Below are 72,089 nucleotides of genomic sequence, written 5' to 3' on the forward strand. Positions count from 1 at the left end.
ATGAATCTAGTCACGCCCCTAGTTAGATCATTAATTTTAGATTACAGATTTTTACTTAGCAATAAATATTTACATAATTGGGCTGAATGAATATTTGCATATATTTTTATATTATTGGGCCTAAATAAAACTAGTTGTAGTCTATTTTTTATTGGGCTTCACTTACTTGTATTGCTTTTGGATATACATGTCTTCTTTTTTTTTTTATCAACTCAAATTTTCAGCCACATTTTCTGATTTTGGACGTGTTCCATTCCTCAGCCACAATTATATTTTTCACTTCATCTATCAGATTACTTTTGAAATCTTGTACCGCAAGTTCCATTACGATTCATCCTACTTAAAACACCGCCTCACTTTTTTATCAAAGTAGCTTCTTTCATTTTCTGGAAATATTTCGAAAACACAGCTGCTCATTTCCAGTTCTGTTCCTCTAGCCTCCAGTGGTAAATTTTAAATTTATGTGCAGAGATTATGCAATTCTATTCCAGCACATCAATGATTTCTTCATTGTTTTCATATCTGCCCAAAAACCAAAACTTTACAACAGAATTCTGTTTTCAAATCAAAACATGTATACATCCATTTTCTGTAATTTCCATAAGGAAATCAAATAGAACACAGATATTATTAATTACACAGAAAAGGGAAAAATAGGAGAAGAAAGTGGAGATGGAGTTTGTGGCATAGAACAGGGGGAGGGACGGTGGAATAGCGCCGCCGTACGCTGTTGCTGGCGGAAGGCGGCGGCTGGCGGAAGGTAGAAGGGGCAGCGGTGCGGTGGTCTTGGACGCTGCTATGCTGGTCGGTCGGACAGACGGAGAAGGCGCCTGGGCAGCACCACGAGGGTTGAGATGGTGGTGCTGCTGTCAACGCAGAGGGCGGCGATGGCAGCCCCGCTGCTGCTGTCGGCCAGGAGGTAAAGGAGATGAGGACGGGGCGGTGGCACTGGCAGGCGGCGAAGAGAAGGACAGAGGGGGATGAGAGGCCGAGGGAGAGAAGGAGACACCGGGCGGCGCCACCGTCGTCCGGGGCGGCGGCAGAAGTTGAGGAGAGGAGAGGGGAGGCAGGAGGCCGAAAGAGGGAGAGGGGCGAGGAAGTGGGTGGCTGAGTGATGAGGGTGCGTGAGTTTTGTGAGCAATTAGAGTGTGTGAGTTTAAATTAGGGGAGTTAGAAGAGTGGGCTTGGGCCAAAGGGGGTTTTTAATTTAATGGGCTGCATATTTCATAAATTGGACTTACTTACTTTTAATATAAGTATCAACCCACATTTTTGTACAAGAAAATATACTTTACTATTTAAATTCATTAGATCAATTATTTTTACATGATCCTATAATTTAAATTATTCTCTAAAGTTCAATTAGGCCCTTATATTTTATTATTTGAATTTATCTGACTAGGTGCGGCGCGACTAGGACATGGATTTTACTTTGAATTATCAGAATTAGCTTTCAAGTTGAAGTTCAAAATACAGGTGTGGGATTTATTTCAGTACATGCTGTGGTTAATCTTTGTCCATTTTAATATTATGTGTTTACCATATGTGAGTTGCATTAAATTATATCGCTAGGGGCCCGCTCAATGGGTCCAGGACATTAAAGTCCTTGGTATGCCACAATGCGATTTCATGTTAAAGTTATGGTTGCAACCAGTCGCCAGGGGCCGGCTCAATCGGTCCAGGACGGAAAGGTCCTTGGTATGCCACCGTGCGACTTTCAGTTACGAATGTATTGATCATATGTGATTCTCATTTTATTAACGTGGACAATGATTGCATGTTCCCACACTAAGTGTACCCTGTATGCTCATCCCATATTTAACATTTTCAGGTTTTAAAGGCCGGAGGCGCGTGGAAGGTCGAATGGCGAGTCAAATATGTTGAATTTAGTTTCACTTAAAAATGTTATGTTGAGTAAAATATTTTAAATAAAATGTTTCTTTTCTTATTTTCACATTAAATATTTATTTATAGTCATGATTTTCCGCGTGCGTTTTCATTTAAAAATTAAAATGGATTTGGGTGTCACAAGTTCACTTAATAACAATTCAAAGTATTCAAATAAATTGAAAGTTCTAATAATAAATAGAAAATTATAATATCATCATTTCATGTTACAAATAATATTCTTCCAACTTACGACATTATTAACTAAAGAATTGTGAAAACAAAATACAAAATAAAATGTTAAATTGCACAGATATTCAATTCAAAGCAAATTGAAGCAAGTCAGAGGTTTGAAATTGAAGTAAATTTGAAGCAAAATGAAATGCCAAATACGAGTTCCCAGTATACTCCCTCTGTCCCGCGAAATTTGACCAATTTCTTTTCGGCATGGATTTTAAGGAGTTGGTATTTTGTGTGTTAAATATGGTAGGTGAAAAAGTGAAAAGGTAAATCACTACAAAAAAACGCGTTTTTACCGGCGAAAACTACCGGCGGCTATTTTGCCGTCGGTAGCTAACGGCGGCACGGCGGCGGCAGTCCAGGCGACCCGAACTTTCGAATTTACCGGCCAGCTACCGACGGCAAATTCGCCGCCGTTAGCTAGCGGCGGCGACGCCGCCGTTAATGTTAAAATACGCATTAATTAATTTATTTTATAGAATTAACGGCGGCAAAATTGCCGCCGCTATCTAGCGGCGGCATTTGCCGTCGGTAACCGTTAAAATATAGGGCAGCGGGGATCCTTCTTTTTTCAGTTTCTGCGCCGCACACACACACGAAAATCCACCCCCCCCTCCCCTGCTGCTGCTTCGCCGCCGCCGCCGACCGCCGCCGCCCTAGCAGGTAACTCTCTCTCTCTCTCTCTAGATCTATATATATATATATATATATATATATATCTCATTAATTTTAATTATATATATATAATTATATAATTTTCACTTATATTATTTATTGTAGTTCGACGACCTCGTTTCACCGTCTTCTTCACGACACCCACCGGAAACCAGCACCGTACGCTCTCTTATTTATTTATTTAATTATGAATTTATTTATGTATTTAATTATATATTAATTAAATAGATTTATTTGTTATATATAGTTAATTAATTTATAATTGATTTTGTTTATAACTAAATTATATGAAGCATGATTAATTTTAAATTATATTAATCCATTTAATATATGTTGTTAGTTTAATTTTAAATTATGAAGCATGATTAATTTTAAATTATATTAATTTTAATCAATTAGTTTAAGTTGTTTGTTAGAATAATTTATATATGTTGGATAATTTTGTTAAATTAAATGTTATGTGCTATGTGTTTATGAAATGTTATATTATATATATATATATATATATATATATATATATATATATATATATATATTGTGGGATAGATTTAATCAATTTCTTAAGGATCTTCTCCCTTTGGGATAGAAATTGATTATTTCTTAAGGATCTTCTCTCAACAAATGATTGTTTTTAATTTAATTACCATGATTTTTATTGCTTTTATTTGTATTGTATTATTGCTTCGACATTGGGGGGCCGGGTAGACCTAGTATAAGCTTAGTAAATTAGGACCACTATGGTCACTATAGTTGCTGGTAGAGTCGAGCACTTGGTAGTTAGGATAGTGGGGTTATGCTGTCGAAATTTTGTTAGATTTCAAGTAATTTATTATATTTTATTTGTTTTTTTCAATTAGAATTTGCAAGAATGAGTGATAATCGTATGTGGATGTACGCGAGATACAATGATCGTACTGCATTTGAAACGGGGCTTGAGTTTTTCCTTGAGTGGGCGTTCAATCAAACGGCGTACACAGATGGACAAGGTAACATTAGGTGCCCGTGTAAGAAGTGCAAGAATCAAGCGTATTTAGATGTACCTACGGTCAGAAAACATGTTAGTAGGCGTGGATTTGTCCTGAATTACAAAGTTTGGGTTTGTCACGGGGAAGCACCGCTGTATATGCCGAGAGAACATGCTATAATGAATGAGGATGATGGATTATACAATAACTACGAAAGGATGGTGCATGACCATGCTGGACCTAGTAATTATCAAGATCCTCCAAATCTGGAGCAGCCGCCCAATAATGACGCTCAACAGATTTATAACATGTTGGATGCAGCGGATACTCCATTGTACGCAGGATGTGACACGTACACACAATTAAGCTGGATGACTCAATTCATGAGCATAAAGACTGAAAGCCACATGTCAGAGAGGACTTACAATCAGATGTCTTCGATGATGAAAGCTGCTTTACCAGAGGGTAACAACTGTCCAGAAGACTTCTATAGTACGAAAAGAAATCTACGTGGTTTGGGTTTGCCAGTAGAGAAGATCGATTGCTGTGTTAATAACTGCATGTTGTATTGGGGGGAAACTAGTGAGCTACATAGTTGTATGTTCTGTGACCAATCACGATATAAGGACAGCTTGCGTGCATTTGGGAGTCGCAGAAAGAAACAAGTGCCCGCCAAACAGATGCACTATTTTCCCTTGACGCCCCGATTGCAGAGATTGTTTGCATCTCCTGCAACTGCTGAACATATGCGGTGGCATGCGACCTCCACAGACGATGGGATAATGCGCCACCCGGCCGACTCTCCGGCATGGAAACATTTGAATTCAGTCTTTCCTGGATTCGTCGAGGAGATCAGAAATGTGAGATTGGGCCTCTCTACAGATGGTTTTGCCCCATTTGCACAATCAGGGCGTCAATATTCTTCTTGGCCAGTTATTGTCACGCCGTATAACCTGCCTCCGTGGTTGTGCATGAAAGAACAATTCATGTTCCTCACAGTCCTCGTGCCTGGCCCATCAAACCCAAAGATGAAGTTGGACGTATTCTTACAGCCATTGATACACGAGTTAAAATCTCTGTGGGAGGTTGGTGTGAATACTTACGACATATCGTTGAAGCAAAATTTCCAGATGCGAGCAGCTCTGATATGGACTATCAGTGATTTTCCAGCGTACGCTATGTTGTCTGGGTGGGGTACAACTGGGAAATTGGCATGTCCACATTGCATGGAGAATACAGAAGCATTCACTTTGCCGATGAGTGGAAAACAATCGTGGTTTGATAATCATCGGAAGTTCTTACCTCCTAACCATGTGTTTAGGAGAAACAAAACTTCATTCTTGATAAATAAGACATGCAATGTTGGTCCACCAGAACAAAGATCAGGAATACAAATCTTGAATCAAATCGAGGGGTTAGGCTTCGTGAAGGTTACCGAAGACTTCGATGGCAGGAACGCTCAACTCGCCAAATATCAAGATGTAGGGTGGAAAAAGAAAAGCATATTTTGGGATCTACCCTATTGGAGACATCTTTTGATTCGACATAATCTGGATGTCATGCACATTGAGAAAAATGTGTTTGATAACGTGTTTAATACTGTCCTGAATGTGAAGGGGAAGACAAAAGATACAGAAAAATCTAGAGAAGAATTGAACACCTTCTGCAAGCGGAAAGAGTTGAAGAAAGTGGATGGAACCCGAGGGTATCCGAAAGCATGTTATACGCTTGACAGGGAAGAGAAGAAGATCTTACTTCAATGGATCAAGAGTCTTAAGTTTCCCGATGGGTACGTGTCAAATATTAGTAGATGCATTGACATGAACGCCCTGAAGATGCACAACATGAAAAGTCACGACTGTCACGTGTTCATGCAAATCCTTCTGCCTGTTGCATTTAAAGAACTTCTTCCTAAGAATGTTTGGGAGGCAATTACAGAGTTAAGTTTCTTCTTCAGAGAATTAACATCCCGCAACGTGGCCATATATGACATGAGAATACTGAGTGAGAAGATAGCTGTTACTCTTTGCAAACTTGAGCGTATCTTCCCTCCTAGTTTATTTGATTCAATGGAGCACCTACCAGTTCATTTGGCAGATGAGGCACGATTGGCTGGTCCAGTGCAATATCGGTGGATGTATCCTTTTGAAAGATATTTGAGGACATTAAAAAATCATATAAAAAACAAAGCCAAGGTTGAGGGGTCCATCGCCAATGCATACTTACTTTCAGAAATGTCAACCTTCTCTTCGTTTTACTTTGAAGATCAAATATCTACAAAGTGGACAACTTTGCCTCGCAATATTGAGATGCCCGTTGCTGAAAATGATGATCCTCTTTGTCTCGCCATATTCAAACCTATTGGGCGTTCACTTGGCCGAGGGACGAAGAGATACATGGATGAGCGCGAATGGCTTGCTGCACACATGTATATTTTGAGCAATTGTGCAGAGGTTGCAGAGACATATAGCAAGTGAGTATTCTCGTTCAATTTACGTATAAGAAGTGTTCATCATATATAGGTGTTAACATATAACTTTTTCTTTGTATCCAAGGATCTTCGAGGAGGAAAAACGATATGCAAATCCTTACATGACTGATGCAGAGTTTGAAGTCGCGTTTCACAACGAGTTTATTGTGTGGTTTAGCCATTACGTAAGAGACGATAAATTTATGTTAAATATACATTTACTTGCTCTAAAATTGGCTAGCAAACTTAAATGATATTTGTGTGAAACAGGTTTGTCGTCCTTGTAACGACGAGTTGAACCCTTATATTAGGTCGCTTGCAGCTGGACCATTAAGGGAGATTGAAACATACTCCGGCTATTTCGTGAATGGCTACAGGTTTCACACAACTGATCATGATAGAGAGAGTGCGACTGTGAACAGTGGCGTTTGCATAAAAGGCTCGGTCTATGGTAGTGATAGAGATGTGCTAGACTTTTATGGGCGTCTGCAAGAGGTTTGCGTGCTGGAGTATTCGGGGTATCCAATTAAGCAGACAGTCTTGTTCAACTGTGAATGGTTTGACTTGTCGGCTCAGGGAACTTCTATTGATACAGACTTCAAGTTAGTTTCACTGAACCACACACGAAGATATAAGAAGTATGATCCCTTTGTTTTGGCGAGTCAAGTAGTTCAAGTGTTTTACTGTCCCTATCCCAGTACGAACCAATCAAAGAAAAATTAGTGGTCAGCATGCAAAGTCAACGCAAGATCAAAGGTTGAAGTGTCTACTGCAGCATCTACATCAACATTAGATCAACCATTTCAAGAAGAAGTGGTTACTATTATGCCTACTCACACAAGTGTAAGCATTGAACAACCACTTCTCCTTCATCCCCTCGGTGGAGTCGTTGAGATTGAAGATGACGATGAAGTAGAAGACGATGATCCCCCGTTGACATCTAACGATAGTGATGATGATAGTAGTGATGCTTATGAATAAATGTAAATGCACATTTTTGTTGAATTTGATTGCAAATTTGTTATGTTTGTTAGTTACTGTTAATGTTATGTTTCGCTATATATTTGTTAATTTCATTGTATGCAACAGGCATCATGTCTACCTCTCAAGGCTTCTTGGGATTTGGGAGGCGATCTGGCGTTAATGCGCCAGAAGCTACAGCAGATACATCTGATGGGTCTGGGACGCATATTTCTGGGACTCCCGAGACTCCCCAGGCTTCTAGTAGTTCACGGGCTAGAAGGCCTAGGGGCCCTACAGCTGCCTCTATCAGAGAGAGAGAGGTTAAGGCACCTGATGGGAGGACGGTATTTAAGAGGCATCCTACGACTGGGTAAGTATTTTAGTTTAAATTACTGTTTCTCGTACACCATGATTAAGTGATAAAATTACTTGTACACAGTGTTTTGTTGGAGCCCACTGGCTTGTCCAAAGCTTGCACGCGCACATTTAAGATGTTTGATAACCCAGGCGGGTACACATGGAAGTTGACGCCCCCGGCGATGAAGGATAAATTTTTTGATGAATTACAGGTACAATTAAATTTATAATACATATAAATATATCATATTAAATTGTTAAAATGTTTGATATTAAATTAATTCTCTTTCTTTCAACAGAAAGAGTTTCTGTGGCAGCCCGCTGATGAGCGTGACGTGAGGAAAATGTGGGTGAAAAACGCCCGCAAAAGGTACTCCGACATGATGAGCGACTACAAGGCAGACCTCAAGCAGTGTACCCGCCAAGGGAGAGAGATGTCTAGACCTATCTGGATGACTCCCGATTTTGGACTGGACTTCGGGATTACTGGCATACTCCCGAGGTTGAGGCTGTTTCAGATCGAGCACGTGCCAACCGGATGTCCGAGCCCGATGGGGAGGGTACAGAGATCAGTAGGCACGTGGGCGGGTCCCAGTCGACTCGTATCCTGCAGCAGTATATGGTATGTAATTAACAAATAATTAAGTATATAAATTAAATTAATATATTGACTAATATAACTTATTTATATTATATAAATGCATCTACAGAGCTTGGATCCTGATACTCCCCAGGATGCACCGAACTATGCCACCTTCCTCCGCCTCCACATGTACGCCGACGGAAGTTATACGTCGGAGAGAGATGCAAGAATTGACGTAAGTGTTTAAGTTTATTCAAATATTTAGTGAATGTATTTATTTTCTAACAATTATGCATTGTTATGTATGAATTAGGCCGAGTTCATCGACTGGCCGCTGCCACAGGACTAGAGTCACGGCTAGATGAGGTGTATTTGGAGGTGGTGCATCCGGATAGGTCACGGATCTACGGCGTCGGGAGTGCCGGGCAGAGTCAGGCTAGTAGGGGGTCTATCCGCAGCACGGGCAGTTCTGCGGTGTCTCAGCAGCTTTATGAGACACGGATCACCATGCTGGAGGAGCGATTGGCGGCAGAGCAAGCACAACGCCAACAGATGGAGGAGCGCATGGCGGCAGAGCAAGCACAACGCCAACAGATGCAGGACCGCATGGCTCAATTGGAGGCGTTTATGAGGATGTATAATGCTCAGCCACCTCCACACCCTGATGCCGATGATGATGATGATGATGATGCTTAGAACTTTCTGTCTTTTATTACCATGCTAGACTTATATTTATGTTTTCAAACAAAATTACATTTGCACTTTCTTTTCAAATTTATGTTTTATTGAACTATATATTTCAAGTGCTTTAATTATTAAAACTATATATGTTTTATATATTTATGGCAATGATGATGATAATTGCATTTAACATAAACAAATAAATTCAAATCACATTATAATAACCAAATTAAAACACTTTTGGTGTATTAATGTTAAAAAAAAAATTATTAATTAATTAATTAATTAATTAATAATTAAATATTTTACCGACGATAAAAATAAGGACCGAAACGAACTCGATCACTAATTAACAACATATTTCAGGTATTATCTCCACATATTCAAAGATTATAATTATATGAGTGAGTATATAGCATTTATATGAATTAATAGATGTAGATATATCAGTCTGTACTGTTGACCACTCGAAAAGAATTTCAAAGTTAAGCGTGCTTGACACAGAGCACAAGCAAGATGGGTGACCCACTGGGAAGTCGGGTCGCCGACTGGGAAGTTCGTCTAGAGTATGCAATACCGTATAAATACGGAAATAAATTGTGGATATACAATATACAATTAATTAAATAAATAAATAAATAAATAAATAAAATAAAATAAATAAAATAAAATAAAAAAATAAAATTAAAAACATTACCGTGGGCATTTCGCCGTCGGTAACATAAAAAAATAAAATTAAAAACATTACCGTGGGCATTTCGCCATCGGTAGTTACCGACGGCGTTTCGCCCTCGGTAAATACCCGGCCATCCTCCGGCAAAGACCCACCGGACTGCGGTAGCCTGTTACCGACGGCGTTTTGCCGCCGCTAACTAGCGGCGGTAATCGCCGTCGCTAGGTTTCCGGCAGGGTCTGCCGGACTCCGGTGGCTCTCTACCGACGGCAAAATCGCCTTCGGTAACTAGCGGCGACGACTGCCGCCGCTAATTCTCCGGCTAGGCTCCGCCGTTTAACGGCGACATTAACGGCGGCATCGCCGCCGTTAACTGCCGACGGCGTATGATCGCCGCCGTTATTGTTGTTGCCGACGAACCGTTTAGCGGCGGTACTTTGCCGCCGTTATCGCCGCCGGTAACACTATTTACCGGCGGCCGTCTTTTTGTACCGACGGCATTTCGCCGTCGGTAATCAGCGATTTTTTTGTAGTGAATAAAGAAAAAACTTTTGCAATATAAGGAAAGTGCTCAAGTTTCGCGGGACAAACCGAAAATGAATATTGCTTAAGCTAACCCAAGTATGAATTTGCCCTGCTTCATCAACTTGGTGACATTCGTGCACCCATTTCTTTTCTTTGGTGGTCACATGCTTTGGAATTGGAATGACTAAATAATTTTAGGGGGAAATTAAGAGGTAAAGTAGATGAAATAACATATCCAAAACTTAAAAAATAAAATTAGAAAAGAATAAATAAGCGGGCTTTTTAGCCTCAAAGCCTGATCAGCTTGGTGGGCTGATTGGGCTGGTTTTTTACGCCCGAAATTTTTCGGGCCTCTATTTTATAAAGCCCAGCCCAACCCAAAATACGGGTGGACCAGGCTGACCCGTCGGATCGAGTTGGCACGCCCGCTCTAGCTACAATCCATGCACCTCTTTAGTGAGATACATTTAGCCCCTTTAAAAAAATCAAAATGATATGAAAATACATTCAAAGGGTTATTTACTCTTTTCAAATCAAGAAAAAAAGCAAAGTAAATATTTGATGCATTTGGATAAAAATCTATTAATTCGCCCTAACAAAAAAAAAAAAAAAAAAACAATAAACAAAAACAAAAACAAAAACAAACAAACACAAAACTTTTAGGTCAATTAAAAGTTATTTCTGTTATATCAAAAACAAAGTAAATTAAATACATGGCACCGGAGAACTTGAATTGGGAACATCAAGCAAGGCATTGTCTACGAAACATAAAATAAGAGATTACATTAAATTTTGCCGTAAGTAATATAGTCTTCTCTTTGCCTATATTATTTAGAGTTTTGATGGTCCAGTTTTGTTCTGCACGGAATAATCTCATGCATATTCCATTTCGCATAGTTTTAAAGTTCAGAAAGTCGTTAAGAAACTAGCTGTATTTAAAGTATAAAATAGGAATTATATGTGAAGTCTATCTATAGCTATCATTAATCATATTATGATAGTAATATTACTAATATAGATTGTGGGTTTCAACTTGATTTTTATTTAGATTAAGTTTGCATTATTTAATTGTATTGAAGTATACTAGCTACTTCTTACTGTACAGAAAATAATTCTAGCTTCTAGATCCGGACTTTATTATCCTCTACAATTGTCTAAATTACTCTCAAATTATGAAACATGGTACTATATATTTGCCATATAAAGATATATCATTCTAATTATATGGGACGGAATTATTTCACACTTACATCAAAATTACTTAAAATATTTGTAATATAGGATTTTATGTTGATCATTTTAAGGAATTAAATGTATCCATTGCGCACTAAGCTTATAATTAGACCATAAAATTGAAGATGATATTATTAGATTAGTGTTAAAAGTCCGAACTCCAATGAATGAACATGCCGGTTAATTGCCGACGACCACGTTAATTCGCTCCCTATTTAAGAAGTATAATTAATTGTTTAATTTATTTAGTTTTAGAGAGAATTGGAGGTCGGCACGAAATGTCCAAGTTATAGTTGTCGTTTATTAAAAATTGAATTCGAAGGTTTAGAGGGTTGATTGATAGCGAGTTAAGACTTAAGAGTAATTTGGAGTGTTACAACGTCATCGATCTGACATCTGTCATGCGCTCCGATTATGGTACATTCCACGAATATGCGGCGCTGATTCCTCTTCTCAAAATTTCACTAACCAATTTAAAATATGCTTCTCCTCCACTAAAGTTGGATCGTGATATACTTTTATCAATTCTATGGCTGATATTGTATTTGAAGAAATTTTTTTTTTCACAGGGTTCGAATCCTGGATGGAGCAAAATATTTTAAATTTTGTTATTCATCAGTATATACTGCATTGTTCATCAATATATACTGCATTGTTCATCAGTATATATGTCTTATTCATTACCAATTTTTTAAATTTTATTTTTCACCAGTATATACATCTTATTCGTTAGATATACGTCTTGTTCATTAGTATTATTGTCTTATGCATTGTACTCATGTTACACGAACAATAAGGGGTCTCACTGGAGCGCGCCCCTATATATATATATATATATATATATTATTTATTATTATTATTACTTCCCCCGTCCCACGAATCTTCACACATATTCCTTTTTGGATCGTCCCACGAATCTTGACACATTTCCAAATATAATAATTAGTCCAAAAATATTACATTCTTTATCATACTTTTTCACTTTTATATTTTATTATCTACACACTTAAAACACTAATCTACAATTTCTTAATTTTCGTGCCGAAACCAAACGTGTCAAGATTCGTGTGACGAACGGGGTACTATGTTGTACTATGTTTTAAATTCAACTTCATAGCAGAAAAGCATGCTGGCCTGGTATGAAACGTATTATTTTGGATAAAGATGTCGACGCAACTTAGTATGAATCACGGCCAAGTTATTAATGAGGATGAGGTCACTCAATATCAAATACTATACAGCGAATTTGTTGATTTATCGTTGAAAAATCATAACTTTTTAAGTTGGCTATAATTTGAGAAATTGGGTACATCAGTGCAGAGGGGTTTGGTTAATTTGTATATTCGAACGAACCTGAGTTTTTGTTTTTTGGGAGTTATTGAGTTAAATTAAACTCTAAACCTCTTTATCTTAAAGTAACATTTTATAAAATATTTATATTTATTTTTTTGTAAAGTTTGATTAACAATGAAAAATAATATAAGAGTATTTAATTATATCTCATACTTCCATCTCTTGGCAGGGACCGCGAGCATGACGCCCTCATGATGTTGCCATGTCAAGGTATTAGCACTAACTCGACGTGTTATATTTGTGCAGTAAATTAATTTATATATATATATATATTAAACTCGGCGAAGGGATTAATATACTTGATACATTTAATTTGTGTAGCATCCATTGTTTATGAACATATGATGTTGTAGACAGTAGAGAATACTTCTATCCATGTATGTATAGAGGTAGCTCGTGGCTGATGGGCTCTCTCCAAAACTAATAATATCGGCATCTGTGGAGACAGTAAACTATATATATACACCATAATGATTTAAGTAATGAATTAAGTGGAACTGGGGTAAATAATCCAAAACCAAACATTCATTTTCGTAATTTTCTGTGATAAGTAAGGGGATTTTTTTTCATCAATTCTAGATATTTATTACATGTTGGAAAGAAACACTAAAATTTGTATGTCAATATTCGACGAATCAATATCTTTTGTTTTGTTATATGTGTTTCATGTCCTCTTCTGTCTGTGTAGTTTTATGTATAAATACAATTTTGCCATCTCAAAAGAAAATGAAGTGGCCCTAAGTAATAGGAAACGAATACGAGACTTTTGATAGCTTAATAATACTTCATCTCTGTTGTTTTCCTTTTTTTTAGTTATTGTTTCATTTGACTTAACCTTTTTTTTTTGGATAATCAATTTTCACTACAATAAATATAGCTTTACACACTTTGCCCTACATTATTTCTCTCCTAAATAACTGTGCCGAAAAGAATTATTAACTTATTTGTTTATGTATTTATTCATTTTAATTATTATTAATTTATGATGATTTCAGGAACATAACGACACTTATAATCTAAGGGGGGTGTATTCGTTGTGGATTTTAATAGATTTCTATGGATTTTAAAAGTCTGGGTGTATTCGTTCCAGACTTTTAAAAGTCTGCAGAAATCTGGGTGTATTCGTTTAAGACTTTTAAAAGTCCATATAAATCTGGGTGTATTCGTTTCAGACTTTTTAAAATCCATACAAATCTAGGTGTATTCGTTATTCCATTGACTTAAAATCTGGAATGACTTTCATGGATTTCATCCAAAAAATACACACGACGAAATCCGGCCAAGAACCACGAGAATTGAAATCCATGAAATTTTAAGCGAGCGCTGAGTTCCAGCGCCCGCGGCCAAGAAGCCAGTGAGCGCTGGAACTCAGCCACCGTTGAGAGAGTCCAGCATATGCTGAAGTCCAGCATATGCTGGATTCCAGCATATGCTGGATTCGAGCGAGTCTGAATTCTATGCCTCTCTCTCTCTCTACGCGCTCCGTGTCTCTCGCCACGCCGTTGCCGCTGCCGCCGCCGCAGGCCCACAGTCCCCCAGCGCAGTGTGAGCGCCGCACCATCTCTCCTCTCCCCGACTCCTCCGGGACCGCCCCGGCGCACCCCTCACCTCTCAGCTGTTGTGCCGTTTTGGTGCCCAATGCATTGCTCAACACTGGGTTTCCATGATGCCTTTTTGGTTTCCAGCGCTCGCTGGATTCCCAGCGGTCGCTGGGTTTCCAGCGGTGCTGGGACTCAGCGGGCGTTGGCATCATGGATTTCAATTCCAGAATTATCTCCTAAACTAGTGTATTACCCGTCGAAATTCGACGGGTACATATTTTCTTGTAATTTATATATTTTATGTTATTCTTATGATAATTATATAAAATAATTTTTTATGTAAATTATTTATATAATTAATTAAATTAAATTAAATTAGTAATACATTTTAAATTATATTAATCTCAACAACTTTTAGCAATTATATTATTAATTTTGTTGAGATCATAAAAATACCCATTAGTTTTCATATGAAATTTTATAAAAAGTTAACGAGTAAGAAAAAAAAAAAGAGTAGAAATACATATAAATTTGACATAGGTATGATGGCGGATTGATTTGTTGCATTTGTTGTTACAAGATTTATTAATTTTGTTCAATTTTTTTTATTTTGCCTTTTGACCATAATTTTATATGGAGTTTGAAAAATCATAATTGAATTGTGAGTATCATATAATTCCGAACTTCTAAAAGCATAACTAATTATGAAAATAATCTCGCCTGATATTTAAAAGACCATAACTGATTTATCGAACATCGTATCATTTGGAGTTTTAAGACCAACCAAGTTGTGGGCATCATCTCGTCGCAGACTTGATAGATCATCTCTAACGTCTGAGCATCATCTTGTCTGAAACTTGAAAGAGAATCATCTCGTCTAAAACTTGAAAGAGCATCATCTCGTCTGGAGTTTTGAGCATCATCTCATCTAGAGTTTGAGAGAGCATCATCAAATATGAAATTATATTCAACCATGACTCCAATTGTCAACTATCTAACAAACATAACTCTAACAATTTAGATATTTTATTTATATATGTAATTTTATTAGTTCAAACTCTAGAGAGAAAGGAAAAAGAAGAGTTCTTAAAGCAGTAAAAGAGAGAGGGTGTGCTTTATTTCATCATCGTAGGTATTTATAGGCATTACAGTCGGGGTAAAGTTGTAAATTCGTTTGGTCATCTATTCCGCATGCTCGCCATTAAGCTAATTAAGGCTATTATTAGATTATAACTTGTCAGGTCGTTGTCCCCTAATTACAAAGCCGGATTCTGTCCTCATCATCCCGCTCTGTCCAGTAGCTCTGGATTTCCTTCCTTGGGGCAAACTTTTACTCTTTGGCTCCGCTCTGCTAAGTAGCTCCGCCTTCTGCGAATTGTCTCTGGCATGTGGCTCCGCGCTCTGGCTCCAATAGCTTAGCTCTGACTCTGGATCTGGCGATTTGGCTCTGGCTCTGACTCTAACGACTTAGCTCTGACTCTGGATCTGGCGACTTGGCTCTGGCAGCTCTGCTCTGGCAACTTGGCTCTGGCCCTCTGCTCTGGTTAGCTCTGGCTCTGGCAGCTTTGCTCTGGAAGCTCTGCTCTGGCAACTCTGCTCTGGTTAGCTTTGGCTCTGGCATCTCTGCTCTGGCTAGCTCTGGCATCTCTGCTCTGGTAGCTCTGCTCTGGCAGCTCAACTCAGCGGTGACTCGGCGGCGGACGAACCGCAAGCTCAGCGACGACTATTTCGCCGGAGTCTAGAATAAGGAACGACAACTGGTTATAGGAAAAAGAAATCTTAGGGCTCTTATATTAATTGCTTCGAAAGGAGAATTCTCATGGGTTTAAGAAGTGGAAACATAATCGAACTAATTAAGGAATGGAAGAGGGAGTCAGAGATGAGGCGGAGCAACGCCGCCCTTAGGACGGCGGCGACGCCTGAATTTAGAGGGAGAGAGAGGCGGGTAGTTTAAGGGGGGAATTAGGGCTCAATTTGAGTGTGCAATCGACTTCAGAGAGAGAAAATGATTGAGAGAAGAGAGAGACAGTGAAGGGGGAGACGACGCCGACCTGATTCAGGGATGGCGGCGATGGGGTGAGGAAAAGGGAGGCGTGAGGAAGATGGAGGCCTGACTTTTGTTTTAAAAGTGAGAATGAGAATATATAGATTGGATTCTCAAATGCCACATTGGAGATTGAGATTGAAAAGAAAGAATTTGAGGCCTGCCACGTAGCCTAAGGCCTAATCGTATTATAGAATAGATATTATTATTATTATTATTATTATTATTATTATTATTATTATTATTATTATTATTATTATTATTGTTGTTGTTGTTGTTGTTGTTGTTGTTGTTGTTGTTGTTGTAGTAGTAGTAATGGACGAACAGAAACAAATAAAGTTTGCAGAAATGGAAAATATATTTTTCTTCCCTATATAAATAAAATGTATGGAAACATTTTATAATTTGTGCCTTATTATGCAAACATGTAAATCAATGACCGGACCCGTTTATAATTTACATATACGTGCATGTCTCAATTCAAAATTAATTTTATTGAAAAATAAGAATATAAATATTATATATATATATATATATATATATATATATTCATACAATATAATATATTGCAATATATACATATAATATGTACGCTATTGAGAAATATAAAATTAATAACAAATATACATCTAATCACTAACATTCAATTAAAATAATTTATCGTATATAGATTATAATTTTTTTCTTATCAAACATGTAAATCTAATTTTTATCTAGAAAAAATAAATAATAAAATTTATTAATTTAGATTATATGTAATGTTAATATTATTATTATTATTATATATATATATTATTAATTATATTTATTATGATTAATGAATCTTTATATAGAATGTAATAGTTAATTAATTAATAAATGATGAAGATTATATATGGTAAATTTTGAAATGGTGAGATTTTAGATATGCCACATAGGTTAAGGCTTAATCCTATTATATAATAGATTCTTCGAAAATCAGTGAAAATCGGGGTGAAATCCAACCACGAATTCTTTGAAAGTCGTCTGGAATCTATGTGAATTCCATGGAATTTAAATTCCATGGACTTTTTAAAGTCTGTGGAAATCCACAACGAATACACCCCCTAATTTTGTTGAATTCGGAATAAAATTCATGTGAGTCTAAACTAATTGACAAGGACAATATGCAAAATACATGTTTTTTACGTGGTGATTTTTGTAAGCATGTATATCCATAGATTGTCCAACTTAGGTTTCCTTACGCTATCTTACTCGTCGTACTCTTAATTTATTATTCCTTCAGATATTTATTCTTCAATTCTCCTAACTAAGCATCTTATTGTTCACCAGTATATACATCCCTCCTTACTAACTAATAACTACATCAAGTTAACTGACAATTGTTGGGACTGAAAATTAAAGATCATATCATGTTGCTCCTCTTTTTCTTCTTGCTTTTCGCACCATCGGTTTCACCGGAATACACCCGTCCGCCTCCCCGCCCTCTCATTTTCAGGCAACACAATGGGACTGAATCCGCCCCCCAACAGGTTAATTTGTTATTTATTTATTTTCCTACACATTTACTTGTAATTTTTGTATGTAACTTCGTATAATTTTATTTCTTTTTTCTCTTTTGGTAATCTTCGAAAAAAATCAGGTACACATTTCATTGGCAGGGAAGGATTACATGAGGGTTTCGTGGATAACCGATGAAAAATCTCAATCCGTCGTAGAATACGGGAAAGCGCCCGGAGAATACAGCGCCGCCTCCTCCGGCGAGGAAACTACGTCGTACCAATACTTCTTCTACAGGTCGGGAGAGATTCACCACGTCAAGATTGGTCCGTTGGAGCCCAGCACCACCTATTACTACAGATGCGGCGGCGGAGGCCAGGAGTTCAGTTTCCGCACACCGCCGTCGGCCTTCCCCGTTGAATTTGCCGTTGCCGGTAAGCCATATAGTGCTTCTTTTTAGTTTGTTGCGTCACGATTTGGATTCATTGGAAGTTAGTCTCAGTGAAGCCATTGCGTAACGATTTGGATTAATGTTTTAGTTTTTTCTTTTTCTCCTTCAATTCTCGGGCTTTAACGTGACATTCCATTATTAATTAGTCAGTGCTCATTATACTCACTTAGGACGAATCGAATCGAAGCGAATATCATTGTATTCGATTTGTATTCATGAAATTATTCAAGATTTGAATCAATACCTTTCGAATAATAAATCTGATTCGTATTCGATTCGAATTAATATTCGAACGATTCGTATTTGATTCGAATATTCGATTCAATTCAAAATTTTATAAAAAAAATATCTTAAATAATATTCTAAACAATGTAAGATTTTATATTCAACCTAAAGACATAAAAGTGAAAGAAAGGTGGGCGCTTGCTCTTGAATTTAGGGCTTAGAGATATTAAGATTTAGTTTTAATCATTTTTGTTTTTTGTTTAATTCATTTAATTATAATTTATTAGCTTATCTATTTAATAATAAGGTTTAGGTTGGTTGTTGTTATACATTTCTTTCATTAATTAATTATCTCTATGCAATTATAATTAGATTAGATAGTTATAAATAAAATATTGCATATATATATATATATTATAAATATTTAATCGAATCTAATACTTACGAATATCGAATCAAATATCAAAATTTTCAATTTGTATTTGGTAACTAATCGAATAAAAAATATTATTTGTATTTGGATTCGATTCGTAAATTTTCGAATATGAATATCAAAATTCGAACACGAATACCAAATCGAACAAAATTATTTGATTTGTATACAACCCTAAGTTAGGGTATACAATTATTTTTAGTATTTATAAAATTTTAGTTTCCATAAACAAAAAAATTGGTAGATTCTTAAATTTTGTAAAAAGCATTCATTTTTAAATGATATAGATTTTAATAAAATAGTTGAATGTGTTGTGAATGAAGTAAATATCTCACTTTATTGTGAGTGGAAAACTTGCTAAAAATATATTTTTATTTTATTCTTAGATGGAAGAGAAGGGAGAGAATAAAGAGATTTTTATTTTATTAATTTTCTTATACTATATGTTTTGGGAGGAATGAATAGATGTGTGTGGTAATATTAATTGGACAGGTGACCTGGGGCAAACAGAATGGACAGAATCAACCTTAGCCCACTTGGGCAGTAGGGACTACGACGTATTCCTCGTACCGGGAGACTTGTCTTACGCGGACACCCAGCAGCCGCTGTGGGACTCATTCGGGAGGCTGGTGGAGCCGTACGCGAGTGGTAGGCCGTGGATGGTCACGGCAGGAAACCACGAGATCGAAACATTCCCCATCATATACCCTCACGGCTTCAAAGCCTACAACGCTAGATGGCTCATGCCTTACCAAGAGGCCAACTCCCAATCCAACTTGTACTATTCCTTTGACGTCGCAGGGGCCCACGTCCTCATGCTTGCCTCCTACACCGACTTTGATGCTGACTCGGATCAGTACGCGTGGCTTCTGGCTGACTTGGCAAGCGTCGATAGGGCCAAAACCCCTTGGATCTTTGCCTTGATCCACGCGCCCTGGTACAATACCAATTCTGCCCATAAAGGTGAGGCCGAAACTATGAGGGTAGCCATGGAAGATATTTTGTACAAGGCGCGAGTCGATGTGGTCTTTGCTGGGCACGTTCACGCATACGAAAGATTTGTGAGTATATATTACTCCCTTCTCTCACGAAATTTATGCTACAATTTTCTTTTTCGTTCGTCCACAAAAAATATGTCACGTTCATTTTTAATAGTAAGGTTCACACCAACTTCACTCACATTTTATTAAAACTCGTGCCAAAAGCAATGTGGCATAAATTTCGTGGACGAAGGAGTATTAATATTCTACTATATATATGTTATGTGGATGTTAGAGCTAAACTTAGCAATTAACTTGATTTTCAGACTAGGGTTTATGATAACAAGGCTGATCAGTGTGGTCCAGTTCATGTCACTATTGGTGATGGAGGAAACAGAGAAGGACTCGCAACGACGTAAGTGCCCTTCAATTTCATCTACAAACTTTGGTTTGAGAAATGAACATTAATTAATAATTTAATTTATTGTTTATTTTGATGTCATGAAGGTTCGAGAACCCTAGCCCTTCAATCTCAATATATCGCGAGCCAAGCTTCGGGCATGGGCGGCTGAGGGTGTTGAACAACACCCACGCCCACTGGTCGTGGCACCGCAACAACGAAACGAACACCGTCACCGCCGATGAGATATGGTTCGAGAGCTTGATCACGTCGCCTCGATGCAACGATTTGGCTACTTCGTCAGAATCTGCAAATGATGAACTATGATATGCTCACAATTCTTCGACAAATATCGAGTAGAATACTGTAAATTCGCTTGATTCATCAATTTATTTACCTTGTTTGTGTTGTACTCCTTGGCCTTCAATTCGCATGAACTAGTAGTATAAGAATAGGTTATTAATATAGAAATAATGTCACTCGGCCATCAAAGAAAAGTAAATAGTGTCAATTCTTTTGTACGTTGTATGATTAATCTCGTTCAAATTACATATTCCCTCCATTCCATAAAAACACACATAGTCTATTTATAGTGATAATTATTTCACTAAACATCACAATCAATATGCATGTGATCCTTTCTCCACTCACACTACATTTTACAGGATTTTTTAAAATCAGTGTCGTCTCATACTATGCGTGTTTTTATGGGACGGAGGGACTATTAGATTTGGAGGATATATATACATACCATGAAAATAATTTTAAGTGTTTAAAATAAGAACAATAATTGACTATAGATCTAGAGTGAATTAATGGTCCAGTTTAGATTATGCTCACTTGACGAAATTCGTAACACTTATACTCACAATTCATACGTTTTTTCATGAAGGATATAATAGGAATTGAAAGTTTGACCTTTCCGTCTCCAACCATTCAGTTCCAAGATTTGCGTCCATTAATTAGGAAATTTCACTACAAGAAACTGGGCGATTAGCGACGGAATTTTCCGTCGCTAATCCCCAATTTTCCGTCGCTATTTTCAATCACCGACGGAAGGCCGACGGAGGCCGTCTGTCGCTGTAAAACCGGTCGCTAAATCGAATACCGACGGAATTTAAGTCCGTCGCTAAGTTACCGACGGAAATAACGACGGTGCGACCGTCGGCGGAAAAACGACGACGAAGACGTCGTCAGTCAATAGCGACGGAAATTCCGTCGCTATTTTTTTTCGAAAAATAATAAAAAAAATAATTTTTTTTTTAATATCAATCTAGCTTTATTCTCCACAAGTATTTTGGTATTTCTAATGTATTTTGAACTTAATTGCATACGTTAAGACGAACTTCCCAGTGGGTCACCCATCTTAGTTGTGCTCTAATTCAAGAGAGCTTAACCTTGAAGTTCTTTTTGAGTGGTCACCAGTACAGAACACGTGTATTATTGATATAACTATCACCTATTAATTCATTTAAACTCTATTTTAATATACAATATCATTTATTCATGACCTTAGAATATGCTGAAGTCATATCTAAGACTTGTGGTGCCGACGAAAGAATGACGCTAAATATACGATCGAATTTAAAATAAAAAAATATTAATATTATAGTTAGTTAAAAAATATATATATTATTGTTGAAAATAACAATAAATTTAAAATATTCTCAATAATTTAAAAATAAGAATAAATTAGAATATTAATTAAAAAAAATTAATAATATTTTTAAAAAAATAAAAATAACAAAAAAAATTTAAAAATTAAAATAAATAAATAAATTATATTTAGCGACGGAATATTTTCCGTCGCTATTTTTTTACGAAAAATAATAAAAATATAGATTTAAAAAATAAATAAATAAATAAATAAATCATATTTAGCGATGGAATAATTCCGTCGGTAAATTTAAAAAAAATGATAAAAAATGAACGAAAAATAATAAATAATATTTAACGACAGATTATTTTGCCGTCGCTAATAATTCCGTCGCTATTTCCGTCGGTAAATTTAAAAAATGATAATAAAATAAATGAAAAATAATGAATAATATTTAACGACGGATTATTTTCCGTCGCTAATAATTCCGTCGCTATTCCGTCGGTAAAATTTGGAAAATATCTTCGTCGAAATTCCGTCGTTGTTCCGTCGGTGATTACCAACGGATTATTTTCCGTCGGTAATTCCGTCGGTGTCCGATATGTTTTTTTGTAGTGTTTAGATTTTTCATGTTTGATTCATAAAACTAAAATACTAGATTTTTTTGGTATATTCAGAAAGATGAATTCACAGACGAATAAATATTATTTTCTCATCTAAAACAACATTTTTTTTTTCTGAATCGTGCCCTTAGAATCATATATTTCGGGCATCGTTACAAATTGGAAGTACTTTTGTTATGAATTATATTTTCATGTAACATAGAAAATTTTATTCTATATTACGAATTGAAAGTACTTTTTTACGAATTATATTTAATACTTTGCGAATTTAATTTACGCTCGAACTGAAAGTAATATTGTAACCTGAAATTTTTTTAATGTAGTCACGAATTATAATTAATGATGTTACGAATTTCACAAGTGCGTAATTGATAACAGAATTGTTTTAATTAACGTTTATGTTAGATTTTTAGGATGGATTTTTAAATGGTCAAAGATTTGATTTGATTAGATATGGAAAGTAAAATTCTATTAATTAGTCAAATCTTTCTAACCGATATTGATATTGAAAAATTACAAAGTTCTCTTTTATTGTGGCAGCCGTAAAATGTAGGCATTAAAATTAGAATCATTCACTAAATTTCTTTGTTAAGTTGTGACAATCGTTTCACTAGTCACAAAAAAATACATATGACAAATTTAATTGATGGTGAGATGTATTGTCACTATATGTCACAAAAATCAATGATATTATAAATATAAACAAATGTGATGATATTATACGAATTAGTTTATATTTTAATATGAATTAGTTTGTATTATATTCTTCAACCAAACTACTGCAGGTTAAACGTGATCACATTTATAACAAAAAAAAAAGCATCTGCAATGGATTGATGCTAATATCACACTTTGGTTCACAATTTTTCGAAGATTATTGCTTAGAAGACGTAATCACACTTATTATGAAATAAGATTCAGACTTGTTTAATGTAGCAGGATTTGTTTATTAAGACCACGCTTCGAGTAATCATTCATTAAGAACTTTTCAAAGTCTACGTCGTTATAAGATTTCTGCATATCCTCGCCCTAAACTCAATTAAAAAGTGACTTTACTAGCTATACTCGTATCAAACCCAATGAGTAATACCTGATAAAATTCAAAAATTACAAATTAAATAATTCTTATAACAAGAAATATATTAAAATAGAATTAGAAATCATCACAAATCGTCTTTGCTATTTTATTCGGACTTCTTATCCTCTTTCTCCTCCTCAACGCCATCTTCTTATTGTTCTTCTTCTCCTTCTTCTTCTTAAGGATGCTCTGTTCTTGGTGTTATTATTTTTGTGGACATAGTCGATCCCGAGACATCAATTCGACACCATTCAACAAAATCAATAGGATGCTGAATCATGTCGACTGTAGAATGTGATTCATTTTGCTGATAAGACTCATTAATCACTATATACTCGTCCTCCTTATTCTCAACCACATTCCGCATATTGTGCGCTTGTGCTAGGATAACACATTTCTAATCATTGTCTAGTTTTGATGTCATTAACATAATAAACTTGTTCTGCTTTGGTTCCCAACACATATGGTTCTTTGGTCTTCCATGGTTTTAATAAGTTCATACTTGTATAATTGTATTTGTCATTTTGCACCGACTTGCCTTCATACCAATCACACTTAAACAACGTAACTCGATTATTTTCCAAACTAGTACATCCACCCGCGCGATGCGCGACGAACATCAAAATTGAATAACATTTTAATAAAAATTTTAAAAAGATTTTAAAAACAAATATAAATATTAAATATAAACAAAATATATAATAAAGATCCTAAATCTCAAAATATATAATTAATCAACTTTGTATATTCAATAGTTTAATACCACTTAATTCTTTTTAATTGGTGAAGAGTATAAAATATAAATTTATCAATATTAAAAAATAAGTATACATGGAAATGAGTATTTGTTATGTATCAAAATTCAAAAATCATGGCTTTATCTCTTTTTCCATCTGCTATATATATATTTTAAAGTTGTGCCCATAACCTCTATGCAAAGTGAGCATATTACAATGTAAACACAATCTGAACAAAAAGTAATATTCTTATGTAACTCATTTCTTAAATTACTCAACATGTAGTAAATCATGGTTTTATCTCTTTTTCCATATGCTTCAACTCTCATCTTCAAGTTTCTCCAATGTATTTTCTTCTGCATTCCTATAACCATTTATATCTATCCTTTTGCATAGATCTTACCTACATAAAATGATTGTACAATATAGGGGGAGACCATAAACAAAGTCACCAAGATCACAAACTAATTCAACTGTGAGTGAAAAATAAATTGTCTTAAAATTGTTTTCAATCATAATTCAAAATAATCTCAATAGCATCAAGAAATACATATATCAATAACCGTAAATTCATTTCTTAAAAAAAACAATCCTAAATTCATAAAGTAGAAAAAAAAATTAATAAAATATACAACTGAAAGAATGATTTAAAAATCTATTAATTCTATAACATTAGAGCACCTATTACTTTATCCATTTGGTTCTACACATCGAAAATTTGAAATAAAAAGTTCTATAATTCTATAGCAAGAACCACATGAATCTCATCATCACTTAGCACTTAATTCTATATTCAAAATCATATTGAACTATTTCAATAATGAGATCCTACATAAACTCTCAAAGCCACTACATAACATATAATATATATATATAGTCAATAAGTAAGAAAATACTTGAAATATACTTACCTTTTATAACTTTAGTAGCAATGTGGAGCGTCAAAATATGCTACATTGTTGCTATCCAACTATAAATAGAAACAAAAAGGTCAGAAAGAAAAATTCATAATTACAATAGAAAATTGAGGTGTCACGATTTATCTGAACAATCAAAGAATAATTCATAAAATAAATAAAAATAATGGAACCCAAAAATCAAAACATCAATAACTTGTTTCTCTTGCTTCATGCCAATCATAGCAGAGAGAGAAATCGAGTATTCAATATCGAGAGGAAGAACTGGGTCTTTGATCCATATGTATCAAAATACTTGTGAGAAGAAGCAACAAAATTTAACAATTATTTGGATAAAAATGTTAAAACGAAAATCCCAAAAATTGAATTGCCTCTGTCACTCCCAAGATCGCAATCAAGATAAGTACGGGCAAATATGTTATCAACTTTAAGTAGAGGTAGATGTTGCCTTCTTCCTTGGTGTAGCATCGAGACCTAAAAAATCAATAAGCATAAATCTCATGCCCTGAAAATCAAAACAAAAATAAATAAATGTACGGACGGGAAATGACTAAACCTTCTCTGTACTTGGTTATGAATCTGCTTACACATGGCAGAGATACGCCATGCCATGCATCTGGTTAATTCTTGTGGTCTTTCTACATAGGGCTTTGACACTCTAGTTATTGGAGATCCATTTAAATCAATATCAATTAATTGTCTGCATTCATCGTTTATAAGATACAAAAACAATAGGTAGCAAATATTAGTTTAGATAATTTGGGCATATCATTGCAGCGAATAATCAGTCCAACAATATAAAGTAATTCATAATCAACAAATATATACATCATAAACTTAATACTTTCAAATAAACTACAGTGAATTCATACAACTAATAAGATGAAAACCACTCAAATCATTTTTTTTGGGGGGGGGGGGGGAGAGGATCCACAATCTTCATTATATGTTAAGATAAAAAAAAAAGCCTTGAATGAAGTTTAACATACTTGGGGTTTCATTAGATGAATAGCCTTTATTTATCCCTCAATCAAGGTATGAAAACATAAAATTACTAATGAAAGTTCTATTTCTTCATTCTAAACATCAAATGTTACTGCTTACTAACCCACATATGAGCACATTTTAGTGCTTTTCATTTCAATTTCAAATATTTAAGAACCACACCACCCAAGAAAATGAATGGAAAACATACTAAACATTAACTTCATTATCTTAAATTTAAAATCAACTCTTTAAATTTTATTCTTAGAACCTAAAAAGTATTACTCTTTTCAGAGCAGTATGTTTTAGTATCAACCTTAGTTTAAATGGTAACATTAAATCATCTGAACATTAACAAATCCAGGAAATCTTGTAAAATAATTAATGGGAAATGAAGCCAAATTAGGCCAAATTATTTAAAACACCCTCAAATCGTAAAAGAACACTTATAAAATTTCACAGGTCATATTTATAGACATATTTTTTCCAGCAATGATAAAATGAAATCATGTTACAGAGGCAAAAAATGAGAAACAGACCAGAGTGCTTGTAGAAGTGCAAGTTATAGAGATTGTTAGACCATAAATAACAGCAACCATTCCAACCACCCAACCATCCAACCTCTTTAATATTTAATTAATTTCTCTCTCTTCCACATCATCAATTTTCATCCAACCCAACCACATCTATTTTGAATGATTTATCCATGACCATCCAACCACCCAACCACAATGTTATCTATAATTATTTTTATTATAATTTTTAATCATTAATAATTATTTTTGTTAAAAATAATATATAAAATTATGATTAAAACAAGAAATTATAAAAATTTTAAAACTAAAAATCGAGTAATAACTATGAAATTAAAAGGCAATACAAAAATTACACAAACTAAATTAAAAATATAAATTACAATAATAGCATTGCAATATTACAAACAAACTGTTGATACTAACAGACACAGAAAAATTATACATTCAATTTTCACGGCCAAACTTCTGCCAAATATGCTCGATCAAGTCATTTTTTAAAGCATTGTGAGCTTCTCTGTTACGAACTTGTGATCTATTTCTCATATAGCTAGAGAGACTTGCAATCCGTTCTGTAGAGAACTCAAAATTTGGATCTTCATTTTCTTCCACATCTCCACTCTGATTACTAAATCTTCTAGCTTCCATAAATTCTGCAGGATCACAATAATTAAGGTAAGTGTGCCTCTCATCTTCCACTATCATATTGTGCATAATGATGCAAGCTAACATCACTTTTCCCATCATATCACGATCCCACATAAGACATGGTCTTTTGATAAAATGGAAACGAGCCTGTAAAACACCAAATGCCCTTTCAACATCTTTTCGAGCAGCCTCTTGATGTTGGGCAAACAGTTGGTGCTTCCTAATCTGTGGACCATTAATAGATTTGACAAATACTGCCCATTGGGGATATATGCCATCAGTAAGATAATATCCCATATTCTTCTCGTGACCATTTACAACATAACTAACTTCCGGTGCTCGACCTTCCAAGATGTCCTTGAACACAGGAGATTGTTCAAGCACGTTGATATCATTTCTGGAACCCGGAGTTCCAAAAAATGCATGCCAGATCCATAAATCTTGAGATGCAACTGCTTCCAAAATGATTGTCGCCTTACCATTTCTTCCTGCATATTGCCCTGCCCATGCAGTAGGGCAATTTTTCCATTCCCAATGCATGCAATCAATACTGCCCAACATACCTGGAAAACCTCGTTGTTCACCGACATGCAGCAAATATGATAGGTCTTCTTCATTTGGCTTTCTGAGGTATTCATCTCCGAAGTTGTTAATTACACCTTCAACGAATTTTTCAACTGATCGTCTTATGGTTTGTGCACTCATTCGGAGGTATTCGTCATGCAAATCTGCTCCGGTCCCGTATGCCAAGACTCTCATAGCTGCAGTACATTTTTGAATCGAAGACATACCTAAACGACCAGCCGCATCACGATTTTGTTGAAAAAATTGGTCGGTAGCAACGAGTTTGCTCATTATCCGTTCGAATAATGGCTTTCGCATGCGAAATCTGGTTCGAAAAACTTCTGGAGTGTAGATCGGTTCGTCAGAAAAGTATTGCTCGAACACACCTTCATGGCCCTTCTCACGTTGTCGTTCAATGAATCGTCGTCGGGCTCTATTTGTGTGGTTTGTAGGTTGTAGGGATAGAGTTGGAATGCTGAAAGCAACATCCTCTATCATGGAGTCAAGTGTTCGATTTCGTAATGTAAGGCGTTCATGCCATTCATCAAATTCGGTGAAGTCGAAAGGATCAAAGGTTGAACTTGAACTATCATCAAAGTTGTTATTTGACGACATTTTGGAAGTGTTGGTTGTATTGATGTAATTGAAATGTATAAATAGATTAAAAAGTAAAGCTATGCATCCTCACACTATCATGCATGTCACATTATCTCTGCACAAATTGTCTTTTACCCTGCGAATCACATGCACACTACTTTATCTCTGCACAAATTGTCTTTTACCCTGCGAATCACATGCACACTACTTTATCTCTGCACACAATTGTCTTATCATGCAGGTGGCATGCATGAGACCTTATCTCTGCAATCCCCAATTAATAAAGTAGGTCACATGCAAGGAATTGCATAATACTGGAATTACATAATACTCAAATTACATAAACTGAACTCACACTAATTGCTGAATTAGTTAATACTGGAATTACATGAAATAAAATCACACAACAAATTACAACCATCATAACTAAGATTATCATGGGAACAGTTCTGCCATAAGACGATATTTTAGAGATTCTTCTTCAGGAGACAAGTTGCTTTTACCCATCAAAGTGTTGAGTATATTCATTTTTGACACCATCAAATTTGATTGCATCCTCATATCACCCATCCTATTAATTGCTTCCACTTCTTTCTCACGTGTGATTCTCATTGCTTGAAGTTCGGCAGTGTATTCATCAGGGATAGCTGAATGTTGTGACACAGTGGCTTTTCCTTTCCTTTTTTCTTTCGCCTTTTCTCTACCTGCAGGGCGACGAATTGTTGAAGTTTCACTAACATGAGTTTCTGAGGTGGAGTCGTTTGGATCTTCAGGTTCTTCGGTGGTTCTAGATTTTTTTGAGCTGCCACGATCATCTTCAACACCAACATCATCATCATACTCAACTGCACGAGTACGATGACGTACAACACCCAATTTCAGTTCCCACTTTGGATGATGACGCATGAATTTTTCAAAAACCTCTAGGTGTGTAAACTTACTTTTCCCATGAAGTTTTTGAGCTTCCTTCTCAACGTCTGCATCAGACATGCCACTACTTTTTCGATCATATGCTTCTTTGTAGACAGCCACCCACTTGGTTACGTTTGTATTCAGCCTCTTGTAACGATTTCTCAGCGATTCAATGCTTCTTTTTTCGCCCATTAACCGGGAGTGGTCGGCTCGAGCTTCTTCATACATTTCTGAAATTTGTTTCCAAAACGTACCACCATTTTGATTAGTGCCAACAATTGGATTCGAGCTAGCGTTACACCAAGCATACATTAGCGCCAAGTCTTCTTGATCTGTCCATTCTTTTGGACCACCTGAATTGTTTGTGTCTGTAGGTTGGACATTTTCATGAGTGAGATTATTTGGAAACTGGGGGTTGGAATTGTTTTCAAAATCTTGGATATGAATATTATCAAGATTAGGATAATAATCTTGAGAATAATTTTGAGAGTTCATCATATTTGGAGAATTTGAGAAGAAATTTCTTGGGTCCATTGAGAAATTGATAAAAATGGGAGAAGAGAGGATTTTGAAGTGTGAAAAAATATTACAAATGTCTAGCCTATTTATAGAGAAAAAAAAGTTATATAAATATTTATATATATATATATATATAAATATCATACTATATATAAATATCATACTACTATTTAAATTAAATTTATCACCAATAAAATGGTGACATGTGGACAAAAAAGTAGAGAGACCAGGCGGTCTCATCTCCATCGGCTGGAGATCGAGGTCGGTCTCTTCCAAAATTGAAGCAAAACTTTTTCTTTTTTTTTAATTGCTAATGTCTATGTGGCGGTCGACCACTTGGTGGAGGAGGGCGCCGTTATTCATGGTCTTAGGCTCCTTGCTGAATTCACACTCGTGGTTCCATTCCCGAATTGCTTCACCAGAAGCGAATTGGTCTTCTTGCGATCTCCCATATCAGTTGCCCAGGAACCATCGCCATTTATGAGAAATAAAATTGCTCCAGGCTGATAATCAATAAGAAAAAAAAAGAAAAAAAAATTCAAGTCTGCTGAATAAGAAATAGAAAAAAGAAATAGGAATAGAGAGAAGAAAAAACTTGCTAGGTTTGCTCTTGCGCTTTGGAGGTGGCGCGAGGCCGTAGGCCAGCCTAAGTTTTGGGCGACGTTAGTTCGAGGCGGTGTGGCAAAGGCGGCGATTGCATCTCCATTAGATTTTGATGACCAAATGACAGATGAGTCTCCGTCAGAGAACGGGTCACCCATGTGGTGGTAGAATTGGCAAAAGAGGAGAATTGGGTGAGGAAAAGGGTTCGAAGTTTGGGTATATTCTTTTGCAATGAGGTTGCTGATAATAGGTGGGGGAGAAATCTCTTTTCTCATATATCTATCTGTTTCTCTTTTTCTCTCAATCGCGTTGAACAAATAACCATTCTCTCATATTTTTTCCCATTCACTTCTAAATTTCTGGCTATTAGTTGCTGCTGAAAATCAATGTTGCAGCCACCAACCCACCGTCGACAACAACAAACCCGTGACCTGACAACTCCCTCTCATCTGATACTCACATCTTCGCCTGATTCTAGTCTTCCCTCTCCCTAATCTCGGCGAATGGTGGCTGAGTTTTCATTATACTTTGACAAGCAAACATCGAGCAGAGTTAGACGGGGTGAATCGAGGCAGTGGTGGAATAAGAGGATGAGATAAGGGTGAGGAAAAAGGGTTATGAAGTTTTGATGATTTCTTTTTTGTAATTCGGTTTCTAAAGAATTGGAGTAGATTTCAAAGTAGAGATAAAAAATGAATATGGAGACGGGAGAAAGTTTGATATCAATTAAACAGAGAAAATCGTGGGAGAGAGAAAATATTATAGGTTTCGTGGGATGTGGCAGAATAACTGATAACAGCCGTTAATATTTAAGAATATTCCGTTAGAAAAATGACAGTAAATTGGATGCTGTTAAACTGGTTCTTTATATAATACTCCCTCCGTCTCATAAAAACATGAACACAGAGAAATGCACGGGTTTTAAGAAATGTTAGTTGAGAGTTAAAGTAAGTGGAAAATGGGTCCCACTTTAAAAGGTGTTGTGAGAGTAATGAATTAATTAAGGAAAAGTAGTGGTGGGCCATGATGTACTAAAATGGAAATGTTCATGTTTTTGTGAGACACCCCAAAATGGAAAAACGTTCATGTTTTTGTGAGACGGAGGGAGTATATAGATAGTCCAACTGAACTATATCCAGCAGCACATCATGGTATTTTTGAAATCCTATGCATCATCAACTTTCACACTACTTTGAGATTTTTTTTCTTTCTCAAATCAGAATAAACCGCAACTCATTCACTGTACAACCCTCACAATGAGTTACTCTTTTATCCGAAGGACTAGCCAAGTGTACTAAATCCTCATGAAATTGCTTTTTTTCGTCATTTGATGCCAATGTGATCTAATAGAGAACAAAAATTAGATGATGAGACAATAAATAACAAGAGAAATATTAATTAAACTTACTCGTTGGTCGAACCATTTTGTAAAAGTTTCATCATGCTCCTTCCTTCTCCACATCAATACATCTATTTTGTATCAGCATCTGCTTATGCTCACTATAAATATTACACATAATACTTGTTTTCACGTGCTCAAAATTTCAATTAAATCTCTCTTCTAAAATTTTCTTTTATTATTTGGAGTATCTAACAATTTACATATGATAATGAATACTAAAAAATAAATGAATAAGGTACATGATGAGTTCATTTATTACGCATGCTAATTTAAAATCATTCACATGTGGTGAGCAAAGTGTCGGTAGATTTGAATGAAATAGTGTAAGCAATGAAAAGAGTATTGTATTTCTGATAGTGTGTCTTTACAACGACAAGTGAGTTTCTTATTTATAGAGGTTTACAAGGAGGACAAATAAGTCATTCTATATCCTGTACGAACTCCGAGTCGGCTAGGAATATTCTCTCGCAAAAGTTGTCAGTGGTTCGTACGCCCTCGGTCCTAATCCAGCATAGAGATTCTCCAGCTCTGGATTTTCCTCAATAGAAGTGTCAGCCTAGTCCGGTGAAGCGAGGTATCTCTTCCCTGTCCTACTCCAACTTTGCCACCCGATCTGTGTTATGCTCATCTCGTTATTCCAGCTCTGGAACTTTCCCTCAGTGAAGTTCTTCTGCTCTGTTTCAAAGGCTTGCATTATGCGGGATCTTCGAGAGGGATATTGTCCGGAGTCTTTTCTTCTCTTTCGGTGTCAGGGCTGGAATCCTCACGACTGGGTTGATCTGACTTCTACATATTTTACTCATCATCATCAGTACATACCTAATAAACTTCATCACTTCATCGCAATTCTTTAAAAAATATAGTTGTGTGTCTGCTTCAGTGATATATCATCAAAATAGTCATATACACCTTTTCCTAAGATACGAGTGGTTCAGAAAAAACAAACAAGTTGTTTTGTGCCATATCTTTGCGTTATTTATAATTACGCTCCACTTTGTTGAATTGTGTCTCAATATCATTCATATACATAGAATAAAATGTCATGCATTTTTCAGCATTATAGCCTTCTGCCATTGATCGTTCCGGATGTGCTCTGTTAGTTATATATTGCTTCAATCTATTTAAGTACCTAAAACAAATGTTATAAAAATAAGTAAAATAAATAATATTTTCATCATGTGTTTAAAATATAATGTAAATTAAAATGTAGCTTCTAACCTCTCAATAGGATACATCCATCGATATTAAACTAGTTCCCCTAAAATTGCCTTTCAGACAACATGGATTGGTAGATGCATCATGATATCAAAAAAGTTTGGAGGAAAAATCATCTCCAGCTTGCATAAGGTCATCGTCATTTGATCTTTAATACTATCTAAATCCATTCTTTTCAATGTTCTCAAGCATATTTGTCTGAAAAATTGTTGATTTCATGTAACGCTTCATACACACTGCTATTTAACAAACCACGCACATAGATCAACAATAATTGCTATATAAAATCACATGACAATCATGGGTTTTCAGTCCTGTGATATGATTTGTCGAAGCGTTAACATATTTTGACAAACTCGAAGCATACACATCTGGATAGTTTACTAAGTCTAAGAATGAACACAACTTTCTTTTCTCATTCATAGTCAATGAATAGCATGCTAGATGAACCATATCCAAATTTCCTTTTAACTTTGGATGTAATTCATGCCTTATACCCATTTGCTGCAAGTCCAAAAAGTTGATCACTAATTTATTTAGCAACTAAACCTCAACTAACACGGTGTAGTTGTAGCATATATGTAGAAATCGAGTATCGTATCCTCAGGGACTGAAACAACGAAATAACTCTAGCTATCTCCTAAACAAACTATAACAGTAGACAGGTAAACAAATATAAAGAAGGTTTGATTAACACTAAATTCAAACAGCAGCAAATAAAATTCACGTAGAAAAATCAAATAATAAAGACAACTGATCCTAAGGTAGTAATTCATTAATTAAATTCACATGACAAATCTATTAATCCTATTAACCAATTTAATCCAGTTATGATGAGAGATCACTTAATTAATCAATCACTCTCGCTAGAGCAGAAACGATCGAAGATAGCTCCATATGATCCACCTATCTCCGTTGGGTCTCAAGGTTAAGATCATATCACACATTCCTGAATCCGTTAAACAGCTATCTCCGTTGGATCTCAAGCTGAATAACTACACATGCAAACTATTGATCAGATAATTCACACGAATTCAAGCATCAGGAATTATGAATCATAAACTGGAAGGTAAATAGGTACTAACAAATAAATCACATGAATCTAATTAACTATTTACAAACCCTAGAATCAGATAAGAAAACTAACCAGACATAATAAAATAAAACATAAACATAATCATAAAGAACGCAATTGTAAAAACTGTATTGTATAAAAACTGAAAGAATGATCTTGAATCTTCAATCCTGTGGAAATCCAATCCAAGCTCTAAAAATTGGAAAACAATAAAAATCTAAAGCTATAAAACTGAAAAACTAAAGCTGACCGGGAACTGAAAGATAAAGTTGGGAACTCTAAATAAAGTTTGGAACCCTGAATATGTCAAAAGTGTTGGATTTGTATACTGAAAGCAAGAACTTTATGCTTGTATACAATGATTCCTGTTTTCACTATTCTTATCTCCTATCTGATTGTGTTCATGATTGCATATATATGTTCTTTATCTCTGTATAAGTAGATTATATGGTGTGTTGTAGATCACAGAAGACCATATAATTGGAATAACCTTAAGAGATATAATATGATCACAGCCGAAATAACTCTAGGACAAGTTATTGGTTTAGGCTGCAGTATAGATGGAAGTAGTTTGTCTTGGCTACTTGTCTATACTGGTACGTCATTACGTATTGATAGGACCACAGTTTGAGATGTATTCTTCTATCTGACTTAAGTGAAGAATCAAGATCTCGGTGACTTATAAATCTTAATACTAATAAGTATTCAGATATATATATTAATTCGTATATCACTTTGACTTACTATGGGTGAAAGTTATATACTAACTCGAGTACTCTGTATCTTGGGTGATAGCGGTTAATATATGATATTTGATTATCTGTATTAGTACCCGTATCCGGTATAGGATAATGACATCCCCTTAAGGAGCTCAATAAGGTTTATTACGCTAAACCCTGCAGGTTGATTAAGTTCAGGCGTAATAATAAAGTTTGAGTGGTACTGCTTAAGGAATTATTAAGAGATTAATTAATTTAAGCTGTCAGAGCTCTAATTAATTAATGGATGTCGGATATTTTAAATACGGAGATTTAATAAGTCTAAATACAAGCCCCGACTCATCACCGGCAATAAAGGGGTAAGTCAGTATCGGTTCTCTAGTGGAATGAACTGATATTTATAAATTAATTATGGTCTGGGCTGACCATAGATAAATTAATTTATTTGAGGCCCATCTTTATTCCTTGTATCTGGTCCCTGGGCTGGCCCAATGTCTCCTTGCCCAAGTAGGGCAGATTTTTGGCCCTCACCTACAAACTGGCGCCCCCTCTCAGTTTTCTGTATTATTAAATACAGCTGTCAGCTCTCAGAAAAATACACTGATAAAATTAGGGTTTTTGAGAGCAGAGAGAGGCGCAGGAAACGTGAGTGGTCATTCTGTCTTGGGAATTTCCATAGCTCGTTGTCTATCCAACGTTGGGAATTGAGCGGGATACAGTCGAGAAGATCAGAGCTGGAGTCAGATTCTTTCGACGTGATCATCAAGAGCTTGTGCATCCGATTCTCAAGTAAGTTTTCCTAACACCTATGTGCAGATGTTAAATTCATAGGAGCATGTTAGGATTTAATCGTTGTATGATGAATTAATAATAATCCAAGAAACGATCATCGGGCAAACGGAGCATTAATTCAGTTTAATATTCCTTCAAAAAGAAGACCTATATATAGTACCAGGGTAAAATACAGAGTTTGAGCTCGAAAACAACTTGAAAACGCATAAAAAATGCAAAAACACGGACGCACGACGGTCTGGCGGCTATCGGGCGGTGTTCACCGTGAGGTCGCCGCTGGAGCCGAAAACTCGGCGGTCTGCCCATCGGTCACTGCCCGGTCGCCGCCGTCTTCACAAAAATTCTTCTACAGGCAGCGGTCGTCGCGGGGTCGCCGCCGTTTCGCTGCTACGCTCGACTTTCTTGTTTTGGTCATAACTTTCTCATCCGAACTCCAATTTATGATCCGTTTGCGCTCACAAACTCGTATCAAGATGATCTACAACTTTTATTTCATAAAAATTTTCCAAATTCGAACTAAATAAGCTTAAAAATTCCACAAAATTTCGAGTAAGAATCATGTTTCACAAGATAAAGCAATTTAAGCACAAAACAATCATCCAACACTCAATTCCCTATAAAATTAACATCAAATGAACACTAAAAACCATGGAAACATGAGTGTTATCACAAGTCAAATCTAGCATTAATATTATCTTTTGTCTTCCCCCGCGTGTCTAAAAACGTGCATATGATATTGTCGCACACATTCTTTTCAATGTGCATAACGTCTAGGTTATGTTGTAAGTTTAGAGTTTTCCAATATGGTAACTCAAAAAAGATACTAGGTTTTTTCCAATTCAAATCCACTTCACGTTTTCTCTTCTTTTGTTGTGATCATACCTAGTAATTGAATGAATTTTAAGCAACTGTTGTGCCACACCCTCTCCATCCAAAGGAATTGGTTTATCTCTAGTTTCCTTTTTTTTTTTTTTTTTTTTTTTTTTTTTGATCGGGCAAAGTCATGTTAGATGTTAGTAATTAGTTCCCATCCACTCCAAGTACCACCTTATCTCTCCATTCACCAAATCCACCTTATATCTCCAATCTCCAATTCGCTCCCAAGAGGGATCGAACCCGGGTCACTTCACTTAAGTGAGGACCCGGTGGCCAGTGGGCTAAGCCCCCTGGTTTTTATCTCTAGTTTCCTAATTTCCATCAAAAGCAATTCTATTGCTTCGACACTTATGATTATGAGATAAGTAACGACGGTTACCCATATAGCACACTTTTTTCTCATTTGACAACCTATGATTGCATGTGTCTTTATTACACACCGGACATGCTAGATATCCTTTCGTACTCCATCATGATAGATTTCTATATGCTGGAAACTCATTTATGGTCCATAATACAACTACATGTTAGGTAAACATAGCATTGGTTGATGCATCATACGTTTCAATGCCATGATCCCATAATTCTTTCAATTCATCAATGAGTGGTTCTGAAAAAACGTCAATATCATTTCCCAGAGATTTTGGTCTCGGAATTAGCATTGACAAAATGAAGAAAGGAGCTTTCAAACACTTCCAAGGATGAAGGTTTTATTCATGGCAAAAGTATCACTGGCCATATGCTATGAGTCAAACTCATGTTTGAAAACAAATTAAAACCATCACTTGCTAAACCAGGTCTAACATTGCGAGGTTCTTGTTAGAAAGATTCATACTTTTTGTCAAAGTCCTTCTACTCTTGAGCATCAACTGGATGTCTTAAAACTCCATCATCAATTTGTTTTTCTTTGTGACATCTCATATCTTCTACAATATTTTAAAACATAAATAACTTCTGCAATCAAGGTTTTGATGGAAAATAACATAAAATTTTTTGCAGGACCTTTTTAAGCATTTTTTCATCTTTCTTATTCTTCGTAACATCAACAAACTTATATCGAGGTTGTAAACAATTTGGACACTCTTCATCTTTTTCATGCTTCTTCCTAAATAATACACAATCATTAGCACAAACATGAACCTTCTCATAATCCAATCCAAGTCCTTGAATTATTGTTTTAGCCTCATAATATGAGCTAGGGAGTGACTCGTCATTAGGTAGTGCCTTTATTAACACTTCAAGCAACATGGAGAAACATTTGTTGCTCCACCTACTAATTATCTTAATGTGCATCAGTGTTACAAAAAATGATAGCTTACTAAAACTCTTACATCCTGGGTATAACTTCTTATCAGCATCTTTCCATAATTTCATGAATGTCTTAGACTCAAACTTTAGCATAGAATTCTCATTACTTGTAGACCCCTCAGCAAAAGCATTACTCCTTGTTGAAGATTGAACGTCTTCTAACATACTCTGTATATCAACAAAATTTTGGGGACCGGTATCACCTATAGTTTCTCCAAACTCGTCATTGGCCATTCTATCATCTTCATCAGAATCACTATATTCTCCACCATGAAGAACCCATATGACATACGATTTGATAAAACTATATTTAAATATATGACCTTCAACATCATTTCGATTCTGAAACAAAACATTATTGCACTTGCAAGGGCATCTAATCGCTTCTCCTATTTTTTTAGAAGACTATGCAAAATCTAAGAATTGACGAACGCCTTCTTCATATTGAGTGAGCCTTCTATCATCAAGCATAATCCAAGTTCTATCCATTTCAAATTCTACACCTCCCATCAGTAATACAATGAACACATATATTTGTAGGTTATATATATATATATATATATATATATATATATAGGGGAGGGCTACGGTAAAAACACTTCTTAAAATATAAATATAAACGTTTTTTAATGTACGAATTTTATCCAACATGGTTACGAATTCATCAAACATGGTTACGAATTGTGAAAAATAATTTTTTGCTACCTTTGGGATTCGAACTCAGGACCACGAATTCATCCAACAGGGTTACGAATCAACCGTAGATCTTGATGATTTAAGGGCTGAAAATCATTTATATTTTATACACTTAAGAGTGTTTTTATTCTAGCCCTCCCCTATATATATATATATATATATATATATATATATGGAAGAGTTCAATGAAGAACACTAAATATTCAAATAATAGCTAGATAACATTGAACATGTCAGTAATTCTCGTTGAACGTTAAATGTTCGTACAAATAATTTCATTGAACGTTGAACGGATTTGTATCAGAGTTCGAACCCCATAAACCCCTGATACAAATCCGTTCAACGTTCAATAAAATTATTTGTACGAACGTTTAATGTTCAACGAGAATTACTCACATGTTCAATGTTCTCTGTTCTTTGATTATTGGTGTTCTCCATTGAATGCGACCCTATATATATATATATATATATATATATAGGGTTGAGTTCAATAGAGAATTATCTTTTTATTCATTATGAACAAATCTATTCATTTTACGAACAGATCAGCATAAGTAATGAACAGTCGTATTTAGTATAAATAAAGAAAAACTCGCCACCAGCAGGATTCGAACCCTTGGCAAATTGCTGTTCATGCGGTACATTGACCTGTTCATTAAAATTATAGATATGTTCGTTTTTATTTTACGAATTCTCTATTCTCCACAATATTTAGCTTCTCCGTTGAACCCTTCTCTCTCTCTCTCTCTCTCTCTCTCTCTATGGTCAAGTTAAACAAAGAATGACCCTATCTATAGAGAATAGAGATTAAATCTAGTCCCTAGAAAATGCTGGATCGTGTGGTTCCAATTAAATCTGCCAGCATTTTTTAATTAGCATTTCCCATGTTTGAAAATACATTTTAATTAGAATTAGGGCATTTTGGGTAACTTTACAAGCTAGAAAAAACGGAAGGTCCGTAATTTACTCCTATTAACCGCGTCGTCTCCCACAAGTCGTCGCCCACAATTTCTGAACAGAACCACGATCGGTAGAGTTTCTGCCTTTTCGACGACAAGTAGAGTTTCGTTTGATGTTTTGATTTTTCAACAAACAAATCGATTCAAACTCTGGCTGTTCGATAATTTTTTTTTGTTATTTCGTTTCTATTTTTGAAGAATCGCCGGCAACTTGTTCGAAAAGGGGCAGCGTTTGAAGATCTGCTGAAATCGAACGGGTATGTCGATGTTTTTCCATTGTTTTGACCTCTTCATGTAATTGAAAAACCGATTGAACAAAAGGTATTTAGATTTTTGCTTTGAATACTTTAATTTTCTGTTTCGAACAACTGATTGTTGTTGACGATGAAGAAATTAATTGTTGGGAAAATTGAAAGTCTTTCGAGATTATGAGATTTCAGTTTTTTGAATATGATTTTCTGTTTCGCTTGTTTTTGCATACTGTGTTCGCCGATTTGAATCACGCTTGGTGGATCTAAATAATCAAGGTATTGTGTTTCGAATTTTTTTTGGATTTTCTATCTCATTTTTCAAATAGGGTTTATGATTGTGGTTATATTGTTTAATATATGCATTTGTATTGACTGGATGATGAAACTTTTTTATGCTATATTTTGAACTATTCTTGACAGATTTGGTCCACCTTGGGCATAAAATACTATGATTTTATTAGATTTGATGTGCTTGAGTTTTTTTCTTAGAAGACTTATTGAATGAAAACTGAATGTAATATTCTCAATTCAAATGAGGGATCTTCAGAAAAATAAAAAATAAACGCCCAAGAGTGGACACGTCTGCTCCTGCGGATGAAGGAGGTAAAATAAGTAACTATATTTGACATATTTTCTTATCTGTTTGTATTTATTAATTAATTGTTCGAGTATTTGTATTAGTGTGATCTGTGCGAAACAATTGTATGATGTGTTCATGGGTTAATATAATCTGTTTAATTAGTTTTTTAGTTGTGTTAATACTTAGTTAATGGAAAATTTTGAGGTATCTGTTCGGATTCTTTTTTCTACATGTTCATATTATATTTTTAATATGGAGTAATATATTTCTCTTGTTAGGGGATACCATATCCTACATTACCTCTTCTTCCACGATAACCTGTTCATCAACGGTGGACGTTAGGTACTTTCATTACACGATTTCTTAGAACATTCAGTAGCTTTTGAGAATATGGTTGGAGCTGCTTTCATTTTTTTTAAAATCATAATGTCGCCACAGCCGGTGATGTACCCCTCAAGGTCTGCAGAAAGAGGTGCAAGAATAGGGCCTACGCGCTTGGATGTGGCGTCTCGCCGCGGAGCAACCAGAGATCAAGACGGAGGCTAGATTATGACGAGAGGGAGATTGCTGTAGGAGACGAAATATTGGCCAAGTCGATGTACCGAATCCTCCTCCAATGGCAACAGCAATCAGCCTCCGCAAAGGGGACACCCTAAATTACAAGCCTGCTATTGAAAGTGAAGGTGCTGGAAAAGGTGCTGGAAACAACTAGGAGTAGTTGTAAGAATAATTTGTTCATTGAAAAAATATGTGTTGTTCATTTAAAATTTGTGATCTGTTTATTTACAAAAGTATGTTCTGTTCATTTAGAAATTGTAATCTGTTCATTTACAAATTGTGATTCTTCGTTACCACACGTTCGAAATATTTATCTATTTATTCTCTATATTTGTTCAAAATATTATATCTTAGGCCAACTTTCAGCAATGGAGAGAGTTAATATAGCATATTAATTAAGACTGCAGGTTAAACTTCAAACTCTAATTGAAATTCATGTTTGGATGTGTCCTCGGTTCGAAACATCATCATTTTCGCTAGTGTTGTTCGAATTTTTATTCTAGCTCATCATGTTGTGGATTTCGTGAATTGCAATTGACTATGGTGTGGGATCTTGAATGTTACACATTTTTGTTGAAGATGTTTATTTATTAATTGCTATATGAAATGATGCTACAACCTGAGAATCCTTTGAGATATTATGGATTAAAATATGGTGACTTCATCTTAAGAAAATAAAAGAATTGGGTAATTTTGAACATAAAACATTTCGAACAGGCGTCAAAAAGTTACGAACATCTAAAATATAATTTTTGAATTTTACTTGCTGACATAAAATATTTAACATAAAGCATTTTGAACAAAAGTAAAAAAATTACGAACACCTTGATAAAATATTCGAATTTTTTCTTGCTGACATAAAATATTTCAATAAACATAAAAGAGAGGACAATTTTTCTAAATTCTACATAATTTGATATTTATATTTTACTTAAAATATAAAAAATAATCTGATAAATCAGTGAAAATGTGAAAGTAATTTTTCTCATGTTGTACTCGATCCAAAATAACATACATAATAATAAATCTTTAGCAAAAAGCCATCTCAGAAAGAAAAAAAAAAATATTTCGTTGGCACTTTAACCAAATAATTAAAAAGAAAACAAATTATTGAATTCACCAGAGAAACAAACGAAGACATAGCAGTACTATATAATTTTATTTCGTGACTATGGAACACAAGATAAAGATTTTAATGAGAATATATGTGATGATAACAAAAGAAACGGCTGCATAACAGATTTTATGTGAAGATTGGGATATTTAATATCTTACCAAATATAAATGAATCAATATGATCTTCAATGTATTAATTATCGATTTTCATGAGTATGTACATTACTAGTTTGACCTTATCGATTAAAAATATGGCAGTAAGTCCGAAAATAATATAACCGTTAGATTGGTAAATTTTAATGATCAAGATTAATTCTCCTTTCTCTATATATTTGTCATTCTCTGTTTAACCTTTCTCTCTCTCTCTCTCTCTCTATATATATATATATATATATATATATATATATATATATAGGAATGAGATCATATAGATCCCAATGCTTATAATAGATCCATAGATCCAAATCTAGACCACACATTTATGACATGTGGCGCATCAAGATGCATAAAGGCATTTCAAGGCAAAATCTGGAGAGGGGTAAAATTGGAATGTAATTTTCGAAATTAAAAAAAAAAATTAGATTTTCTCAAAATAGGTATATTTTAGATGCATAAAGCTTCATACGAGAATGCATGAACTTTCATATAAAAATGCATAAAGTTTCATATAAAAATGCATAAGATTTCACCCCACCCCCCACACCCCTGAACTCCACCCCACCCCAGAACCCCACCCCCACCCACCCCCTACCCCCCCACCCAAAAAAAAAAATTTTGTTTTTTTTAAAACTGATTTTCTGACCACTGACCCACCCCTACCCCCCACCCCACCCACCAATTTTTTTTAATCTTCTCAAAAACTGATTTTCTGACCACTGACCCCCCCACCCACCCGCCCCCCACCCCCCCCACCCCACCCCCAAATTTTTTTTTTTTTGAAAAACTTATTTTTACATGCATAAAAAAATTACATGTTTTACACGCATATACTTTCGCACATAAATGCATATACTTTCACACAAAAATGCATATACTTTCACACAAAAATGCATTACATTTTTTGAAAAAATATAATTTTTTTTGGGCTGGAGGGTGGGTGGGGGGTTAGCGGTCAGAAAATCAGTTTTTAAAAAAATAAATAATTTTTTTGGGGGGGGTGGGGGGGTCAGCGACTCAACAATCAGAAAATCAGTTTTGAAAAAAAAATTTGGGGGGTGGGGCGTGGGGGTGGGGGTCAGTGGTCAGAAAATCAGTTTTAAATTTTTTTTTTTTGGGTGGAGGGTGGGGTGGGGGGTGGGGCAGGGGTGGGGTGGCGAAAATACCAGATTTATTAAAATGAAATGCATTTTTTGTATAATTTAATACATTTTTATGTAAAATCTTTATGCACTTTTGTTTGATTTTATATGCATGTGAAACATGACTATTTTGGGGGGTGGTAATGGGGAGGGTTGGGGGGTGGTGTGGGGTGGGGTGGGTTGGGGGGTGGTGCGGGGTGGGGTGGTGAAAATACCAAAACTGTAAAAATCAAATGCATTTTTCTGTTCAAAGTCATGCATTTCATGTGATAACTTTATGCATCTTTGTGTGAAACTATATGCATCTAAAATATATCTATTTTGAGAAAATCTAAAAAAAATACTCCCTCCGTCCACGAAAGAACTTCCTATATTTCCTTTTTTGGACGTTCACAAAAGAACTTCCTACCTATTTTTGGACTATACCCACCACTTATAATCCTCTTACTTTTAACTTTTCACAACTCCCAATATTAATTATAACACCTTTTCACCATTCCCAATACACTCAACTACCTTTTATCCACTCTTAATACACTTAACAATATTTTTTCTTAAAACCCGTGTCACTCCCTCCTAGGAAGTATTTTCATGGACGGAGGGAGTATATTTTTTTTAATTATTAAATCCGAAAATTACATTCCGATTTTACCCCTCCAGATTTTGCCTTGAAATGCTTGGAAACTCCTTGCCACGTGTCACCATCTTGATGCGCCACATGTCATAAATGTGTGGTTTAGATTTTGATCTACGGATCTATTATAAGCATAGGGATCCACATGAACCCAACCCTATATATATATATATATATTATGTTAGCTTCTATGGAGACCACTCCCCTACATAGAGAATAAAGACCAAATCCTATGCGTCGATCTTGCTTAATCTAACGGTTCATATAATTTCCTGATTTGATTTTTCATCTAATTAAATATTGGTAGATTAAATCCACTGAAATCTGGGATCACGTTGAATAAATCCCAAAAATTTCGAAACTTCCTGTTCTGAGACATGATCCGTCAATGAACATAATATGTGAACATTTTTATGTTCATTTATTTTCCTACGAAAATATCGACGAACATTAGTATGTTCATTTATTTTTTTATGAAAATATCGACGAACATTAGTATGTTCATTTATTTTTTACGAACATATCAACGAAAATTAGTATGTTCATTTATTTTTTTACGAACATATCAACGAAAATTAGTATGTTCATTTATTTTTTTACGAACATATCAACGAACATTAGTATGTTCATTAGTATGTTCTACGAACACTAGGTTATGTGGATGCATTATTCACGTAACAGACTCTTCATCATATTAATATTCCATAAATAAAAGATTTGATTGCTTATATCTATGACAATTAACAAAAATATGAAATCTTCACCAGATGAATCATCACCCTTGGATATACCAAGATCGACGCACAGGATTTAGTCTTCGTTCTTCGAATTTTTGATGGTCTCCATAGAACTCTATCATCTATATATATATATATATATATATATATATGATTTAAAATATATATTTAAGGATGACAATTGGGTACGACGGGCATGGATAGTGGCTATCCATGCATACCCGCGAACTAAATGGATAGTGGATTTTAACCACGAAACTATCCATGGATATCAAATGCTATCCAAACCCGCCACCCGAAGATACTTGCTATCCGTCGGGTATCCACCAACCCGCTATGCCTCGAATATCCACCATCCTTTATCCACCGGATACCAGCAAAAAATAATTTAAATATAAATTATTAACAAATTTTACACAAAAAAAGAAATTGTTAGGTCCGGAGGCTCTCGAATAGGTGTATGGGGGGGGGCAATACACCTATAGGCTATTTTTGTTCAGTTAAAACGAAACTTTAAATACAAACTGACTCAACCTGTTTACTGAAAAGAGTTTTGTCAAAACATAGTTGGCGACTGATACTGATGTTGGGAACCCCATGGAATATCAGGTTTTATTTTGATGATACCAAAATCCTTAGGTTTAATTTGTAATAGACTAGAATTGTTTTGAACTCAAGTGTTAGAGTTCGTTTCTAGTATAGTTAGCAGTTCTGAAGACTGAAGACTGAAGGACCGAAGGACTGAAGGACTGAAGACTGAAGATACCAACTGAAGTATCAGTTGAAGAATCAGTTCAGAACTGATTACTTAATGCGTGCTTCGAGGACTCAGCAGACTGATACTAAAGTCAAGTATCAGTTAAACATTCTTCCTCGGACTGAACTTTCAACGTTCAAAGGAAGCCACGTGCTTATACAGTACAGCCGAATTAAATGCAGAGATCTCAGGATCATCCCTCTCTGCAGAGGTCATTCCTATTTGGTGGCTACTTTATCAGAGACGTCACATCTCCTGTCCCTCAAGAGAGCCGTTTCCACCAAACAAGGAACCTCGAAGATTGAAGCCTCAGCCCAAATTCGAATTGCTCTCCAACGGAAGAAATCTTGAAGACGTTCTCCGCCAACGGATCTATTCAAGACCTCTCCAATAAATAGCGCTCGAGGATCAACTTCAATCTTCACCGATTCAACGACCTAAGCTGAAGCTCTGCCGAAATTGCTACTCAGCCTAAAGCTTAAACTCTCCAAAGCTTGAATCGAAGAAGAGAATTCCAAAGCCAAAATCAGTCACTACTGATTACACACATTCTCTTAGACCTTAGGCATATATATGTTTACCCAGAAGCCCAGATCAAAACTTGCTCCAAAGAACTTGTTCTTTGAAGTCTAGTTGGCAAGTTTTTCAAACCCCCTTTCGTCAGAAAGAAACCGAGTGTTTGAGTGGAAAAGGAGTTCAGGAAGGTACTCTGACTCCGTGAGATCCTAGTGCAAGGTCGTGCTAGGAGTGAGAAATCCGACGCAAGTGAAGCGTGGGTATTGAAGTAAGGTATCTTCAGTGAAACGGTTGTGTGCACCCGGTAAGCACACGGTTCGGTTTGCAGTGCACCAGTTAAGCACTTGTGGAGTGGATTGTTGGTCTGATCAACCAACTGTGGATGTAGGAAAGTGTTTTCCGAACCACGTAAAACTCTCTGTGTTATTTACAGCTTTCAGTCTTTCCATACTTATCTGTGTTCTTACTGTTGATAAACTGAATACTGAATAACTGCAAAGAGAAACCTAAGACTAACAACGTGCTCAACCGAGGCTATTCCGAATCAAGTTTATTTCTGCTGCGTGTGATATCAGTCTGACTGATCTATCCTCTGATAGTTAGGAAGACTTATATCATCTCTATTTTAGCAAACTCGACTGAAGCCCTTACATGCCTCAGTTAAGTTCCAGTGACTTAACTGATAACTCATTACTGAAGAGTTTTCAGTATCAGTCGTCAACCCTATTTGGTCAAAACTCTTTTCAGTCAACAGGTGTCATAGTTTGCGTGTAAAGTTTCGCTTTGATCTCATTCTTGAGATCCCTCTATTTTTAGAGGAAATTGTAAAAATAGCCCATAGGTGTATTTCTCCCCCCGCCATACACCTATTCGAGACCCTCCGGACCTAACAATTGGTATCAGAGCAGGTTGTTCGCAAGAACAGTCTGTTTCTGACTAAGTTCTAATTGAACTAGATCCTTTTTCTCAAAGGTCTCGAAAATTCTCTCTCTTTCAAGTAGTGCTTGTTATTTGCTCTTATCTGTTGTTATCTGTTTTTATGGAGACTAACCATGGCAGGTTATCTTCTTTACCTATATTTAGTATTGAAAAATACGACATATGAAAATTCCGGCTTGAAAGCTTCCTCGTTGCCCAACATTACCGAATGTGAGAAGTCATGACTATTGGGAACCTTGTGGAATATCCTAACCCTTATTTTGATGATACCAAAAATCATAGGACTTAATTGTAATAGACTAGAATTGTTTTGAACTCAAGTGTTAGAGTTCGTTTCTAGTTTAGTTTGCGGTGTCGAAGACTGAAGACTGAAGACTGAAGAACGAAGGACTGAAGACTGCAGATACCAACTGAAGTATCAGTTGAAGACTGATTACTTAATGCGCGAAAAGGACTGATACTAAAGTCAAGTATCAGTTGAACATTCCTCCTAGGACTGATCTTCCAACGTTCAGAGGAAGCCACGTACTCACAAAGTACAGCCGCATTAAATGCAGAGATCTCAGGATCTTATCTCTGCAGAGGTCATTCCTATCTGGTGGTTACTTTTCAGAGACGTCACATCTCCTGTCCATCAAAGAGAGCCGTTTCCACCCAGACAAGGAACCTCGAAGATTGAAGCCTCAGCCCAAATTCGAATTGCTCTCCAACGGAAGAAATCTTGAGGACGATATACGCCAACGGATCTATTCAAGAGTTCTCCTACAAATAGCGCTCGAGGATCACTTCAATCTTCACCGATTCAACGACATAAGCTGAAGCTCTGCCGAAATTGCTACTCAGCCTTAAGCTTAAACTCCCCAAAGCTTGAATCGAAGAAGAGAATTCCAAAGCCAAAATCAGTCACTGCTGATTACATACATTCTCTTAGACCCTAGGCATATATCTGTTTACCCAGAAGCCAAAGGTCAAACTTACTTCAAAGAACTTGTTCTTTGTAAGTATAGTTGGCACTCGTTCAAACCTCCCCCCCATAAGAGTGTTTTGAGTGATTCGGAGGTCAGAAGGGTTTTCTGACTCTGAGAGTCTTAGCACGGGTTGTGTTAAGCAAGGGAAATCCTACGCGAGTGAAGCGTGGGTACTGGAGAAGGGTTTTCTTCAGTGTACGGTTGTGTGCACCTGGCAAGCACACGGTTCGGTTTGCAGTGCACCTGTTAAGCACTTGCGGAGTGGATTGTTGGTCTAATCAACCAACCGTGGATGTAGGAAAGGGTTTTTCCGAACCACGTAAAGAGAAACCATAACCAATTGATAAAACTGAACACTGACTAACTGCAAAGAGAAACCATAACCAACAACTTGCTCCACCGAGGTTATTTCTAAACTAAGTTTAATTTCCGCTGCGTATGATATCGGTCTGACTGAACTATCCTCTGATAGTCAGGAAGAGTGATATCATCTTTGTTTTAGCAAACACGACTGAAGCCCTTACTTGCATCAGTTAAGTTCTAACAACTTAACTGATAACTCTTTACTGAAGAGCTTTCAGTATCAGTCGTCAACCCTGTTTGGTCAAAACTGATTTCAGTAAAACAGGCGTCTTTGTTTGCATGTAAAGTTTCATTTTGATCTCTGACTGAGATCCCTCTGATTGAGGTCGATAGATTAATTGAAAAATAGCCTATAGGTGTATTCTCCCCCCCCCATACACCTATTCGAGACCCTCAGGACCTAACAATTGGTATCAGAGCAGGTTGTTCGCAAGAACTACCTGTATCTGACTAGTTCTAATTGAACTAGATCCTTTTTCTTAAAGGTCTCGAAAAAGTTCTCTCTTTCTTTTTGTGCTTGCTATCTGTTCTATCTGCTGTTATTTGTTCACTTTTTTTTTTATGGAGACTAACCACAGCAGATTATCTTCTCTACCTATGTTTAGTATTGAAAAATACGACATATGGAAGTTTCGGCTTGAAAGCTTCCTCACCGCCCAACATTGCCGAATGTGGGAAGTCATCACCAGCGGACCAATCACCATCACCGAAACTGTCAAAAGGGTTCCTGTTGATCTACAACAAGATCCTTACGATGAGGTCCAGCCCAAGCAAAAAGCAGACTTCACCACCGAAGGAAGGAAGCAAGATGAGCTAGACAACCTCGCCAAAAGCATCATCTCCGGCACCGTTCCCGACCAGCATGTCATGAAGATCATCAAGTGCGGAACTGCGAAGGAGATGTGGGATATCCTGGAAAGAATGTGCGTAGGTTTCGAGGAAATCAAGGAGAATAAGCTATCTATAGCTTGTCAGAAGTTCGACTCCTACCTCATGCTCAAGAATGAATCTGTCGAGGAAATGGAACTTAGATTCAACGAAATTTTAAATGAAGTTCAATCCATTTCTAAAGACAAATACACTCAACGAGAAATCAACCTGAAGATTCTTCGAGCACTGCCACGTGGAGAATGACAGATCTACTCAGTCGCTCATCAGCATAAGCCAAGATTCAGTCAGCTCCCGACAAACAAGCTTTTCTCCGATCTCATGGCAAATGAGTTCGACCTTCTGAGAAATCTTGGAAACAAGAAGGCTGGAGGATCAGACGAAGATGGTCCATCAACCTCAAGAGGAGTTGCACTGAAGGCCTCAACAAGAGAAGGCAAGAAGCAGATCAAGGAACCAACGAAACTCAACCCAGAGGACTTTTTCAGTCAATATGCTTTGTTGACTGAAAGATTCAACAAGATGGAGTCCAAGTTCCGGAAGTACAGAAGGTTCCACAAGCAGCACTACAAAGGAAAGGAAAGAGAAAGCAACTCCAGACATTCCACAGATCAAAGCGGAGAAAGGAAGTCAGCCGCTTACGACATCAAAGACATGGAATGCTTTGGATGTAGAAAGAAATGGCACTTTCGACATGAATGCCCTGATCTGACTCAAGCTGAGCGCAGAGAACTGAGAGCTAAGAAAGATCGTAGCTTTTCGAAGAAGAAAGCGATGGTTGCTGACGATGCTGATTCTTCCAAAGACACATCAGAATCATCTCATGACTGATCACTGTCAGTTGAGGAAAATGTTCGAAGATCTCCTCAAGCAGAATCAGAAATTGGACAAGGAGATCAATGATGAACGAGCTAAGAATCAGACAATCATCTACTTTCCGGATGAAACTTGTCTTGATCAGCTAATCGTGGAAAACAGCCGACTGGAGGAAAATCTCAGAAACTCCAACTCAGAATGTGAGAAAGCATCTCATGAGATCAAGAGGCTCAATCACAAGCTGGAAGAAACAGTCAAGAACTGCATGATGCAGTCACCCATGATGAGCAACTTTCCATCGAAAGGCCTTGTTAAAAGCATTGGAGGAAAGGTTGCAGCTGACAAAGGAAAGAAGATCATGATCATTTCAAAGGACGAGCCTTCTGAAATCACAACATCAGAAGAATCAAGAGATCATGATATGGATGAAGTTTGCAAGCGCAGACTGATGGCTAGATCAAATGTTCCACCTCCACGGAGCTATAGACGAGCAAAGGAGGCCCCCAACCAGATCACTCTACTGAGAAGATTGGAAAGCAGATTTCAGTCAAAGATCGGGGAAGGAACATCAGGAGTCAAAAAGAATCTTCCTCACCAATCCAGGGGGAAGAAAGGCCACATCAGTCAGAAACTGACATCAGTTCAGTTTCAGAAGGAACAACATCCATGGAGACCAAGCAATGCTGAGTCCAGACGAGCCAAGCGACATCTACGACAACAAGCATCTGGACATCAGTCAAGTCTCCATAAGTCTGCAAAGACTCGAGTATCTCAGGGAAGATACTTCGCCGAGCAAAGAAGACCTCAACCACTCATCAGACACAACCGCTACAAGAGTGAGGCCTTCAAAAGGATTTCTCAACAGAAGAATGCTCATGTGCCAACTGAAGCGCCAACGACGTCAATCAGACAATCAACAAAGCGCAAGAGACCAACCAGACCAATTCTGAAGCAGATATGGGTTCCAAAGGGAACTCGAGCTAACATCGAAGGACCCAAAGCTTGATTGGGTGCCTGAAGCTACTCTTCCTTGCAGGTCAATGTCAGGAAACACAAAAAGAAGGAAGAGGTCAAAGCTTCAATCAGAACGTGGTATCTGGATAGTGGCTGCTCGAAGCACATGACGGGCTACAAAGAATATCTATCTCAGTACGTTGAGAAAGCTAGATCCAAAGTTGCATTCGGAGACAACTCAATCGGAGAAACAAAAGGCTACGGTGTGCTCAACATGGGTAACGCCAGTATCAGTAATGTTAGCTTTGTTTCTGGTCTTAAACATAATCTGTTGTCTGTGAGTCAATTTTGTGACAGCGGTTTCACAGTGAAAATTAAGAAAGATGAATTCGCTGTTAGAAACAATCAAAAGAAGGTGGTTCTGAAAGGATTCAGACAAGGGAGTCTCTACGTCGTTTCTTGGGAAGACAGCCCTCCAGAAACATGCCTCATCAGCAAGAGCAGCTCGGAGCTCAACTGGCTGTGGCACAAGAGACTCAACCATCTCAACTTCAAGACGATCAACAAGCTTGCTAAACATCAACTGGTAGAAGGCCTTCCTTCTATTGTGTTCCAGAAGAAGCAAGAATGTGAAGCATGCCAAAGAGGAAAGCAGACACGGATGTCATTCAAGTCAAAGTCAGGTCACTTCTCTGAAAGGGTTCTGCATTTACTTCACATGGATCTGTTTGGCCCGATCACTCCAAGAAGCTACAATGGTAGAAAGTACACCTTAGTAGTTGTGGATGATTATTCACGATATACTTGGGTTATCTTTCTCTTCAAGAAGAAAGAGACGCTGGAGGAACTGCCAAAGCTGCTGAGAAGACTGAGCGTTGAAAAGGAAGTCAACATCATCAGCATCAGATCAGATCGTGGGACTGAGTTCCTCAATACTGTCATTCGTGAGTATTGTGATGAATAAGGAATCAGTCATCAAACTTCTGCAGCAAGAACTCCACAGCAGAACGGAGTTGCAGAAAGAAGAAACCGGTCTTTGAAGGAAGCAGCAAGGACGATGCTAGCTGAATCAAAACTCCCCTTGAAGTTTTGGGCCGAAGCAGTCAACAACGCATGCTACACGCAGAATCTCTCCTTCCTCACTCAGAGACATGGAAAAACTCCATACGAGCTATGGAAGAACAGAAAGCCTTCAATTGCCTATTTTCATGCTTTCGGTTCTAAGTGTTTCATCCACATCAATGAAAAGAAGAGGTTAAATACTTTCGATAGCAAGGCTGATCCAAGGGTCTTCCTTGGATACTCTGGAATAGAACGTTCAAGCAAAGCCTATCGAGTATTTAACTCTCAAACTCTTTGTGTTGAAGAAACACCTCATGTGATCTTTGATGAGTCTACAGATGATTTCAGGGAACAAGAAGCTGAAAAGTATGTCCAAAACACTGAAGATTCCAAAGCTGAAATCCACAACACCGAGCCCTCTACTGTCTTGGTGTGGGGACCAGGCAAAGATGAAGATACTGAGATGCTTCAGTATCAGAAGATCATTCAAAGGTCTGAAGTTCAGACTGGAGCCAATGCAGACGGCAACAGTCAAGGGGGAACTCCAGTTGCTGAAGATCGAGTTGAACGTGGTGAAGCAGATCCAGCTCAACTCTCCCCTGCTCCAGAAGGTGCTCAACACCTCAGAACTATTCTGACCGAAGAAGCCCCACCATCTCCAGAAGAGATCAAGAAGTATCGAAGATGGTTTGAACTCCACTCAAAGGAAAACATCATTGGAGAACCATCAGATGGCGTCAAGACTTGGAGATCAATGTGCAATCTCGTCTTCGACATCAACCAGAACTGCATCAACGAAGATAAGATTTTCAGCTGTTTTTTATCATCTACAGAGCCCAAGGATATTGAAGAAGCTCTGAAGTCTACTCACTGGGTCATCGCAATGCTAGAAGAACTAAATGAATTCAACCGGAATTCAGTTTGGGAGCTTGTGGATCGACCAGACGATGCAAAGGTGATTGGCTTGAAATGGATTTTCAAGAACAAGGAAGACGAAGAAGGAAACGTTGTGAGAAACAAAGCAAGGCTTGTAGCTAAATGATACAGTCAAGAAGAAGGAATCGACTACGACGAGACGTTCGCTCCAGTTGCCAGATTGGAAGCAGTCAGACTCTTCTTAGCCTTCGCAGCTCACAAAGGTTTCAAGGTACACCAAATGGATGTCAAGTGTGCATTTCTCAATGGAGTGCTCACAGATGAAGTCTATGTAGAACAACCTCCTGGGTTTGAGGTTGCTGGACCAGAAAAGGTGTACAAGCTGAAGAAAACGCTCTATGGATTGAAGCAAGCACCAAGAGCGTGGTATGATACTCTCTCGGAGTATCTTGTTGAACAAGGTTTCAAGAAAGGATCTGTGGACAGAACTCTGTTCACTCTCAAAGAAGGAGAAGATCTCTTGCTTGTTCAGATTTATGCCGATGACATAATTTTCGGATCCATATCCGAACGCATGTGCAAGAAGTTTGCTGACATCATGACCAACAATTTCAAATGTCCATGATGGGAGAAATGAATTTCTTTCTCGGACTACAAGTCAAGCAGACCAACGAAGGAATACTGATCAGTCAGTCCAAGTATGCCAAGGAACTGATAGCCAAGTTTGGTATTCAGCACATGAAGTCAGTCAAGATCCCAATGAACACAAACTGGAAAATCTGTCTCTTCGACGAAGTACAGAGAAATCATTGGATCCTTGCTGTATTTGACTGCAAGCAGACCAGACATCGCATTTGCAGTCGGGGTATGTGCAAGATATCAATCAGATCCAAAGGAAGCTCATTTAGATGCAGCAAAGCGGATTCTAAGATATGTTAAAGGCACGCCCAATTTAGGATTCTGGTATCCAGCAGACGACGACATCAAGCTCACCGGGTACTCAGACTCAGACTTCGATGGATGCAAGCTTGATCGCAAATCAACCTCCGGAATATGTCAATTCCTAGGCAACAAGCTCATTTCATGGTTTTCAAAGAAACAGACTTCAGTCGCCACCTCTACAACTGAAGCTGAATATGTTGCTGCCGGAAGCTGCTGCTCACAAATCCTGTGGTTAGTCCATCAACTAATGGACTATGGGATCGACGAAAAGGAAGTTCCTATCTATTGCGACAGCTCCAGTGCAATTGCAATCTCCCAGAATCCAGTTCATCACACAAGAGTGAAGCATATTGCTATTCGACATCACTTCATCCGAGATCATGTCGAAAAGAAGAATATCTCTGTGGAATGGATTCCCACTGCTGTTCAGAGAGCGGACCTGTTGACCAAGGCTCTTCCAGAAGAGAGGTTCATTGATCTATGTGGAAAAATCGGTCTCATCAACCCTGAAGAGTGATGCTGTGTTTGAAGACTTTCTCAAACAGTCATGCTGACTGGTGGTCAACCAACTGCTGATTCTACGATCGCCAACGTGGAAAGCAATGAAGTCCGAAAGCTCATCTGAAGAAGAAGACATCCTGATGAATCAACCAGGATCAAGTGGTATCAACTGACTACAATGTTCAGTTGATCAGTAAGTATTTTAAAAGTTTACTTTTAAAATCAGTTATTTCAGTTTAGAGTTTTGTGTTTTGTTTGTTTTGATCAAAAACCTTTCTCTAACTGATCAGTTTCTTTCAAAAACTTTAACTGATTGTTGGAAAATGGAATATCCGAGAAGGACAAAGTCTTTCAAAAGGGAAAATCTGTTTTGATCAAACTTGTCCTGATCTTTTACCAAAAAATCTTTCCAACCTTTTTGCCTCTGCAATAAAATTTCTTGAGAAGCTCATTGACATGACAAAATGCAATGATGCCTTTCAACTTTTTGAAGACGCAGTCCCTCGCAGTGATGGCGGACGCAAATTTTTTCTTCAAATGCATTTTAGGCACAGTTTTCGAAAAACTTTTCATCTTCTCACATGGTTCACATCTTGTCTATTTATACCATGTTGTCTTCTCAATTTTTCTACATCAACTAACAACTCTCCACAGCCTTCACTGTGAGAAAAAATTTCAATATTTCCAAAGTTGCAGAGAAAAATTGTTCTGACGAAAGGAGAAATCTATGACTGCAAAGTCATGGAGTGGAAGAATGACGCTCACATACCTGGTCTTCACCGGACCCTTCCACTGGATCTCAATGTCTCTCCGACGTCAAAGTTTGTTCTACCCTCACTTGTATCCAGCGAAGCGAGTGTCTTCCATCCTCATGCCCGGCACATCGGCTTGAAGTACCTGTCTGAAGAAGACAGACTTCACCTGGCTCTCAGGAAAGCCTCTCACCTTTTGGTGAAGCTTCGATGTGGTGCAACAGCAATGAGCAGGAGCTCACTGCCATCCGGCGCAATATCGACAGTGCTAGTCCTCACGACTACCACTGATTCAATTTTTCATCTTCACCTCCTCCTTCCCCCATGTATGACGAGGCGCGTTTTGATATACTTCTTTCATCAAAGCCTCGCCATGCATTTCCTTCACTTCTTCTCCCCACTTCTCGCACTCTTACAATTCTTCTCTTCTCGTCTGTCTATTCGCCCTCTGGATTGTATGCATAGCTGCATTTCATGTTTATGTCTAACATGTTATGCATACTTTCCTTTCCTTCACCCTGCTCTTCTTCATCTCTCCGTCTCCATCGCTTCTCCGTCTGTCTTCTCATCTCTCCACCTCTACACTGGCGTCCTCTTCCTTCTGCACCTCGGGATCAATTCTCCATTTCCAAGCTCTCCTACGAATGCTTGGGAATCGGAGTTGAAGTCCCATCCGATCATAGCCTCCATCGTCAGCTCTCTTTTTGATGTTGCCAAAAAGGGAAAAAGTCAGAAGTCAGAGAGAAACCTTCCCTAAGGTTACTCATGTCCTCTAGCTCTTGACTGATGATGGGACATCAAAGGATCACCAGAAGTTGTAAGGACGACGTTCCAGTAAAGACCTCAAATCAACCGAACACAAGTGAGAGTGGAACAAGCTTAGGAACATGAAGACACGAAGACAGAAGATGAAGATCAAGAAGTTCAAGGCGCAGCCAAGCAGACTGCTGGAGTCCATGGGTTTCCCATGATGTTTTTGTTTTTCTTTTACTCCAATGTAAGTCTTGCTCTATACCTAGACTGATGACTTATCAGTCTTTTATTAATGAAAAGAACTTCTTTTTTATCTCAACCTGAAGACAATGACTCTTTGTCCAGGCTCTAATTATGTTTTTCTGTCTTCTCCTTGTTCTGTTTTTTGAACTGTTTCGTTCTTAACTCTAAGTACAAGTGTTTAGGTTCTATTGTAAAGGGGGAACTGTTTTCACCCTATGTTTAGAACTTGTACTGTGAGTTCAGTCTTTTTGCTGTCTAAAACCGCTGTGTGGTTTTGGCATCATCAAAAAGGGGAAAATTGTTGGGAACCTTGTGGAATATCCTAACCCTTGTTTTGATGATACCAAAAATCATAGGACTTAATTGTAATAGACTAGAATTGTTTTGAACTCAAGTGTTAGAGTTCGTTTCTAGTTTAGTTTGCGGTGTCGAAGACTGAAGACTGAAGAACGAAGGACTGAAGACTGCAGATACCAACTGAAGTATCAGTTGAAGAATCAGTTGAAGACTGATTACTTAATGCGCGCAAAGGACTGATACTAAAGTCAAGTATCAGTTGAACATTCCTCCTAGGACTGATCTTCCAACGTTCAGAGGAAGCCACGTACTCACAAAGTACAACCGCATTAAATGCAGAGATCTCAGGATCTTATCTCTGCAGAGGTCATTCCTATTTGGTGGTTACTTTTCAGAGACGTCACATCTCCTGTCCATCAAAGAGAGCCGTTTCCACCCAGACAAGGAACCTCGAAGATTGAAGCCTCAGCCCAAATTCGAATTGCTCTCCAACGGAAGAAATCTTGAGGACGATTTACGCCAACGGATCTATTCAAGAGTTCTCCTACAAATAGCGCTCGAGGATCACTTCAATCTTCACCGATTCAACGACATAAGCTGAAGCTCTGCCGAAATTGCTACTCAGCCTTAAGCTTAAACTCCCCAAAGCTTGAATCGAAGAAGATAATTCCAAAGCCAAAATCAGTCACTGCTGATTACATACATTCTCTTAGACCCTAGGCATATATCTGTTTACCCAAAAGCCAAAGGTCAAACTTGCTTCAAAGAACTTGTTCTTTGTAAGTATAGTTGGCACTCGTTCAAACCTCCCCCCATAAGAGTGTTTTGAGTGATTCGGAGGTTAGAAGGGTTTTCTGACTCTGAGAGTCTTAGCACGGGTTGTGTTAAGCAAGGAAAATCCTACGCGAGTGAAGCGTGGGTACTGGAGAAGGGTTTTCTTCAGTGTACGGTTGTGTGCACCCGGCAAGCACACGGTTCAGTTTGTAGTACACCTGTTAAGCACTTGCGGAGTGGATTGTTGGTCTGATCAACCAACCGTGGATGTAGGAAAGGGTTTTTCCGAACCACGTAAAATTCTATGTGTTGTTTACAGCTTTCAGTTTTACATTCTTACTTGTGTTATTTCAATTGATAAAACTGGACACTGACTAACTGCAAAGAGAAACCATAACCAACAACTTGCTCCACCGACGCTATTTCTAAACTAAGTTTAATTTCCGCTGCGTATGATATCGGTCTGACTGAACTATCCTCTGATAGTCAGGAAGAGTGATATCATCTCTGTTTTAGCAAACACGACTGAAGCCCTTACTTGCATCAGTTAAGTTCCAGCAACTTAACTGATAACTCTTTACTGAAGAGCTTTCAGTATCAGTCGTCAACCCTATTTGGTCAAAACTGATTTCAGTAAAACAGGCGTCTTTGTTTGCATGTAAAGTTTCGTTTTGATCTCTGACTGAGATCCCTCTGATTGAGGTCGGTAGATTAATTGAAAAATAGCCTATAGGTGTATTCCCCCCCATACACTTATTCGAGACCCTCAGGACCTAACAATGACCAATGGACCAATCATCATCACCGAAACTGTCAAAAGAATTCCAGTTGATCCTTCTCTGGATCCGTATGATGAGGTCCAGAATAGCAGAAGACAAACTTCAACACAGAAGAAAGGAAGCAAGGTGAGCTTGACAATCTTGCCAAGAGCATCATATCCAGCACAGTACCAGACAAGCATGTCACCAAGATCATCAAGTGTCAAAGTGCAAAGGAGATGTGGGACATTCTTGAAAGAATGTGCATAGGCTCTGAGGAAATAAAGGAGAACAAGCTATCCATTGCTTGTCAAAAGTTCGACTCTTTCCTCATGCTCAAGAATAAATCTGTCGAAGAGATGGAACTCAGATTCAATCAAATCCTGAATGAAGTTCAATCCATCTCGAAGGACAAGTACACTCAACGAGAAATCAATTTGAAGATTCTTTGAGCATTGCCACGAGGAGAATGGCAGATCTACTCAATCGCTCATCAACATAAGCCTGGTTTCAGTCAGCTCTCGACAAGCAAGCTTTTCTCTGATCTCATGGCAAATGAGTTCGACCTTTAGAGAAATCTTGGAATCAAGAAGGCTGGAGGATCAGACGAAGATGGTCCATCAACCTCAAGAGGAAAAGCACTGAAAGCTTCAGCAAGAGAAAGCAAGAAGCAAACAAAGGAACCAGCGGAACTCAAGCCAGAGGACTTCTTCAGTCAATATGCTCTGTTGAGATTCAACAAGATGGAGTCCAAATTTCGCAAGTACAGAAGGTTCCACAAGCATCACTACAAAAGAAAGGAAAGAGAAAGCAACTCCAGACATTCCACTGATCGAAGCGGTGAAAGGCAGTCAGCCGCCTACGACATCAAAGATATGGAATGCTTTGGATGCAAAAAGAAAGGACACTTTCGAAATAAATGCCCTGAACTGACGCAGTCTGAGCGTAAAGAGTTGAACGCCAAAAGAGATCGCAAGTTTGCGAAGAAGAAGGCGATGGTTGCTGATGATGCTGAATCCTCCAAGGACACAACAGAATCATCTGAATTCGACTCTGACAACTCAGATGATGAGAGTCAAGCTTTGATGGCCAACGAAACTGAAAGCGTGGCTGACAACAGCTACGACAATGGAATGAATGGCTCAGAGGTAAACTCTCATTCAAAAACTCCATATACTGATAATTCCCTGATTTTTACAGGAGATCATTCAGAATCTGGAGAAGGCTCAACCTATGAAGCTGACAAGCTTGATCAGCTCATGACTGATCACTGTCAGTTGAGGAAAATGTTCGAAAATCTCCTCAAGCAGAATCAGATTATGGAAAAGGAGATTAATGATGAACGAGCCAAGAATTAGACAATCATCTACTTTTCGGATGAAACTTGTCTTGATCAGCTAATCATGGAGAACAGTCAACTGGAAGAAAAGCTCAGAATCTCCAACTCAGAATGTGAGAGAGCATCTCATGAAATCAAGAGGCTCAATCACAAACTGGAAGAAACAGTTAAAGACTGCATGATGAAGTCTCCCATGATAAACAACTTTCCATCAAAAGGTCTTGTTGAAAGCATTGGAGGAAAGATTGCAGCTGATAAAGGAAAGAATGTCATGATCAACTCAAAGGACGATACTTCTGAAATCACCTCATCAGAAGAATCAAGAGATCATGATATGGATGAAGTTCGCAAACGCAAACTGATGGCAAGATCAAATGTTCCACCTCCACGGAGCTACAGACGAGCAAAGGAGGCCCCCAACCAGATCACTCTACTAAGAAGACTGGAAAGCAGATTTCAATCAAAGATCGGGGAAGGAACATCCGGAATCAAGAAGAATCTTCCTCATCAGTCCAGGGGGAAGAACAGTCACATCAGTCAGAAACTGAAATCGGTTCAGTTTCAGAAAGAACAACATCCATGGAGACAAAGCAGTGATTAGTCCAGACGAGCCAAGCGACTGGACATCACATGACTCATGTCCCACGACATCAGTCAAGTCTCCATCAGTCTGGAATGACTCGAGTATCTCAAGGAAGATACTTTGCCGAGCAAAGAAGACCTCAACCTCTCATCAGACAGAACAACTACAAGAGTGAGGCCTTCAAAAGGAAAGCTCAACATCAGAATGCTCATGTGCCAACCAAAGATGCAACTACTTCTGTCAGACGACCAGCAAAGCGCAAGAGATCAACAAAACCAGTTCTGAAGCAGATATAGATTCCAAAGGGAACTCGAGCTAACATTGAAGGACCCACATCTTGATTGGGTACCTAAATTGACTCTTCCTTGCAGGTCAAGAACAGAAAATCCAAGAAGAATGAAGAAGTCAAAGCATTAATCAGAACATGGTATCTTGACAGTGGTTGTTCAAAGCACATGACGGGCTAAAAAGAATATCTATCCCAGTATGTTGAGAAAGTTGGATCCAAAGTTGCATTCGGAGACAACTCAATCGGAGAAACAAAAGGCTATAGTGTGCTCGACATGGGTAACACCAGTATCAGTAATGTTAGCTTTGTTTATGGTCTTAAACATAATCTGTTGTCTGTGAGTCAATTTTGTGACAGCGGTTTCACAGTGAAGATCAAAAAGGATGAATTCACTGTTAGAAACAATCAAAAGAAGGTGGTTCTGAAAAGATTCAGACAAGGGAGTCTGTATGTTGTTTCATGGGAAGACAGCCCTTCAGAAACATGTCTCATCAGCAAGAGCAGCTCGGAACTCAACTGGCTGTGGCACAAGAGACTCAACCATCTCAATTTCAAGACGATCAACAAGCTTGCTAAACATCAACTGGTAGAAGGTTTACCTTCTATTGTGTTCCAGAAGAAGCAAGAATGTGAGGCATGTCAAAGAGGAAAGTAGACGCGAATGACATTCAAGTCAAAGTCAGGACACTCCTCTGGAAGAATTCTTCAACTACTTCACATGGATCTATTTGGCCCAATCTCTCCAAGAAGCTACAACGGTAGGAAGTTGATGCAGCTCAAGGTTCGATAGGACAAGACCCGGTGCATGTCCCTGTTGGTCCGGTTACAAGAGCACGAGCCAAGAAGTTCAAGGAGAGCTTGATGAGCTTAGTTCAAGAAGTGTGGGCTCAAGAGTTGATGAAAAGACCTATTGGAGATGGTGGAGTCGGCCCAAGTCTAATTAATCTCATTACATGCGAGTGGGCCGAAGCTTGAAGATTTGATTTATTTTGAAGACTTCATTTATTTATTTTAGCTTTGTTATTTTCGCAGCCCATGAGTTTAAAGGGCCTTGTTATTTTCGAATTTTAGTAGTAAGGGCCTTGTTTGGCTTATTAGGGCTTGTTTTTAAGTTGTTTCCTTATTAGACTAGGTTTAGTTTTGCCTATATATATGGCTGCTACATGTTGGACGAAAATCAGCCTACTTTTATCAATAAACTTGTGAGTTTTATTTCTCTCTTGAGAATTCCGAATTCCTCTTGATTATTCCAAGACGAATTCAAATATCGACGTAACGGCGAGTCAACCAACCCTCGTCGGGTGTCATTCAACGTCCCCGAGTTGCTGCGTCAACTTCACGTTGGGGTTTAGGGATCCGTTCGCCTAAATCATTCCGTGGGTTATATCCAGAGGTTTTGGGATTCCATCTATTCGTTCGTTTTTCAGTCTTCCGCTTGCGTATTCGATTTGATCGGCCAAGATCGTATCATTTGGCACCAGAGCCGCGTTTCGTATCCAGGTTTCGTTTGTTTGTTTTCGTTTCTGTGTCAAGGGTAGAATTTTAGGGTTTCCATTTTCTGTCCGAGTTTTCTGTTCCGCTATCTGATTATAATTCCTAGGGTTTCGATTTTCTTCTGCTGTGTTCAATACCATAATATCTGGGGTGGTCTGAATTACTCATACACTTACACGCTTATACACATCTCTTATCATACGACTTACACACATCCATATAAATCCATACGTCATAATTTCGTTTGTTCCTTGATATTCTTGATTTTTTTTTCTAGAACCTATAGTCCGTTAGGGTTCAAAAAAAAAAATTCCTTACAGCAATTTTGTTCCTATAGTTCACTAGCGTCGTATAGAGCCTTTTGGGACTATTCCTGCGTACATTTTTTCCGATTTTTGCTTATTTCTCGTTGTGTTTTCTGGAGTCCTTGGGTAGTATAGAGCCTTTCGGGACAGTTTCGACATACACTTTTTCCGATTTTCGTTTATTTCTCATTGTGTTTTCTGGAATCCTTGGGTAGTATAGAGCATTTTGAGCCTATTTCTGCGCAGTACTTTTTGGGTTGTTCAGTCTGCGTTTTTGGTTGTTTTCGTTTTCGTTTGGGGGTTTCCCACCCTTTTCGTGTCCGTTTAGTGTTGTTGGTGTGGTCTCTTGTGGGACGTTTCGTTGAGTGCTCTCGTTGAGACAGTTTGGCAAGCTCGTTGGTGCAGTTGGTTTTTGCGTTCAGTTGGTAGATTGAGGGAATTTGATTCCTTGAGAGAGAAATTGAGTGGAAAAAGGCACGAGAGAGTGAGATTATTAGAGTGAAAAAAGCCGTTGAATTGTGTGATACACGAGCGCTGAGTGATTTCATCTTGAGTGATACACGAGTGTTTGTGAGGTGGTGAGGTCCTTTTTTTTTGTTTCACTAACCGTTTCTTGTTTTCTGTGTCACTATGTCTAAGAAAGATGAACAGGGTGCGGATGTGAGCGATAGCCCTGTTATGGACCCACAGTTAAAACTCGTGGTGGAGGCGCTTCGCTCAGAATTTGGCAAGATGCTACACTCAGAAATCGAGGGAGTGTACGACAAGATCGAGCTGATGGAGCAGTCTCATTCTCGAGAGACCACTTTCACACGAGGAGGCCGCCGCGGGCGAGGAGGCCGTGGTGGTGGTGGAGGTCGATTCCACCATCCGTATGAGGAGCATGTAGATGATACAGGATTTGAGGATGAGGACGATGGCGGCAGAACGTAGCAAGATAACAATCTGGGCAACATCAAGATGAACGTTCCTCCCTTCCAAGGGAAGAATGACCCAGAATTGTATCTTGATTGGGAGAGAAAGGTGGAGCTTATGTTCGATTGCCACAACTATTCAGAGCTCAAGAAGGTGAAGTTGGCAGCAATTGAGTTCTCCGATTATGCACTTGTTTGGTGGGATCAGATGGTGACGAGTAGGAGGAGAAACAGTGAGCCGCCTATTCAGACTTGGCAGGAGATGAAGGCTGTGATGAGGAAGCGTTTTGTGCCGAATCATTACTACCGCGAGCTTTTCAACAAATTGCAGACTTTGAGGCAAGGCAGTCGGAGTGTGGATGAGTATTATAAGGAGATGGAGGTTGCCATGATTCGAGCCAATGTGGTGGAGGAGCGAGAGGCGACCATGGCGAGATTCTTGACTGGTTTGCATTGGGATATTCGTGATAAGGTGGAGTTGCAGCACTACGTTGAGTTGGAGGACATGGTTCATATGGCCATCAAGATCGAGAATCAACTCAAGAGGAGGGGCAACAACAGCAGCAACCAGCGCCAGAATCAGGGCAATTGGAGGCAATCGCAACCAGTTTCTAGTGGTTCCTCGTCAAAAGGGAATCAATGGAAAAAGAAGGCACCGCCAAGAGAGGAGAAGAAGACGTTCGTTAGGTCCCGACCCGAGGGATCCGATGCAGCAAATCAGGGCATTCCGGCCGTTTCTGATGGTCGAAATCGAGATAAGAAGTGCTTCAACTGCCAAGGCTTCGGGCATATTATGAGTGACTGCCCGAACAGGAGAATTATGATCATGAGAGATGATGGCGAAGTCGTGATGGATGGTGATGAGACCGATCCTGATATGCCGAAATTGGAGGGTGTAGATGATGCCGATGATGAGGAGGAGTGTGAGGAGATTTTCGCGCCCAATGGACAGCTTTTTGTAGCTAGGAGAGCCTTGAGTGTCCAAACTCAACCCGATGAGCGAGAGCAGCGGGAGAACCTCTTTCACACGAGATGTCTTATTCAAGACAAGGTATGTAGTGTGATCATTGATGGTGGGAGTTGCACGAATGTGGCTAGTAGAGCCATGGTTGAGAGATTGGGGCTGACCACGGAGAAGCATTCCAAGCCGTATCGTTTGCAGTGGCTGAATGAGACAGGCGTCATCAAACTGACGAAGCAAGTGAAGGTTCCGTTTCGCATTGGGAAGTATGAGGATGAGGTTGTGTGTGATGTGATCCCTATGCAAGCGAGTCACATCCTGTTGGGGCGACCGTGGCAGTTTGATCGCCGTGTTATTCATGATGGCTTCACCAACAAATATTCATTTGAATACAAGCAGAAAAAGGTGTCGCTTGTTCCTCTTACTCCTAAACAAGTTTATGAGGATCAAGTGCAATTGCAAAAGGAGGCGGACAAGGTGAAGTCAAAGGAGCAGCCCGTGGAGAAGAAGGAGAATGGGTTGATTCATAAGTCCTTTCTTGCTAGGGCTAGTGATTTGAAGTGGTGTGTACAGGAGGAGAGGCCGATCATGCTGTTGCGATATCAGGAGAACTTGGTTATTACTAACGATCTCTCTTCTCTACCCCCTTCTATTCGTTCTATTTTTCCCGAAGATACACCTGCCGGTTTACCACCAATTAGAGGGATTGAGCATCAAATTGACTTTGTGCCCGGCGCTACACTGCCGAACCGACCAGCTTACCGAACCAATCTGGAGGAGACAAATGAGTTGGAGAGGCAAATTGGCGAGTTATTGCCCAAAGGGCATGTGAGGGAGAGTTTGAGTCCTTGTGCGGTACCCGTTCTACTTGTACCAAAGAAGGACTCGTCTTTGAGGATGTGCTGTGATTACCGAGCCATCAATAACATCACGATAAAGTATCGTCATCCTATCCCTCATTTAGATGATATGCTAGACGAGTTGCATGGTTCTTGTATCTTTTCTAAGATCGATTTGCGTAGTGGATACCATCAGATTAGGATTAAGGAAGGTGATGAATGGAAAACTGCTTTTAAGACAAAACTTGGTTTGTATGAGTGGTTAGTTATGCCTTTTGGTTTGACTAATGCGCCTAGTACGTTCATGCGTCTTATGAATCATGTTTTGCGTACTTTCATTGGCAGATTTGTTGTTGTCTACTTTGATGATATCCTCATTTATAGCCAGAATCATGATGAGCATGTTGAACATTTGAGGTCTGTTATGGATGTGCTTCGCAAGGAAAAGTTGTTTGCTAACCTTAAGAAGTGCATTTTCGGTACAGACAAGCTTGTGTTTCTTGGTTTTGTTGTTAGTGCACAGGGTGTACAGGTTGATGACGAGAAGATACGAGCTATCCAAGAGTGGCCAACGCCGACGAACGTTGCAGCAGTTCGAAGCTTTCATGGACTTGCTAGCTTCTATAGGCGATTCGTGCCTCATTTTAGCAGTGTTGCAGCACCTTTGACGGAAGTCATCAAGAAGAATGTGGAGTTTAAGTGGGGCAAGGCGCAAGAGGAGGCATTTCAGCAGTTGAAATACAAATTGACCCACGCCCCGGTATTATCTCTTCCTAATTTCTCCAAATCTTTTGAGATTGAATGTGATGCTTCTAGTGTTGGCATTGGTGCAGTGTTGATGCAAGAGAGACGACCCATTGCGTACTTCAGCGAGAAGCTAAACGGGGCGACGTTGAGTTATCCCACGTATGATAAGGAGCTGTACGCATTGGTGAGAGCTTTGCAAACGTGGCAGCACTACTTGTGGCCCAATGAGTTCGTCATTCACACGGATCACGAGTCGTTGAAACACTTGAAGGGGCAGCACAAGTTGAACAAGCGGCATGCGAGGTGGATGGAGTTCATTGAGACGTTTCCCTACGTCATCAAATACAAGCAAGGTAAAGAGAATGTGGTGGCTGACGCACTTTCTCGGAGGTATGCCTTGATCTCTACCTTAGATGCTAAGTTGCTTGGTTTTGAGTGTATCAAGAGTTTGTATGCGCATGATGCTGATTTTGGTGAGATTTATCTAGCATGTGCGAGAGCTGCTAGTGGAGAGTATTTTAGGCATGATGACTATCTTTTTAGAAGGAATAAGTTATGTGTTCCTAAATGTTCTTTACGTGAGTTGTTATTGCTTGAATCTCATGGTGGGGGTTTGATGGGACATTTTGGCATTGCTAAGACTTTAGCTGTTCTGCATGAACATTTCTTTTGGTCTCATATGAAACGTGATGTTGAGAGAATTTGTGGTCGATGTGTTACATGTAAACAAGCTAAGTCTAGGGTGAGTTCCCATGGATTGTATACACCATTGCCTATTCCTACAGCACCTTGGATTGATATTTCTATGGATTTTGTGTTAGGTTTGCCTAGGACTAAGCGTGGTCGAGATTCCATCTTTGTGGTTGTTGATCGATTTTCTAAGATGGCACATTTTATTCCATGTCATAAATCTGATGATGCATCTCATGTTGCTGATCTATTCTTTAGAGAGATTGTTAGATTGCATGGCATGCCTAGGACTATTGTTTCTGATAGGGATTCGAAGTTCTTGAGCTATTTTTGGAAGACTTTGTGGTGTAAGTTGGGTACTAAACTTTTGTTTTCTACTACTTGTCATCCACAAACTGATGGTCAAACCGAGGTAGTGAATAGGACTTTGTCTACTTTGCTTAGAGCTATTATCAAGAAGAACATTAAGTCCTGGGAAGATTGTTTGCCTCATGTTGAGTTTGCTTATAATCGTTCTGTTCATTCTGCTACTCAATTTTCGCCATTTGAGATTGTGTATGGATTTAATCCTTTAACTCCATTGGATTTATCTCCCTTACCTGAGCATGAGTATACTAACCTTGATGGCAAGAAAAATGCTGATTTTGTGAAGCAGATTCATGAGAAGGCAAGGACGAATATTGAGAGGCGCACGAAGCAGTATGCCGAACGAGCCAACCACGGACGTCGCAAAGTAGTGTTTGAGCCCGGTGATTGGGTATGGCTGCACATGCGCAAGGAAAGGTTTCCATTGCAGCGTCGATCCAAGTTACTTCCTAGGGGGGATGGACCATTCCAAGTGTTGGAGCGCATCAATGACAATGCCTACAAGTTGGACTTACCAGGTGAGTATAATGTGAGTGCTCACAGATGAAGTCTACGTTGAACAACCTCCAGGGTTTGAGGTTGCAGGTCCAGAAAAGGTGTACAAGCTGAAGAAAGCGCTCTATGGATTGAAACAGGCTCCAAGAGCATGGTATGATACTCTCTCTGAGTATCTCATTGAACAAGGGTTCAAGAAAGGATCAGTGGACAGAACTCTGTTCACTCTCAAAGAAAGAGAAGATCTTCTACTTGTTCAGATTTATGTCGATCACATAATCTTTGGATCTAAATCCGAACGCATGTGCAAGAAGTTCGCTGACATCATGACCAACAAGTTCCAAATGTCCATGATGGGAGAAATTAATTTCTCTCTTGGATTGCAAGTCAAGCTCAATAAGTCCAAGTACTCCAAAGAACTGATCGCCAAGTTCGGTATTCAGCACATGAAATTAGTCAAGATCCCAATGAATACAAACTGGAAAATGGATCCAGGATCAGAAGGGAAATCTGTATCTTCAACCAAGTACAGAGAAATCATTGGATCATTGCTGTATTTGACTGCTAGCAGACCAGATATTGCGTTTGCAGTCGGGGTTTGTGCGAGATATCAGTCAGATCCAAAGGAAGCTCACATGAATGTTGCAAAGCGGATCTTGCGATATCTTAAAGGCACACCCAATTTAGGATTGTGGTACCCAGCTGACGACGATTTTAAGCTCACCGGATATTCCGACTCAGATTTTGCAGGATGCAAAACTGTTCGTAAATCAACATCCGGAACCTGTCAATTCCTAGGCAACAAGCTCATCTCTTAGTTTTCAAAGAAGCAGACTTCAGTCGCCACCCCCACAACTGAAGCTGAATATGTTGCTGCGGGAAGCTGCTGTTCACAACTCCTATGGTTAGTCCAACAATTGAAGGACTATGGGATCGAAGAAAATGAAGTCCCAATCTATTGCAACAGCTCCAGTGCTATTGCAATATCCCAGAATCCAGTTCATCACACCAGAGTCAAGCATATTGCTATTCGACATCTCCTCATTCGTGATCACGTCGAAAAGAAGGATATCTCTGTTGAATAGATTCTGACCACAGTTCAGAGAGCAGACTTGCTGGCCAAAGCTATTCCAGAAGAAAGGTTCAACGATCTTTGTGGAATGATCGGCCTCATCAACCCTGAAGAGTGATGATGTGCTTGAAGCTTTCTCTCAAACAGTCATGATGACTGGTGGTCAACCAATTGCTGTTCTACGACTGCTGACGTGGAAAGCAATGAAGAAAACTCACCCTGATGAGTCAACCAGGATCAAGTGGTATCGACTGACTACAATGATCAGTCGATCAGTAAGTATTGTTTTAAGCTTACTATTTAAAATCAGTTATTTCTGTCAAGTTTTATATGTTTTCAAATCAAAATCTTTCTATGACTGATCAGTTCCTTTCAAAATCTTTAACTGATTTGTCTTGATTGTTGGCATGGAATATCTTTGAAAGACGGGGATTTGATTAAGATTTGATTTGATTTGATGTGATGTGATCTGCCCTGATCTTTACCAAAAATATTTTCAACCTTTTTGCCTATGTGGTGAAACTCCTTGAGAATATCACTCGACATGATATATCTCACCTTTTGAAGCTTCCGTCCCCTGCATTGACGGCGGACGTGAATTTTTCTTCAAAAACATTTTAGGCACAGTTTTTAAAAACATTTTCATCTTCTCTCTTGGTATTTGTGTTTACTTATACCTTGGTGTCTTCGATAGTTTTCTTGCATCAACTAACAACTCTCCACAGCCTTCACTGTGAGAAAATTTCAAATTCTTTCAAAATTGCAGAGAAAATTTCTGTTCCGACTTAGGATAATTCGATGACTGCAAAGTCATGGAGTGGAAGAATGACGCTCACATACTTGGTCTTCACCAGACCCTTCCACTGGAACTCAACGTCCCTTCGACGTCAAAGCTTGCGCTGTTCTCACTTGTATCCATCGACGCGAGCATTTTCCATCCTCATGCTCGGACCATATGGCTTGAAGTACCTGTCTCAAGAAGACGGTCTTCACCTGTTCCTCAGGCAAGCTTTGCACCTTTTGTAAAGCTTCCATGTGGTGCAACAACAATGAGCAGGAGCTTGTTGTCAGCCAGCGCAACATCGACAGTGCTAGTCCTCACGACTACCACTGATTCGATTTTCCATCCTTACATCCATCCCTTACATGTAGGACGAGCCGCCCTTTGCATTACTTCTTTCACCAAAGGCTCGTCATGCATTTCTCTCATCTCCCGCCTCACCTCTTTCATTCCTCTTCCCCACCGCTCCTTGTCTCTCTTCCTCTCCCTCAGGTTCGTATGCATAGCCGCATTTCATGAATATCTCCGAAATGCTATGCATATTTTCCTTTTCTTCAATTCTCCGTCTCCCTTCTCATCTTCCTCTCCCCTCATTGGAGTCCTCATCCTTCTGCATCTAAGGACCACTCCTCTTCTCAAGTTCTCCCACAAGTGCTTGAGAGTCGGAGTTGAAGTCCTATTTGATCATAGCCTCCATCATCAACTCTCTTTTTGATGTTGCCAAAAAGGGGGGGTTTGATGGGACATTTTGGCATTGCTAAGACTTTAGCTGTTCTGCATGAACATTTCTTTTGGCCTCATATGAAACGTGATGTTGAGAGAATTTGTGGTTGATGTGTTACATGTAAACAAGCTAAGTCTAGGGTGAGTTCCCATGGATTGTATACACCATTGCCTATTCCTACAGCACCTTGGATTGATATTTCTATGGATTTTGTGTTAGGTTTGCCTAGGACTAAGCGTGGTCGAGATTCCATCTTTGTGGTTGTTGATCGATTTTCTAAGATGGCACATTTTATTCCATGTCATAAATCTGATGATGCATCTCATGTAGCTGATCTATTCTTTAGAGAGATTGTTAGATTGCATGGCATGCCTAGGACTATTGTTTCTGATAGGGATTCGAAGTTCTTGAGCTATTTTTGGAAGACTTTGTGGTGTAAGTTGGGTACTAAACTTTTGTTTTCTACTACTTGTCATCCACAAACTGATGGTCAAACCGAGGTAGTGAATAGGACTTTGTCTACTTTGCTTAGAGCTATTATCAAGAAGAACATTAAGACTTAGGAAGATTGTTTGCCTCATCTTGAGTTTGCTTATAATCGTTCTGTTCATTCTGCTACTCAATTTTCGCCATTTGAGATTGTGTATGGATTTAATCCTTTGACTCCATTGGATTTATCTCCCTTACCTGAGCATGAGTATACTAACCTTGATGGCAAGAAAAATGCTGATTTTGTGAAGCAGATTCATGAGAAGGCAAGGACGAATATTGAGAGGCGCACGAAGCAGTATGCCGAATGAGCCAACCACGGACGTCGCAAAGTAGTGTTTGAGCCCGGTGATTGGGTATGGCTGCACATGCGCAAGGAAAGATTTCCATTGCAGCGTCGATCTAAGTTACTTCCTAGGGGGGATGGACCAATCCAAGTGTTGGAGCGCATCAATGACAATGCCTACAAGTTGGACTTACCAGGTGAGTATAATGTGAGTGCTTCTTTTAATGTGACTGATTTGAGTCCTTTTGATGTAGGTGATGCTTTGGATTTGAGGACAAATTCTCTTCAAGATGAGGGGAATGATGCAGCTCAAGGTTCGATAGGACAAGACCCGGTGCATGTCCCTGTTGGTCCGGTTACAAGAGCACGAGCCAAGAAGTTCAAGGAGAGCTTGATGAGCTTAGTTCAAGTAGTGTGGGCTCAAGAGTTGATGAAGAGACCTATTGGAGATGGTGGAGTCGGCCCAAGTCTAATTAATCTCATTACATGCGAGTGGGCCGAAGCTTGAAGATTTGATTTATTTTGAAGACTTCATTTATTTATTTTAGCTTTGTTATTTTCGCAGCCCATGAGTTTAAAGGGCCTTGTTATTTTCGGATTTTAGTAGTAAGGGCCTTGTTTGGCTTATTAGGGCTTGTTTTTAAGTTGTTTCCTTATTAGACTAGGTTTAGTTTTGCCTATATATATGGCTGCTACATGTTGGACGAAAATCAGCCTACTTTTATCAATAAACTTGTGAGTTTTATTTCTCTCTTGAGAATTCCGAATTCCTCTTGATTATTCCAAGACGAATTCAAATATCGACGTAACGGCGAGTCAACCAACCCTCGTCGGGTGTCATTCAACGTCCCCGAGTTGCTGCGTCAACTTCACGTTGGGGTTTAGGGATCCGTTCGCCTAAATCATTCCGTGGGTTAGATCCAGAGGTTTTGGGATTCCATCTATTCGTTCGTTTTTCAGTCTTCCGCTTGCGTATTCGATTTGATCGGCCAGGATCGTATCAGAAGTACACCTTAGTTGTTGTGGATGATTATTCACGATATACTTGGGTTATCTTTCTCTTCACCAAGAAGGAGACACTGGTAGAACTGCCAAAGCTGTTGAGAAGATTGAGCGTGGAAAAAGAAGTCAACATCATCAGCATCAGATCAGATCGTGGGACTGAGTTCCTCAATACTGTCATTCGTGAGTATTGTGATGAACATGGAATCAGTCATCAAACTTCTGCAGCAAGGACTCCTCAACAGAACGGAGTTGCAGAAAGAAGAAACAGATCTTTGAAGGAAGCAGCAAGAACGATGCTAGCTGAATCAAAACTCCACATGAAGTTTTGGGCTGAAGCTGTCAACAACGCATGCTATACACAAAATCGCTCCTTCCTCACTCAACGACATGGAAAAACTCCATATGAGATATGGAAGAACAGAAAGCCTTCAATCTCTTATTTTCATGCTTTCGGTTCTAAGTGTTTCATTCACAACAATGATAAGAGGAGATTAAACACATTTGATAGCGAGGCTAATCCAGGAATCTTTCTTGGATATTCTGGAACTGAAAGATCCAACAAAGCCTATCGAGTGTTTAATTCTCAAACTCTCTGTGTTGAAGAAACACCTCATGTTGTCTTTGATGAGTCTGCTGATGAATTCAGGAAACAGGAAACAGAGAATGCTGAAGATTCCAGAACTGAAAAGCAGGACACTGAACTCTCTCTACAGTCCTGGTGTGGGGACCCGGAAAAGATGAAGATGCTGAAAACCTTCAGTATCAGAAGATCAGTCAAAGGTCAGAAGTTCAGACTGGAGCCAATGCAGACGGCATCAGTCAAGGGGGAACTCCTACTGATAAGGACAGAGCTGAACCAGCCGAA

At 38.2% G+C, this 72,089-nt stretch overlaps 4 protein-coding genes and 2 long non-coding RNA genes across 6 annotated transcripts; 4 read left to right on the forward strand and 2 right to left on the reverse strand.

Moving 5' to 3' along the window:
• Positions 1–308: 308 nt before the first annotated feature.
• On the forward strand, positions 309–1,948 carry LOC130996599 (uncharacterized). The gene is made up of 3 exons (XR_009092689.1): positions 309–446; positions 1,403–1,476; positions 1,832–1,948. It is a non-coding gene; the product is annotated as an uncharacterized LOC130996599 (long non-coding RNA).
• A 5,396-nt stretch (positions 1,949–7,344) lies between these two features.
• On the forward strand, positions 7,345–14,154 carry LOC130998425 (uncharacterized). The gene is made up of 3 exons (XM_057923839.1): positions 7,345–7,769; positions 7,857–8,159; positions 14,032–14,154. Exons 1-3 carry the CDS (start codon positions 7,692–7,694, stop codon positions 14,152–14,154), a joined length of 504 nt encoding a protein of 167 aa, XP_057779822.1. The 5' UTR covers positions 7,345–7,691.
• A 3,265-nt stretch (positions 14,155–17,419) lies between these two features.
• On the forward strand, positions 17,420–20,731 carry LOC130996600 (purple acid phosphatase 22-like). The gene is made up of 5 exons (XM_057921898.1): positions 17,420–17,701; positions 17,812–18,103; positions 19,271–19,839; positions 20,085–20,173; positions 20,266–20,731. The coding sequence occupies exons 1-5, from the start codon at positions 17,582–17,584 to the stop codon at positions 20,483–20,485; spliced, it is 1,290 nt and encodes a 429-aa protein (XP_057777881.1). The 5' UTR covers positions 17,420–17,581; the 3' UTR covers positions 20,486–20,731.
• A 6,343-nt stretch (positions 20,732–27,074) lies between these two features.
• Positions 27,075–28,446, reverse strand: LOC130996602 (uncharacterized). Its single transcript, XM_057921899.1, has one exon. It carries the CDS (start codon positions 28,335–28,337, stop codon positions 27,075–27,077), a length of 1,263 nt encoding a protein of 420 aa, XP_057777882.1. The 5' UTR covers positions 28,338–28,446.
• Positions 28,447–28,871: 425 nt separating this feature from the next.
• LOC130998426 (glutathione S-transferase T3-like) lies at positions 28,872–29,882 on the reverse strand. The gene has a single exon (XM_057923840.1). The coding sequence runs from the start codon at positions 29,880–29,882 to the stop codon at positions 28,872–28,874; it is 1,011 nt and encodes a 336-aa protein (XP_057779823.1).
• Positions 29,883–39,820: 9,938 nt separating this feature from the next.
• Positions 39,821–41,036, forward strand: LOC130996603 (uncharacterized). The gene is made up of 3 exons (XR_009092690.1): positions 39,821–40,039; positions 40,622–40,685; positions 40,782–41,036. It is a non-coding gene; the product is annotated as an uncharacterized LOC130996603 (long non-coding RNA).
• Positions 41,037–72,089: the final 31,053 nt, after the last annotated feature.

Source organism: Salvia miltiorrhiza, chromosome 8 (assembly GCF_028751815.1).
Source record: "Salvia miltiorrhiza cultivar Shanhuang (shh) chromosome 8, IMPLAD_Smil_shh, whole genome shotgun sequence".
NCBI lineage: Eukaryota > Viridiplantae > Streptophyta > Magnoliopsida > Lamiales > Lamiaceae > Salvia > Salvia miltiorrhiza.

Coding starts and splice junctions, on each gene's coding strand:
- LOC130998425 (XM_057923839.1), top strand. CDS start 7,692: ATGTTTGATAACCCAGGCGGGTACACATGGAAGTTGACGCCCCCGGCG. Junction 7,770..7,856: donor AATTTTTTGATGAATTACAG/GTACAATTAAAT, acceptor TTCTTTCAACAG/AAAGAGTTTCTGTGGCAGCC. Junction 8,160..14,031: donor GGGCGGGTCCCAGTCGACTC/GTATCCTGCAGC, acceptor GCTGGATTCCAG/CATATGCTGGATTCGAGCGA.
- LOC130996600 (XM_057921898.1), top strand. CDS start 17,582: ATGTTGCTCCTCTTTTTCTTCTTGCTTTTCGCACCATCGGTTTCACCG. Junction 17,702..17,811: donor CTGAATCCGCCCCCCAACAG/GTTAATTTGTTA, acceptor GAAAAAAATCAG/GTACACATTTCATTGGCAGG. Junction 18,104..19,270: donor CGTTGAATTTGCCGTTGCCG/GTAAGCCATATA, acceptor TTAATTGGACAG/GTGACCTGGGGCAAACAGAA.
- LOC130996602 (XM_057921899.1), bottom strand. CDS start 28,337: ATGATAGAGGATGTTGCTTTCAGCATTCCAACTCTATCCCTACAACCT.
- LOC130998426 (XM_057923840.1), bottom strand. CDS start 29,882: ATGGACCCAAGAAATTTCTTCTCAAATTCTCCAAATATGATGAACTCT.